This window comes from Phaethon lepturus, unplaced genomic scaffold (genome assembly GCF_000687285.1).
Source record: "Phaethon lepturus isolate BGI_N335 unplaced genomic scaffold, ASM68728v1 scaffold14435, whole genome shotgun sequence".
In the NCBI taxonomy this organism is placed as follows: Eukaryota; Metazoa; Chordata; class Aves; order Phaethontiformes; family Phaethontidae; genus Phaethon; species Phaethon lepturus.
In genome coordinates this window covers 33,921-92,765 of record NW_010540035.1, presented here as the reverse complement: position 1 = coordinate 92,765, position 58,845 = coordinate 33,921, and the positions used below count along the sequence as shown (strand labels likewise).

Genomic DNA, 58,845 nt, shown 5'->3' with positions numbered 1-58,845 from the left:
AATTGGTGAGTGACCTCCCTGTCCTTATCTCAACCCCCAAGGCTTTCGTTATATTTTCTCTCCCCCGTCCAGCTGAGTAGGGGAGTGATAGAGCAACTTTGGTGGGCACCTGGCATCCAGCCAGGGCCAACCCACCACAGGCTGTTGAGCTGGGACAGCACTAACTGGGTCGGCTTCCAGAGCAACAGGGGGCTTGGTCAGAAAAATTCCAGATTTAAATCTGGTGTTACTAAAAATGGCAGTTCTTATATTAAGAGAGCAATTCTTTAATATAGGTATTTCTCAAAACGTTTCAGTTATGTTTCACTTGGGTAGGAAGAATGCCTCTTCCTGTCTCATCTCCACTTTCAGTAGGTAAAGATAAAGTAAAAAACCACTTTTGCTAATTATGAATAGGGCAAGGAAACAAACGAGGCAGGATTATAGAAAAATGTTCAAATACCAAGTCCTCAGCAAAAATGGGACATCCCCAAAAAACCAAGTAAGAACATTTTTGCAAAGCTTTTAGACCAGCACTTGGACTAGGGGTGACCTGAGGCATAAAGGTATGTGCCAGAAACACTGGTGCAGACTAATAGCAACAGGATGGCTGAGAACCTGCCATGGGCAGGTCCTACCAGCCAGAGATAGCCCTTCTCCAGCTGTCATACCATGTCAGTAATAAGACATCCTACAGAGCTGAAATAACCAGAAAAATAGATACAAGGAAAGGAAGTTGTTTCAGTGGCAGGATGCTTCCCATTTCAACTGAGTATTTAGCCCCAGGTGCTTAGCTGGGGTAAATCAGTACAGCACCATTGCAATCAGAAGAGCAATCGGCACCATGTGGAGATGCTAAAAACAACTGACTTAAAAACACACTTTAAGAGGAAGAGGAAGGTCTTCTTGGCAGTAAATATGCATTTTTTAACTCTCTGGACACAATAACAAAGGGGCCTTTCAGAAAGCAAATTTCTTAAGTGCAAACATTTTAATAATGCATAGCTGCATTATGCAGAAGACAAGCTGTGGAGCTGCTCCTCCTTTCCAAGGGAAGTGCAGCATGCAACTGGAGCGCACAGTGCAGGACGGAGGCTCAGGAAGCATTGAACACCATTCCTCATGTGCCCTAAGAAAACAGGGGCTGCACTTGTCGTCTTCTGCACGCCACGAGGGAACAACAGCACAACCCCTGCCTAAATCTCGGAGTTAATAATAATTTAATTCACTGAGGGAGAAACTAGGCAGAAAGTTACATATATACAAACATACAGTGGTTTATACAAGGCAGGAACATAGCCTATTCTATAAAACCCTAAATCAGTTGAGCGTAATAGGAATTTTTATATGAATCGTCTAAAGGAGAACTTGGTCAGGTCCTCTCTCTGGCACGGCAGAGCAGAACTGACTCAACTCTACTGAATCAGTTCTTTAAGTCCAAAGCAGGGGCAAGGCTGAGAAAAGCAGCTCATCAGCACCTCGGTAATCACGTGGCTGCGATACTCTCAAGGTATGACTCAGTTCAAGAAGCAAGAGAACAATTTGCAACAAATCAATTATATAATGAAATCCCCATCATTTTTCTATGTTTTGGGAATGCTTACCACAAATTGTGATTTTTCTTAACTTCCTCTTCATCTGAAACGATTTGATGAATCTTTTCCCAGAAAAATAATTTCTAGATCTTCCGACTGCTCATTGCACACACTCAAAGCTCCACCTGTGCTGCATTGCTTCCATTTTGCACAGAGGGCTTTCTGCTCCCTTACTGAGTGTGCAAGGGCTACAGATGTGGGAAGAGTGCAAAGCTTGTGTTTCAAATCCAGAATTTGCTCTCTATGAATATTCTTCATTCAACATTTGAAAAAGTGATGCTTTGGCAAGCATTAGTTCCAGTAATTTTGTCCACAAGACTTTTGATATGAATCTTAACAGAGGCATGTGAAATAATATTAATTTGAGGCACCAGGAGGATACTTTTAAAAATGCAGAATTGCAGCTGGGTGTATGTTGTTCACATTTCCTCAGCTGAGCTATCACGTTCACCTCTGCAGAAATAGCAACTGGCACTAGCAACAGTCACAAGACATGCAGCCCCCAGAGAATCACATCAAGCAAAGAAGAATATCTAGGACAGTGATTTAGCTTGTCTGGATTATAATGTTCCTCACAGATGCTTTAACATTGTTAAAAGGCCTCCTAAAGGAAGATGACAGGCTGTTCAGGTCTGCCATGAGTAAACCAGAGGAACAAATAGCAATTGCAGGAAGGCTAATATAGTATGATATGGCTATATGAAAAATTCTAAGCATGTTGCTGGGAATGCTGGAACAAGAGCATTCAACCTGAATTTTAGACAATCCCTTTCTCTGCTGCCATATGTTGTAATACAGGGAAGAGCCACGAAAGTGGCTTTGAACCAGTGAGGTGTAAAAAGGTTTTGTTGCCTGGGTGACAGTCTCATTTTCACAAACTCATGCCCAATGATCGCTCTGAGATGGGACATAACAAATAAGATGCATGAGATCAAAAACGTGTCCATCTCAAGCCAGGGATGGATTACTTTGAGCTGAGATGAAGACATATGATCCACTATTTAAAATTTAACAGAACTGCCAGGACCTGTCTCTCTTCAAAGGAAGAGAAGATGTATGCATGTGGACTTGTAAGGGTCAGCAGCAATCTGGCATTCTTCGAGCAAATTGTACACACTGCAGGACTGCCAAATACAGATGGACCAAAGGGAAATGTCCAGATGTAACTGCAGATGTCATAGGAAATTAAGCCATTCACTTGTGCTTGTGATTCAAGAGGTTCCATTTCTAGGTCAGATGACAGTTTAGTTGGCCATTACTGCAAACATCTCTGACTTTTCTTGAAGTTTTCTGCCTAGAACTCCTAAAAAAGCCAAGAACAAGTACCATTTTTATGGGAAGCGCATTGTAAAACCACATGAAGAATTAACTTTACAGAGGTTAACAACGAACTAAGGAAGTAAGTTGTTAAAGGATGAGGTTCTCTAGTACTCAATAAAAAAGATAAATTGAAGAAAAGAGTTGCAACTATTTGTTGTGACTGTGAAAACCAATATTGCCAGTTTCACATACATAAACATGTAAATATGTATTCTAGCAGATAAAATTATTATTGTTTGTGATGAATTTGAGTATATTTTTGAGTAAACTACCAGTAAATTTTATTCCTCTATGCTGCTGTTGTGTCCTGTTGAATGATATCCTGGTATAGGTGTTAACTATGGGTCACAGAGGGACATCATTTAATCAATGGTCTTGAGATAAATTTATTTCAGAATTCAACGACCTCACTCTGTATAAATGTCTCCATTACTGCTTAAACTACTTAGTATTTCTCACATGAGGACATTTCAATTATCTGGTAAAATCTGAAAGCTCAGAACATGAAATATTAGGGGAAATTCAGTACTTTAAATAAGAGATGTTAACTATTTTCTACCTATTCCAATATCAAAGAGAACAGTACTTCCCTCCAGAAGTAACATAATCTATTGCATTTATTTTAGTTTTAGTAGCTGGTCAACTACGTATGGGTACAGAATGTGTGATAAAGTAGTCAGATTTCTAGGCCGTGAAAATGGCCCTTTGATTTGCTAGCAGAAAGAAAATGAATAATTTTTGTCAAAGCTTTGAAAAGGATAATTTTTAGAAATAAATACTTGCACTTCTTTCGTTTTCTGCAAAGCTTCCATTTATGTAAGTAATGAAGAGTTTTAATCTTCTTAGTAAGCTTTTTGATCATTATTTGATTAGTTTATAAAATCAGTATATGGCACATTTCTAATGAAATGGCAAACTTTTTTCTGTTTCTTTGCTTACTTGTGTCTATCTATGTGTCTGGCATGAGTCTAGTTCAACTCCTGCCAAAGAGTCTATAATGATGAATGACATTTGTACTGTTGTTTAGTCCAAAACCCCCTAACGCATTTAGACTGATTATAGACTTCAGAGCCAAGAAATACTGATCTACAATCAGAATTGGAGAGAGAAAGGGACAAAGTTTTGTTGCTTGTGCTTTGGAGATGTTAAAAAAGCTTTTCTAGTCTCATAACTTTGGTGACAGAAATGTAGTGAAAGTGGGAAATGTTTACATCTCATTTTTGGATGAGAAAAAGCAGATGAAGACTAATTGAGCTTCCCATGGCTGAGCCATTTCTGGAGACGATGCATCAGATGTCTGGGATAATATGGAAGCTGTGGTTGGCAGCCTCTAATTCAGGTTCCCGTCTCTTCTGGAAATAGCATTAAGCACAAAATGTATGGCCTTGAAATTTTTTTGCCTGCAATAGCAAGTGCTGTGCCATGTTTCAGAAAGAAGCATCTTTTTAAAAAAAGCAAATATCTGGAGAAATCATATTTTAATACTGGTGTCCTACTGAATTCTGTACTTTACTTGGATCACAGCATACATGTACACAAGTCTTAGGCTCTCGTGGGACAAAATCACCCACCACAACAGCTGGAAAAGCTTAACACTGTTCTCCTTTCCCTGGCTTTCCACAGGCTCCCTGCCTCTTCCGCTTGTGGACCTTGGGGTGTCTTAAAACAAGCTGATAGGCACTGCTTGTTCCTCAGTGGCCCTGGATGGGGCCATCAAAGGTCTCAGGCTACCTATTAGTCAGGGAATATTGCCAAGGTACTTGCTGGGAGGTGATTTTGGGGATACCTGAAAGGCTCATATTTTGTGATCTCCTTCTGCCTAGCTTTTGAATCGATCATGTTTAGAGCTTGCCCTTACCCTGGCAGTGGGTAACTACTGAGGGTCAGAGGACAGGTATCCACATTCACTGGGTCTCTGCAAGCAGTTGTTCATGCCGTGAACTTGTGGCGATTTGCCCACAGACCTTTAGTGTGTGACTGATACCGCTCCTCAGTCGTTACGGTCTTCACGTCCGGAAGAGCTAAGGCAGTAAATCCTAATGGTCAAACCTCTACTCCAAGATAGAAGGAAGGGGAGAGTATTCTTACCCACTCATTGCTTTTGCTCTTAAATGGGTAAAAGTGACACAACACTTGTTTTGGATTTTGTTCTGCATTTGGTAACTTCTTGGGCAGGGACCCCATTAAAAACGTCGGTGCTGACACAGGAGGCAGACTGTTTTGACAGGCCATCTTCACATCTTACCATTACTACATCTGCTAACCAAGGGCAAATGTTAGTCAGCAGTGGAACGAAGGAGCCTTCTCAGCAGCCCAAACGTGGCACGCACCTTACCTAGTCAAGCTTCCCTGGTCAATGACATTAATTTGCTCCTGACCTAATGGTCCCAGTGCTGCAGTTCAATATGTTTATTAATTCTAGGAACGAGCTTTCATATGAATTTTATTGTTGCACTGAGACACAATGAGGTGAAGACATGTGGCTTCTCTTCTGTTCTCCAGATCTGTGCCATAAAACAGCGTTCACTGTGCCTGTATTATTTGTGAGCTTGTATTCGTGCTTAGCTTAAGGCCTATCGAAATGTCCTGGAAATACAATAACCTCATCAAGCTTTGGGGTAGATTTTTACATTCTTGTTCCTGTTTTAAGTCAGAGGAGGTCTGAAGCATATAGGCTTGCCAAAGAACTAGGATTCCTACGTCACAAAAAGTTTCACTAACCTGGCTCAGACACATAAAATAACTGGGAGAAATTTCCTAGTGGGTGATCACTCCTGACATTAATCAGCTTCTGAGGACTGATGGGTTGGTCTATTGTTTTCCATCTCAGGGACTTCTATGCATCCTCAGAAGAAGATGGCACAGGTTATTATGAAGACAGTGGACTGGACTGAGTAGACTCATATTGTGATGCAGCATATACGAAGCGCCACGTTTCAGTAGCAGAGAACTTTCTTTTATCAAAGGGGGATATTACTTGATATTGATAAGTAAGAGAAATCTACGCTTTCAAAGAATGATTATTAAATATGAATAAATATTGATTTTTCATTATGAATAAGTATCTATAGTTAGACAAGGTAGTCTATTTGAGCTACTATGACATTAGCCTTATGAGCTAAAATTTGCTACCACAGGGTTCATAAGGAAGACTTCATTGCTTCAGTAGAAGTGAGATGAACTCCTCTGAGAAAAATTATGCAGGAGTTTCTTTCTCACCTTAGCCTGACAGGGAGAAGGATCTTTATAGTGTTTCATTAAAGAGAGTGACCTGTTCCAGGATCTTAGACCAAGTCCTCAGAAGACACAGATTTTAAATCCTTCCCTCAATGAACCCAGCAATAGTTTAGTTCACCCAGCCCAAGGCACTTCACTGCTTTCCAGCCGCTAAGAAAAAGAGGCGTGCAGGCCCTTCCTCACAGGCTGGCTTTTTTTTCTTAAATACAGAATTAATCTAAAATGAATTTTCCACATTTGCCAGTTTCAGCCACAACTACAGTTATTTGCATATGCTGGGACAAAGTTTTAAATCATGGCCTGTATTTTTTGGTTGCCTGAAATTCAGATTGAAGCTAAGTTTGCTTCACAGATTGCTGCCAGCTGTCTGCTGGGCACTAATGATGGTTCATGTTCATCCAGGGCCTGTCTGAAGTTTCAGACAGCGATTACCCTCAATGTCTAATGAAATCTGAGAAAGCAATTAGTCTTTTTTGTGACTCTGCTATCCTGCGTTACTTAACCCGGATTCTAGGCAGCCTCATGGCAAGGAATGGGGAAAAGAGAAGAAAATAAGTAATTTGTCAGCTTGTCATTGTCCCTCCCTTCATCTGGGGCTGGAACAAAAGCAGGACAGCGCAGGAAGCCTCGCTGACAACTGCAGGGCTCTGTCTGCCCACAGGGAAGGAGGCTGCCGAACCTGACCCCTCTCCTTGCCCACCGCCCGCTACACCCTCTGTCCCGGGGACATGCGCTCGGGTCTGGTTCCTGCGGGGCTCCAGCCCCGGATCCTGCAGCAGACTGCGCATGCTGCAGCAGCTGACAGCAAATCCCCGAGGCAGAGGGCTTCATTGCATCAAATATTAAAATGGATACTGCATTATGCCCTCCGTTTTACTCCCGGCTCGAATTTAACACCCGGGAAACCTCCTTCTCAGCCTCTTCACTGCAGCCTTGGAAGCAGCACTTGCAGCGGAGTCACTCACTGCGGAGACTGCAGTGCCCTCTGGTTTGCAGGGACACGGGGATATCGCTGAGGGCAGGGAGGTGACTCCTTGGGAAAGAAGGATTTGTGGGTCTGGCTGCGAGTCATGGGAAGGGGGAAAGGCATTCCAGTGCTGATGGGGCTGCTCCGGAGCAGAAGAACCCAGTGAGGACAGGCAGGTGCTGCAGAAAACATGAAGGCTCACGATGGGTTTGCAGTACATCCCTCTGAGGAGGAGGGCACTCCTTTTTCTCTGGCAGCCACCCCGTTCCAAGAGTGTAATAAACTCCCCAAAAAGATTATTTTTCTTTAAAAATAGAGCATGTCCCTCCCGCAAGCTCTTTAAATAAATCTCTTGCCCCTATTCTCTTCAGCTCAAGGTCATCTGGAAGTGCAGCTCTTTCACGAGCGCATCGGTATTTCACCATGTGAGGGAGGAGACCAGGGAGCCTGAGGGCTGTGACCACAGACCTGCTTGCTGTCTTTGCTCATCACACATCCTGTCTGGGCTAAGCCTGGAGCATTTCAGACAACAGTTTAGCTGTCAGTCACTGGGCTCTGTGCTTACAAGGGCTGAAATACAATTACATAGCTCTCTTAAGCCATTAACTAATATGTGACATAAATATTCCTTTTTTCCCCCAACAATGGTGCTTTTTTTCATTTGCTTGAACAAGGGTCTTTTACTCTACCAGATGGGTCCAGGCTACATGTCCTCAAGATGTGCTCTTTAGATGTATTTTCAAAGCGTAAGAGGGTAACTTCCTTTAAAGCTGTGGTCTTCAGTTTACCCTTGGGTTAACTGTGAAGGCAGCAGCTGCACTGCAAAATCTCTTACACTGCATGGATTTTCTGCTCTGTGTGTCACTGGGGTTTCATGAAGGAAGGAGTCATCTCCCTCTTTTTAGTCACTTATTGAGAAATAAGTGTCAGCACCGTGAAAGCAGTTCAGTCTGAAGTATCTGAACTCAGAAATGTTGCTTACAGAAAACAAATTCTGTATCAGACACAGAATTGTTCCCACATTATTCTTAGGTCAAGAATGAAGCCCCACTGGTTCTTCATCCAGGAATTTAGATTACATAAAATACACAAGAAAACAATGATTGCTTTAAATTTCAATTGGATTACATTCAAGTGAAGTTCATGCCTCATCCTGCTGTCTTTACTTACAGGAGTAGTATCTATAAATATATAGTAAAGCATGTCAATATTTTTGATTGTAACTTATTTTACTGACAAATGACTTCATTAGCAAGTATTGTTCTTGTCTTCAAAATATTCCCATTTCTAAAAATCCCCAAACATACATTTGCAGAAGGGACAGAAATGAAGGAAGAGCTCTCCAAAACTAAAACAGCTGAAAAAATAAAAGGGTTTTGGTTGATATTGGGAGACCAGAGCATTTCTACAAAAACTTGAAGAGATGGCTCTCCACTGGTGGGTCTCCGAGGAGTGAAACATCTACTGTTTCAGCTCCAGCAAAACCGTTGGGTGCACCATCTGCTTGAGACACCTAGCCTTGAGCACTGGTTGCCTGGCCACTTGGAAGTGTAAAAGCACCTAGTGGGGTAGAGCTTCCTTATTTTACAACGCCTGATCTAACAGGCTTCACAGTGTACCATCTCCTAACTCCCCATTTGGCGACGTGGCCAGAAGCCACCTACCACTGCTAAATGTGCTAAATGTGCCTTTTGGGAGGACATCTGCTGCCACCCCTCTTATTAAAAAATTTCCTCTGTGACATAGACCCTGCTGGGCCAGATATGCTCAGCGTTATATGTTGTATACCCTCAGCGTGGTCTCATCACGGGCTTTGCCCTGTGGTCCTTGTCATGCTGCAGCTCCTGGGCTGCTGGGGGCTGAGTCTGGGTGAGTCACCTCTGCGATGCTCTGGAGGCAGCACTGCTGATAGTCACCTGTCCTTGGGACAAGCTCTGCTGTCATTTAGAGGGCTGGAAAAGCAGACTGTCTCTGCTTAAACCCAGAATTTCTCTGGATTTATGCTCAGGTGAATGAATGTGGATATGCCTAAATAAATGAGAGTCCTATGAAGGTAGAGGTTGGAAAGCAAATCCTGTTTTTCTGAGGTAAAATGAGTATGTTTTAGTGTTTAGAAGAATCAGATTGGCTGCCACTATTCATCCACTCCGAGGAATATTGTATTCCTTCGTTTTGGCATGGCTCTTTATATAGCCTCTGCTCTTAAAGGCCCAAAGTCACCCCATGTACCTCCCAGTCATGGCAGAAAAAGGTTTAGGGATTTAAATGAAAAAAGAATTGGAGCTTTCATTGCCAGGCAGGGAGGCAAAGTCTCTCTGCCCTCAGCTGTGTAGCACACACTCTGCTCCCCAGCCTGAAATCTGGAGCTGTAGGATATTGACAGTGAGACTGTGGGAATATCCAAGCACAGTTGTGGGGAAATTCTCTATTTGCTGAATTCTGTGACTTGTTCGTGACCAAACTGTGATTGCTCTCAAATGTCAGCTATTAATTTTTTTTGCTGAGTTTATTCTTGCCGTTGCTTTTAGTAGTATGTGAACTGCTCTTGTCCCAGCTCACTGCTGTGGTTCATTGTCCAGCAGCTGAGCGAGTGGGTTAGTTTTGTTTCAACACAAGCTGTAGCCAAAGAAACCTCTTGGCCATGCTGTGTGTATGCCTTCACATGTGATCCTTGATCTACGTAGCTCCAGGTGTGCTTTTGTGCCTTAGATGAATATCATCTGTTTTCCTGCTTTTGTTGGAGGTTTTTTGAGTCCTTTTCTCTCCAGTAAAAATACTCCTGTGCTCCAACAGTGAATTTACCATCTTGCCATCAGCAATAGTAGTACCTGTATATGCCAGAGATCTGTGCATTAAATATAAAGGGTTTCAATGGGAATCCCCATACAGCTCTATGCTGCGAAGTAGTTAGCACATCGGCTTCCCGGCAGCTGGACTGCTGGGGCAAGGAATCAGTCAGTTATCATTTATTTTATTTACATGATCAAATTTAATCTCGTGTTTTATTGTTCAGCAGAGCTCTGTAAATCCCACATAATCCCATAGGATCCAATCAGCTCCTGTCTTTCCTGAGATTTCCCCCTACAGATTGTATCACAGCCCATTTCAATACATCCATCTACCTTAAGGAGAACATGAAACTTCAGCAGGGAAAAGGGGAAGCTTTTGCAAAACATTCTGAGTCCTGACCTTTTGGGGCCATCATCTGTGGGTTGATGAGATTCAACCAATATCGATGCAACCGTAAGGGAAGGGGCAACATTCCCATAAGGACCTGGAAAACTTTCTACTCCCAAACACAAATTGAAAGGGAAAGGTTCGAAACAAAACCAGACCATTTTATGCACCCTTGCAGGCCTTAATTCCTTTGCAACCATGTGCAAACTGACTAAAAAGAACTAGCTAAATAAAAATCCCCATGCAGAGAGAAACATTTTGATCCTCTGTTAAAACAGTTTGAGTGGAAAGGATTTTGCAGCCTCCCTGTTAATCTGCCGATCACGTGGTTGAAAGTGATGCCCTTGAGGCACTATCTAGCCTGGTGTTGAATTGATTGGTCAACAAAAAAAGAAAGGAGAAAAAAAAGAATATGAGTTGTGCTCTTGTATTAGTCCAACCAAATCCTCGCCTGCAAGTCTGGGTAATCTTCACTGGAGGACCGTGCTGGGTTTTTTTCATCAGTCTGTGAAGACTGAAATGGCCTTCAGAGGAAAGATAGGTCTCTAAATCAGCCTCATGAGCCTGCAATAAATAATGAGGAGTTCTCATACCCTGTACCATGGAAAGCCAGTGTGCCCTTGGCCTCTTTGAATTTATATTACTGATTCCTGGGAAATGAGTAACAGCCAGGAATTGTAGGTGTGAATCAGAAAGGAGCAGTAGCCTTTGAAAATGAGTGAATAAGTTTTGCATATCCATGGGGTGCTATTATGCATTCCTGTGGCTAATATGATTTGTTACTTAGCCTAGAAATGTCAGGTGTTTTCAATATTTGACTTGTACAACTGTAAGAGCATTGTAAGTATACATTTTAAACAGTTATTCCCAATGTATTGTTTTTTGTATAAATATTCACCAGCAATGAACAGTGGATATGACACTAGAATCTCCCCATTTAAACTCCCAGTCATGCCCAGTGAGAGGAGCAGCCAGATCCTCTCCCTTTTCCGAATGGCATCTGCAAAACTGCAGGTTTTTGGGAGTGGGTCTGGCCTGGTCACTGGTCCAGCTTCACTTCAGAGAGCTGAGCTGTTTAACAGCAGCAAAATTTTTTGTCCTTTTGACTTTGTAAAAGAGCCTTGAAATAATAAAATTTAGGTCTGTAAAAGATTTATTTGTTTAAAATTATGCCAGCCTTTTTGTCGTCTAAACTGTATTTAAAAAAGTTACTCTGCTGTGCCCTTATATTGTGCCAGCTGCCTTTTACATACTCACAATTCTATCCGTGTATCACATATATAAAAACAGAGAATGAGAGTAGTTAAAAACTAAGTAGGGTTCTTTCTTTTTATAATATGGCTGTAGCTCTTTCTTTTTCTTTCCTGAAGAGAAGTAAGTTTTTCAAAGCTCATGGACTTTCCTCAGCATTAACTCCTACTTCCACAGTTCAAGTTCCCAGTGGAGACTATGGCACAAAGTAGAGGACAGTGGAGCCGGCAATAGGGCTGGGCTGCCCTGGATGTGGCAGAAAGTGAGCCCTGAGCCGAGAGCATGGCTGTGGGTCTGCAAAAGAGAAGAAATCCTTGGGGGAAACTCAGAGCACCTTCGTCAAAATCAACCTCCTTTTTTTTGTTTGGGTTTTTTTAATTGTTTTTCATTTGGGTTTTTGTTTGTTTGTTTGTGGTTTGGTTTGGTTTTGGGTTTTTTTTGTTTGTCCATTATTAAAGCTCCATTGTACTAGAGAAAATCCATTGGCAGTATTGGGGCGATGCAGATGCTGTCCTGAACTTCCTTCAGGCGTATTTTGGATGGCAGTTCCTTGAGGTGATAGGGCTTTGACTCAGGCTATAAACTCTTGTGTCTTTTCTATTTTACTTATGGTGTTGCTTTTCCACATGACAATGCCCTCACCACAAATGGCTGCACGAACAAGGGAAAAACCTCAAATTGTCAAGCTCCCTTCCTTCTGGCTATCTGTTTCAAATACTGTATGATATAATGAACAGAAGGGTGGACAAACAGACAGATTGAGATTTGGATAATGAAATTGTTTCTTTAAAGATAAGGCCCCATTTCTTTAATTTGAAAAAGAAATGCACGTGAATAATCAGTGATAACCAAGACTCTCAAAGACAATGACATCTTTTCTTTAACATGGCCTTTGCTATCTCTCATAGCTGAAAAAAATCGCCCTCCTTTGGTTAAAAATCCCATTCTACAAATAACATCATCAGCCCAGTTTCATAATGCTTGTATTTTGTCAGCTGCTGATTTGACTCTGGACATAGTTAAAGAAGATTTCTGCTAAAAATAAATCAGTCCATTGGTTGAAACATGGCCACACTTTTACCATCAGGTAAAGTGAAAGGAAACGATATTATAAACATAATGAATCGCTTTGTTTACGACTAGTAAAAATCAGCTGGGGAAAGTTGTCTATTTACATTCCTAATACACTCATGATCACAGTGTATAGAATTTTACTCTCCTATTAAAATGTTTAGATGTAGCAATAACTGCATTAATTGTCTTTCATTCATTTCTGTTAAACTTAAGGTCACAGCTGCATAAAGCCAGAATCTACACTACCAGCTCTTGCTAGAAGACACTGTCCTTTGGCATCACACGTTTGCCTCGGTGCCCACACGAATGCACCGAAAGCCAGGGAAGCTTACCCACAAAAGCCACAGTGAAGCCACAGCCCTTTGGCCCAGCAGCCAAGTGTGTGTGTGCTCCATGAGCAAAACAATATTGCACTTACAACAGTGGTGTGAGGACAAAGAGAGCATAAAACTAACACCAAACATTGGGAAGGAGTGGAGTGGGGTTTGTGCAGCACTTAGTTCAACAAATACACAATAATCAAGTCCTGTTCAGCATAGAAAAAGTAAGTCCTTACTGGTGTAATACAGCTCAGGGGCGGGGGTAGCTACGAGTCCTGGACTGCAAAGAAATCTTGCAAATACAAACCACGCAGAAAGAAATGAAATGCTGTCTGCCTGAATCTGCTGACAGCCCGTAACAAACGCCGTCAGGGGAACACCTTATTCCTGTCTATCACTTTGAAATCAAAGCTACGAAAACATTGATGCTGATGGTCTTAACTATGTCACTGCCAATCTTTTAAACTATAATACTGAGTTACTGTTCTTTTGCCATGAAATCTTTTTCCATATTTTCCCATCATCAGACATTCCATACTAAGCTTGTAAAACCGCTAGTTTACACTCACAGCTTCTCTCATCCAGTCCTAAAAGCATCAGGATTAGTAAAGAAAGGAGAGCACCAATTTTTAACATACAAATGAAGAATTTCACTGCTGTCTTAATGACTGAGTTATTCATTGTCCCGTTCAATTAATTTAATAAAAATCACTTTCAAATTAAATAAAGTTACCACAAAATTTTCCCCCGACTTGCAGACTTCCAAAAAATACAGCAAAAATTGGCCCTACTTTGTGACAGAGGCCAGTGCAAATGTGCTCTCTTTTCTCCCTGTAATACTCATGGGTTTTCTTTCTATCAACTGTCCTCAAAAAATCTTTCTCCAGTTTGTGGGTTCCTTTTTCATCGTTCATTTAGCCTAAAAAAGTGTTTCTTATGTTGTCTGTCTGCTTTCTTGGATCATTGTAAGAAATTTGAGGATGATCTCTACTGGCTTGCATTTTCTGACATTGATTTGATCTGCACGAAATAGAAGTGTGTAACTTTTCTGGTGGCATTTTGCGCTGACTTTGCAAAGGCAGAGAAGGATTAAAAAGGGTTGAGGCAATGTGGAGTGAGGCTTTTCGAATAACTACTCATGTTTAATGCTTTCTTGCAGAAGCTCTTTCTTTCTCTGTTGCCATTGGATCTGCTAATCTTGATTTATGAAGGTACAGAGGGAGACCCTTCACCCGTGAACACAAACCAACAGCAGCCGGTTGGTTGCCACCACACTGATGTGTAAGACATCCCCACTGGCAGGACTAAGAGCAAATGAATGAGCAGACGGGGCTGAGTTACTGTAATTTTCTCATGCTGCATTACCTGTTATGTAGCTGAAGTGCTCCTGACTCACAGACACTAACTGCAGCACCAGGGGGTAGCTAATAGGCGCAGACACAGTTCATCTTCTGTGTTACAGTGACTTTATAAGGTTGAATCAGATTGATCCAGCCTCTGCAGGAGAGATGTGAGCGAACAGGCTGTTGCTCACTGCCCACTGACTTCACAGGCTATGACCGACCCCTTTCCTGGAGCTCACTGAAAGTAGGTGCCTCATACGACCTGCAAAACCTCCACACTTCGCAGTAGTCGTCTGTAAGAAACTCTCAAACAGTGAGGAAAAGGAGCAATAAAAGAATCACAGAATCACTAAGGTTGGAAAGGACCTTCAAGATCATCAAGTCTGACCATTAATCCAGCACCACCATGTTCCCTAAACCATGTCCCAAAGCGCCACATCCACACGTTTTTTGAACACTTCCAGAGATGGCGACTCCACCACCTCCCTGGGCAGCCTGTTCCAATGCCTGACCGCCCTCTCGGTGAAGAAATTTTTCCTAATATCCAATCTAAACCTCCCCTGGTGTAACTTGAGGCCATTTCCTGTCGTCCTATCGCTGGTTACTTGGGAGAAGAGACCAACACCCTCGTCGCCACAACCCCCTTTCAGGTAGTTGTAGAGAACGATAAGGTCTCCCCTCGGCCTCCTCTTCTGCAGACTGAACAAGTCCAGTTCCCTCAGCCACAGACAGGCGCTGAACACCTTTGGTGCTGCGAACCAAGGGTGGATGCAGGTCCCGCTCAACTTCCCAGGAAATCTGTGCCTGCCTTTGCCCCACGCTCGTTTCCCCATCACTACCCAGGTTTGACTCCTGCCCTCACCCCAAAAAATCATTTTGGTTTGGGATGCTCAGCGGAGGTGACATTTAACTTAAATCAAGTGATGTGAAAGAAGCTTGGACGTGTATATGGAGGCAGGGGTCTGGTCAAGGAGCTCTAGGCACTCTTGAGAATATGCAGAGGGAACAGTCTCTTTCCACAAACCTAGGAACAGCAAATGCAACAGGCCTCATGCAGCCTGGTGGGAACTCCCTTTATGCTCCCCAGGAAAATCTGCCAACCAGTTTTCCTCCTCCTCGCTGTATCATGAATCCCTCAAAAAATGTCTTGCAATAATTCCATTACATATATGTATATCTGCATCCAGCTCTGGAGCACTCAGCGCAGGAAAGACATGGACCTGTTGGAGCAGGTCCAGAGGAGGCCACAAAAATGTTCAGAGGGCTGGAACAGCTCTGCTGTGAGGACAGGCTGAGAGAGTTATTCAGCCTGGAGAAGAGAATGCTCTGGGGAGACCTTATTGCAGCCTTCCAGTAGTTAAAGGGGGCTTATAAGAAAGATGGGGACAGACTTTTTAGCAATAGGGCCTGTAGCAACAGCACAAGTGGTAATGTTTTAAACTTTAAAGGGCCAATTTTGACTAGATATAAGGAAGAAATTTTTCACAGTGAGGGTGGTGAAACACTCAGAGGTACCCAGAGAGATGGTGGATGTCCCATCCCTGGAAACATTCCAGGTCAGGTTGGATGGGGCTCTGAGCAACCTTATCTAGTTGAAGATGTCCCTGCTCACTGCAGGGGGTTGGACTACATGACCTTAAAAGGTCCCCTCCAACCTAAAATTTTCTATGATTCTATATGCATATTATTATATATATTCCATCCATCTGTCTATCTTATCTATCTATCTATATTTCTATCTATCTATCTATCTATCTATCTATCTATCTATCTATATTTCTATCTATCCATCTATCCATCCACCCATATATTCATCTGAGAGAAACAGAAGGGGGCAGGTAGAACCCCATGAATATCTGGCACAAAAGCATTTAAGACGCCAAGCACTCCTGTTTTATGTTTGCACACAGACCCACATGCACATGCTCCGCTGTTCACCCTCCACACACTGCCAGAGCCTACCAGCATGTTGGTGGTTGGTAGCTCCACCTGCAAGCCTGACACCGCTAACGGCAGAGGTGAAACTTCCTCCAACTTGAAATGGGGCGTGTCTTTCACCCCTAGCTTCTAAAATTGGCCTTTAATCAGATTTAGTGGCTTAGGAGCAGTATAAAAAAACCCAGGTTGGAATATAATCAGAGAAGAGAGGCAGACTGCTTGGCATTGCTGCAGTGATGGTGAGTGAGTATTTTGAGGAAGACCTCAAGGAATTCAGGGTGTGAGTTTCACTGAAAATGGTGACAGTCGGAAATCTCATCCTCCAGCTAAGCAGATGCCTTTTGTTTTTCTCCCAGAAAATGACCACAGAACGTAAATAGCATTGTTATGAGTCAAGACATTTTCTTTAATCCTCTCTACTAATACCTGGATTTCTTGTCCTGAGCCACCAAGATCCAGCTATGCAAATGGCAAGGGAGGCTGTAGGGTATTTTGGAGCAGGTATCTCCTGGAAGGATGGGGAAGCACTAAGCCTTTCTAGCAAAGCCTATATCCTCATTTAAAATAGCCTATGAAATGCCAGCCACCCTTTTCCAGAGAAGTCCAGTTCAAACTGGAACCAGCATAACCAACAGCTGCAAGGATGATCAGGGAAACAAACAGTCCATCTACCAAGAAAGGACTAACAGAGGCTGATCTTTCATGCCATAAAGAAATGCTGAGAAAGGTTATGGCTGCTGTTATATACCTCAGAGAGAGAGAAGGAGAGAAATTATTTAAGCCAGAGAACAGGTCCAGTACAGGAACAAACTGCTATTTTCTGACTGAATTTATGCTAGAAGTGAAATGTTTTCTGGGTATGGGAGAAGTGAGAGTCTAGACTCAGAACTAGTGGGAACACAATAAGCTTAGGGAATCATAGGACATTGCTTGCTAAATTATAAATGAAGCTGTATGAGGCAGCTACTTGTGATAGTAGGGATTTAGATACGGAGTAAAACTCACAGCAGCCTGTTCAGTCCAGGTCTCTGTTCAGTGTCTTCTGTGCTGCCAGCAGCTCCCTGCAGACAAGGTGCCCGCTCCTGGTATGAGTGTTTCTTTCTTCACCCCCACCACTCTGGCTGGTTGCTCTCCCAGGCAGAAAAAAACCAAACATTTTTGCCTGCAATGGTTTTCTATTGCTGTCGGAAAGAAAAAAAAAGAAAGGAAAAATATGTGGGTACATAGCTGTAGAAATGACTGCAAAGAGATAACACATTTGAAAGGTTTATTTTCTAAAGCAGTTTTGTTAACAGTAAAATGGCTAGAAAGTCAAGTTGTTATTAATCTGAAGTGAAATGGTTACAAAATGGCTGCTCTGTGCTTTTATTTTTTTTTGGTGCAGGAGCCTGATAGTGACATGCACATGTTGGAGCCTCATAAAAGAGCAGTGTTGTCTGACAACTGACAGGACAACAATGACTTGCTTTGTATTGGGACAAGGTGGCTCCAGGCATTTCTTTTATGACTGCCTGTTATTCTCCAAGATCTCAACGGCAACTCTTTCCACTTGCCATTGCCCCTGGCTGCGGTGCCTGGGGGGAAGTGTGGGATGTATTGCTCATAATCTCCCTATTTGCAGAAACTGGAGGCACGGAGCGGTTGTGTCAACACAACGTGCCTGCTGCACTTGCAGCTGTGTATACACACATCACGCTCATTTACCCACTAATGATCAGGGGTTTGCCAGGGGTAGAGGTAGAGGTAGAAATTCTCCTCGTAGCACATTTATGTTGCATAATTGCATTCACACTAAGAAATCATTTTACTCGGGTTTTTGTCATTTTGTCAAAGCCCATAGGAAAACTGCTTTCCAATTATTTTCTCCAACACATTCAGCAAATAGTCAAGAGTCATAATTTTGTCTCATTATACTTCAACAACTTCATTTCGGCCTCTGACTGGAGAGTTCTCATTCCAGTTAGATATGGATTCTGACGTAGTGATGCAGTGTGAGAATACAATGTCATGTTCACTAGCATTTATCCAAAACCCCTGTTGTCCTGCACCACATACATCCCCAAACCGAGTGCCAGTCCATGCCCTGAAATGCCTGCAATTTAAGTAAGGGAAAAAAAAGGACAAGATAGGCAGGAAAAGAAGAATTTTACCTGTATTGTGTAGATGGGAGACAGACTCAGTTGTTAAACAAGGACAAGCAGTCCCATCAGAGGGTATCCACGACATCTGTACGATGCTGACAGATAGAGCCAGCAGCAGGAAAACAAATACCTACAGCATCTCACATAGCTTGAGAGACCTATCTTCAGGCAATGCAAGCAAGCCCCGAGAGTAAAATAAGTTGTCTAAGGTGATGCAGGAAGACAGTGACAAACTAGGTATTGCCTGCTTCTCCTGAATTCAGATTTGCAAGATCTCAGTGCCTGTCTTTTCCAAAGTCACTCCCCGACAAACCCTCACCAGTAGGCATTATTCTTTACTGAATATCAAGGAAAAAACAGAGAGAAATTCTTTATCACTATACTCTGACAGCCTGGGCTGTGGAGCTGGGCCCAAAGGTTTGCAAGCAACCCACTGTGGGTCAGCAACAGAAGAGGGATAAGGTGTCTGTGCCACAGGTTAATGTTAACATACCCTACAGAAACACAGGGGCAGCTTTTTGACTTAATCAGTAACACAGACATAACAAAGGTGTTTCTTTGGAAATGAGAATTTTGCTGAAAGTCTTATGAATAAATTACATCCTGGCAATAGGCTATGCTGCAGAACTGATATAAAAATCAGGCTTTCTTCAAGACTTTATTTCAGAGCTATTTAAAATTTAAATCTAAATAAGAAATTTGAGTAATTTTTCATTGTTACATTTTATGCAATAACATAAAATCTTTAAATAGGATTTTTCATCACAAAATTAGCTGATTTATTCTCCAAATGCTTTCAGATCAATTAAAATACAATAAGAGCAAAAGCAGGAAATGCTTCTGTTATAGATGGTATTAATTGTGGTGATCTCTGGGTGAAATGGAGATGACAGAAGTCGAAAGCCACTGGAGTTAGAGCTTGTGAGGGCCATTGCTGAGAGCCCACGATCAATAAAATCTATGCTCCCAACTCCCTTAAATAATTTCTCACCAGCTGCTGTTTTTCACACTGACTGTGGGCAGCACACACATGCCTTTCTTGGCTTTCTGTTGAGATCTGCCTTTGAACACTACAGCCTCAACACGGTTTGAGGGGGAACCTGCTGGTGTCAGCAATACACACAGGTATTGGTATCTAAGCATCCTTTTGCAGCAGGCTCTCACTTTTGATGTCATTTCATTCCTACTGGTGTTAGTAGGCAGTTTCTGGTCCAGACTGAGCTTCAGGGTTAATGCCAGTGCATTTCTTGTAACGCATCCACAAAAAGGTGGCGAAAGATGTGGCCAGCGTGCTGGGCAGCTGAGCTCTAGATAGCTCCCGGCTGGGCAGCTTTAGCTGTCGGAGAGATGCAGCAGGGAAAAGCATGTGCAGTTTGAGAGGAGGATCCTATATCTCCCTTCATCCTCTATCTCCCTGTCCTTCATCTCCCCCTTTGACAGTGTGTGTTTCTTCTTGTACCAATGACCGGATTAAAAATGAAAGGAGAATAGCTGCAAACCAGCATCCAGCTTTAAACGGCTCAGCATCCATCCTGAGATGCTTGATCCAAAGCGCCTCTTTGGGTTTGCTGTGGCTCACTCTTTCAATCCTACAAGAAAGAAGCATAAAGTGTGGTATTGACCTACTCGGACTTTTTCAGTAGAATACGCCAATGCAGTCATCCTCTGGCTACAAATATCCATGGGAAGAATAGATATGTCCTTTAATAACAGGGAGAGTGCTTAAAAAAGAACACTTTATTGCAGTGTTGCCTTCACCGCAGTAAATTGCAGCATTTTCATTTTCCTGTATTTATTGCATTGAAGTGTTTATATCACTGTGAAGCAAATATTTGCTTTCAAAGGTCACTCATTGTATCTCTCTTCCTCTAGGGATATATGTAGGTCTCTCTCAGACTTCAGTATAACTCCACAAGGATATATAATGTTCTTGCTATGAGATTCTTTATTGCGTCTGAACACTACTAAAATAGCAGATGCAGAATTCAAAGTATAATAGGCAATGCGTTTCCATTAGCCAGTCTCTCTTTATATTTTTCTTTAACCTTTAGTCTGCTTTTGTGCTACTGTACGAGCACTGGCGTAATGTAGAAGACTGGCTCACAGGGAATTTGATGTAAGTCACCCAAGCCCCCGAAGTGACTTGTGTTGTCTAGAAGACACAGAGCACAGCTTGGTACATGAAGTACAGAGTATTTTGTAGCCACATTTGGACTTTTGTCTCCTTTTAAGGGAGCACTGTACATGTCTGTGTGTGAACCCAGAGGATTTCCCTTCCCTTTTCCGAAAAGGAAAAACCAAGGTCCTTGTGAAATTTTGAACTTGCATTTGTGTATACAATTATTGCAAGTATAAACACAAATTAACTGAGCGTATGCAAGTGGCTGTAACTTCCACAGCAACTTTTTTTTTTTAATCAAAGTCTTAGATCTAAAGAGCTTAAACATATTACATCACAGCTTTGGCTTTCTGATCTGCCAACTCTGCAGTGACTGTAGACAAAATAAAATGTGGTTTATGTTGAAAGTACAGAGTACTTTTTGGAGAGTTTATTTCCAGTTATATTAGGGGTTCCTATGGCATTTATATGATTTTGATACTTGGTTCAAATCAGCTTGAATGGGAACGGAATGCAAAATATCAGCTATTACCAAAAAAATAAATTCTACAAGGAATTTATTACCCAAAGACCTCAATAGTATCTTTGGCTATTAGTTCCCATTCTACTAAAACAAGAGCAGGTTTCAGTGGGCCCAAGATGGACTAATACCTTATGTTTTTGAAAGTCTGTCCAGTAATCACTGAGAGCTACTCCGTTATGGTTTACCTTTTCTTGGCCATTCCTGTAATCATTCAGTTTCAATGTTTTAATACATCAAGAGGACTATATATAGGTGTTCCTAAGAAACACCATAGAGGGAAAACTGTTAATTTGTACTGTAGAGAAATAATTGTCTTTAAGACATAAATCTGCTCTCTACAGGATTTTATTGATAGCAGGGTTTGTTGTTGGAAATTCATGACACTGGAATGGAATTTCAGTCTAAATAGGGCTTTTCAAGGAAAATCCTATCTCTAATCTGTCCTATTCCATATTTTAAACTGCAAAATCCATAAAAAATTTAAACTCATTCCCAGCCATCTGCAAAATACATGTAGTTTATCATACTGTGTGCAAATAAGTAACCTTTATTGATTCTTGTGCACAGTTTTCTATTAAATAAAGTTGAATCAGCACTGCTGCAGGGCACTTTTGTTTATAACTAAAACTTGATGTAAAATGACTTGTCTGGAAGAATGCTTTTTGCTATTTCTCAATCCATTCTAAGTGCTTTACAAATACCAAACAATCTCAATAAACCTGTCAAGTTCGATCACTTGTTACAAAACATCTCTCTAGTTACAACCTCTGACATTTTTTTAGCTTGATGCAAAATAGGATGTGTCTGTCACTAAGATGCCAACTGACGGTTCTAACTAACCGAGAAAGATAACACTAAAGAAAAATCACAAAGTTTCTCCCCTTTGTTTCTTTTTTGCACCACCCAACACCACCGCTGGCTCATGATCAAAAATTGATGAGTAAAAGATCAAAAGTCAGGCTTGAATCTGCTTGAGAACTGAATTTTCTGTGCAATTTTTATTATCTGTGGTGACTGACAAATGGACTGTATTGTTTGTTATTGTCAGTAGAAGCACTCGTCACCTTCATTCGCTTACATATCTGTGATCATTCAGCTCACAGTGGATATGCTTAGAGACTGAACCAAACCCCCTGTTAGCATCCCATCCTCCCACTGATGTATCACCTCCCACTTTACAACTAGCAAGATACTACCAGATAGACAATAACGCAGAACCAGTTTCCTGCCCCTCACAGCTAGCTGTCTGTACCAATTAAATCAGTCTCAAAGTCATGTCTAAATTGTCCTGATTTTTGCTAAAGCTCAGTGCTGTTACTCTGCCAGCACAAGTGCAGTGAGGGATCCAGGCAGAGGAGAATATTTTAGCTAAATATTCTAAAACTAGGTCCACAGACTTAATCCTGGTATTTTGTCACAGAGGCTGTGCCAGAAATACTTAAATACTGAGTTTTGCCTCGATCTGGAAAAAAGCACAATTTGTGAAGCGGTGACCAGTGCTAGTGCCAGCCTGTGCCAAGTGGGACAAGAGTTTGGAGAGTAGTTCTTTACCGAAATAACTTCTTTTATCCCAGCTGAGCACGCTCCATTTGCTGATCGGGAGTAGTGTCTTCCTGGAGGTGTGTGATGTGCCACAAATGACAATGCGAGTGCAGCAGCCGGGCAGGAAGGCTGGGGTGGCCTTAAGAGTGTCCTCACGCTTTTCCTCCTAATCCTCAGAGTGGGCCACTTTTTGTAAAGCCTATTTACTGCTGTTTGTAAGCATCCTTGAAGTGCCTGATACCAGTCTGAATGCTAGCCATGAAATTAAGCTCTGCATTTTCATCAGCCAGGGTTGCAGATGAGTTGCTTAAGCTTGGTCCTTCGCACCGCTGTGACCATGCAGCTGGCAGAACCGGGTGGGCTTCTTCTCCAGCATACATTTGGGCTCCTAAACACTGTGTGACCCATCACAAAACATCAGTCTCCTTCTGACAAGGATGTGGTAATGTGCTCAGTGATGAAAGTAAGATGCCATGCCAGTAGCTGCAGGGCTGCTGCTTGTTGAGATGAATTTCTTCCTGCTGTAGCTTCAAAGAGGAAAAGCAACCACGAGCGAGGGCACAGCTAATGCAAAAGCATGAAGGTCACATATTCCCTCGTAGATAAGAAAAACAACAAATACGTTGTTGAAGCTGCAGAGGAAAGGCAAGGAGCTGTCTGCTTTCCTTATACATTTCTAAGCAAACAGGGTGGGATCCAGGAAATCTCCTTGCCCCTCAGCTGTACCTGTTCAGCCCATACTGTCAAAGCGAGGAACAGATTCATCTCCAATGGATAATAACTTCCATTTAAACAGAGTTATTATTGTTAAAATTTTAGAGCCAAGCTCTGCCCTGACTTATTTTGTTTCATAAAGGCTACATGTATCACAAAGACAGGACAGAAAATAGCCCCTGGGATTTTGCCTTCTTGGAGCAGCTTTGCTGAAAGGGGCCGCTTTTGTCCTCTGTCTGTAATTGAGCATGATGGCATGTGCTTTATGGCTTTTTTTTTGCAGTCCCCCACAACTTCCCCACCTCCTCTGCACCTGGGATTAGGTTTTCCTGCAATGAACAAATCTAACATTCAGTGAGCAGTAATTTGCAACGTGCCATGCTTGAATCAAGCAAAGAAATAAGCCAGTGTTGTTGTTATAAAGACCTGACAGATGGTAGGAGGACCCGCCTTTCTTAATCAAGTCATGCTCAGTAATCAGAGCTAGCTCGAATTTATAACAAAAAAAAGAAACCCTACCCAAGTGAGGATTAATGGGCTGTATCCTGGTCTCTGGTTAGGATGAGCTCAGTGGCATCATTCTGTATGGAGAGGGATAACCAAGTTCAGACTCTGACCCACTTCGGAGAGAAGTTGAAAATACCAGTTAGGTCCTTTAGTCACTTCCCCTGAAACAAAGGATTCTGCCAGGTAGACAACCTCACCCAATCTACCTGTAAATATTATTTCAGAGTCTCAACTAGAGCATGGTGGACAAGTCATTAGCCAATAAAAATCCGCAAAATTTCATTGTCTTTAATTTCATTGCAGATATATTAGCTGAGTGTCTGGCCCTCCAAGCAATGCAGCTGAAATATAGGACATGAAGGTCATAGGCTTGACCTGGACCTCCTTCATGTTAAGACTTTTAATTTTAGAGAAGAATGAATGGGTCTCAAGCTCATTTCTCATAGCAAATAACACCTCCTGAATCTCCAGCTTTGATATGGATAGCATTTGAAAGGTTAAGAAAAAAGGAAGGATTTTGCCTAAAGAACACGACAAGGATACATCCTTGTTCTTTGAAAGTGATTAATAATACAGGAATAACGCACCACCTTGAAAAATCCTGCGTGCTTTCTACTGTATAGGAATTGCTGCACAGAACAAAAGAGTTTGGGTGAGGGCATTCATGTAATAAAAGCACTTTTGTGGGTCTGGCATTTAATTACAAATCAGTGAGTCAGGGAGCCTAACCACACTGTTTCTTTCCCTTTTCGCTGTCTTCCAGACTCACAAGCAGCTGAGCACAAGTCCTTGATCTGCAGCTTCCACAAACACACCCACAGCTAAAATGGCGGAAGACGCTGATATGCGCAATGAGTTGGAAGAAATGCAGCGGCGTGCCGACCAGCTTGCTGATGAAGTGAGACCGATAGCTAAACAGGAAACTTGGGGTTGGGTTTGGCATGAGAGACACATCCAGAAAAATAGGAGCTGATCCGACAAAGGATTTCTAGAGCTGATTCTGTTTTTCAACAGCTTTACACTGAAAGCAGAATTGGAAATGAAATGAGCCAGGGTAAAATTTAATGTCATGTTTAGTCTTGATTAAGGCATTTATTGATTGTGAGTTTGGTTTAGGTATTAGAGTCTGTATCAATTTGACTGGCCTCAAAGCAAAAAGCAGCAATTTAATATTTTCTGAGAGTTCCTTCAATTTTCCAAACCTATTAAATGTTAAAAGTCACCAATTAGGTCTCTGAAAAGTCTTATCTGAGAACCACAGACTTTATTTTTAAAGTAGAACACCAGCTGTTTCAAGCAGCAGCGCCGCAACGCGTGAGCAAGGGGAGCGCAAGCCTTAGAGACTGCAGCTGCCCTGAGATGCGGTGGGAACTGCTGCATTAACGAGCCATAACAGAGCTGAAGATTAAGAGATCACCAGTACCCTGCTGATGGCCTGATTTTGAGGGAAGGCAAAGAGCGTAGGAAAAGCATACTGTCAGCATGAGCCTGCACATTAGTGTTGGAAACTGTATCTTGCCAAATCTAAGTGTTTTTTTCCTCTGAATTTTTCAGTCCCTTGAGAGCACCCGTCGAATGCTGCAGCTTGTTGAAGAGGTAAGGACTTGCATTTTATTTGCACTTCTGGTGTGAGCAAAAGTGATAGAGAGTCTGACATTGGAAGTGGTTTTTTGTTAACTCACATTGCTAGGGCATGGCCACGGCTTTATGTGCCGCTCCATCCCTCCTTATCCTTACCCCTTAGGAGGGTCATTCACTGTGCCCTAGTTGCCAAGTCTCTCACCGCAGACCAGCTGCTGAGGCACTGTTTTGCCCATACCTCAGTATCCAGACAGGCTACTGGAGATAAACCAAGGCAACAGCCTCTGAAGGTGAGCTGGACTCAGGGACAAGTGGCTGAGTTTGCTGCAGAGCTCCCGGACCCTCGTGTTGGCACCGCTCTGACATCCTTGCCATAACACCGCAAGTGGGGAGGGCGAGAATTGGTCTGTTTGCCCTGTTGTCCCTGAACACTTCTGTCTCCATAAACACTTGCAGCTATTTATAGAGCATCAGTCACCACAGCATGCAACTTCCACTTCTTTGTGCATCTCTGAAACATTTATTAGGATTTCAAGGCTTCATGGGATGTCCTAGATTGACAGCTCTGGAGAAGGAAGTTCTCTGTTTTTCCATGGTGCTGAGGAAGGGAACCCAGGCTCAGTCCTGCCTGGAAGGATCACTCTCAGAAGGGAAAAAACAAGTCAGTGAGGCCTTGTTTCATCCTCTTTGTAACAAAGGGGTTAAACATCACAAATTCCCAAACGCAGTTCAGTTTAGAGTGGTCAGCCATCAGGTGGTGGAAAACTTTGCTCCCACTTGACAGGACACATTATTTTCAGACGCTGTGTGAGCCTTGGCTCCAGAGCTGGTGACATTTTTAATCAGGGTCATCAGCACTGACAGTCCCAGTACTCCTGACAATAAGAGGAGTCTCCGGCAGAGACAACGGGAAGAAAATTACATCAGGTCCCACGTTCAGGAACAAGCACAAGCCCAGCCGTAAGCTTCATGGCCTTGAAATCAATCACAACTGTGGAGATCAATGGAGTCAAGTGGAGACAAAATTAAATTTCCCTGTACAGATAGACAGACAGATGGGTCATTGAGCATAGTCAGCATCGCTTCTCCTCCACAAATGTTTCAGATCTGGGCCCCTTGCAGCTGAAACATGCTGTTGTCTCACAAGCGATCTGTCCCTTTTCGTTGCTCAATTCCCTGGACATGCCATTTCTAGCCATCACTTGATGTCAATTCTAGGCTGGATGCAGCTCCTGCTGAAATCAATTCAACAGCATGGAAGAAAGTCTCACATGGGTACCTGCACAAACGCCAGGCAGGAGAGCCTGCTGCCCCAAAATGCCTGTGATCTAAATAGACAAAGCAGATGATGAGTGGGAAGAGAGGCGCAGGAAAGGGAAGTGGTTTGCTCAGGGCCAAGCCATCAGTAAATATCAGCCCTGTCTCTCCCGAGCTGTATTTGTGTGACCTATGCATTGCTTGAGTCTTCCTAACATATTGAACCAGCATATTGTGAATGCCACTGGAATTTCAGTATTAAAGCATGGCAAATGGCAAAGTGGGAGGAGAACTGGGACTGCTGCATTTACCAATGAATTTATGCAGGACTCTAGTGCTTCTTGGAAGAGCTCAGCATCTCTCCGGACCTGGCTTTTATTCAGATGCTACAATATCTTCCTGTCCAAACAGAGAAGTTTCTAAAACTAGCACTGAGTAGTCAAGGGAATTCTACAATGAGCTGAATATTATTTTCATTAATGTGACTACAGAAGACCTTTAAAATTCTTCTGTGGTCTAAAGAGTTGGTTGATTACTCTGACCTCATTTCCTAGGTACTTTTAAAAGAATGCAGCATTTAGGGATTGAGAGATTTTATACTGAAAAGACAAATTGTGGGTGTCTTTGAAATCGAACTCGCATTGCTCTGATTTAATAAACCCAAAAAATCCAATTAGACTCCCTTGCTTAGCAGAACCCGTCTAGTGGGTAGAGATAGAAGATATTCTTTCTCGGTGAAAGAATGCTTTTTACTCTGTTCTCTTGATACAGCAAATCTGTTATTCCTTACTCAGGAAAAGAATGCCTCCATGTTTAAACATCATTACTGCATACATGTGTATGAATTCCTGTCATGGTTGGCTCTGCTCTGTTTAGATACTAGGAAAGTATAGAATAAACAGGCTGACTTGGCTCCACTTTAGAGACAGAAGAGTGCTGTCCACCCAGGGAAGCCCTATAGCAGTACAAGGCATCCTCAATGCTGAAATGTAGGTCATAGCTTGGGGGACAAAATCAATGTCCCCAAAAGACCTCCTTGCCCAAGAAGACTGAGTTTGGATGCTCGGCCCTGGTACTGGTCCCAGGGAATGCTGGCAAGCATAGACAAATCTGTTACTGCTTCTTACTTTTGTCATCCACCTTTGCATGAAGCTGCTTGTTTCAGTCCTAGCACAAGAGTGGAAGCAAGGAAAAGTGGTGAGTGGCTGTTGTAAAGTCGCCACTGCTTTGCCCCAAGGCAGCTACGAACTGGGATGGCAGATTACAAAAACCAGTTTGCTCTGAGGTGCCCAGCATACGCATGCAACACAGTTACATCTACACTGACCAACGCTCATTTGAGCTACTCAGTGCCATAAGCACCTGTATTTTATGACAATGCTGTGCAATGACTGGGCCGAAACTTAAAATAAAAATTAACTGAGGCAGAAGAAGTGAGACTAAATACACAGCTTGCAGCTGACCTTATTTTCTTGTTCAAGCTTTTTACCTCTGAGCCAACTGTATGAAATGCAGAACAACACATGCAAGGGGAAAGCTATGAGTGTACGACCACCTTCCAGTGGAACCACCATGGCCTTTAAAGAAAATCAATCATTGTAGGGTGGGAAAAAAAGATGGTTTCTAGCTATGGTGCAGCAAGGGAAAAAATATCAACAAAATCAGTACTGCAGAAAGCCCAGCAAGAAAGCACTTAGCAACATGTACAGACAAAAAGTTTGTTTTGTACATTTAAATCCAGATAGGATTTCACATGCTGGGGGGTTAGAGTCAAGTTTACTAACATATCAAAGCTGAAACGGTAAGCTATAAATGTTTGATAACCTCATGATGCTGCTCTACACAGGACACTGAACACACCATATGCCACATACTAACTTCCTTCATGATGGGGAAGTGATTTTCCCATGACATTATTATCATAGTCAAATGTATGAAGAATTAAAAAAAATATTCAATTAATTTAGAGTTTGGTCCAAAGCTTGTCAAAACTAATTTGAAAAATCCCTTTGACATCATCAGCTATTGGAATGGTTCTACTCAGAAAAGTGTTTTAATCTGTGCAATTCCACAGAAATACATATCTGGCATAGGGAAAGGTGATTCATAATTTTAGTCTTGGTTTTTCCTATGCAGGATTAAACCCCTTCGTTTATGTAAACCGGCAGGGTAGCACTGGAGTCCGGGTCATCGCGCTAGATGAAAACCAGGCCCACAGGATTTAAGTGGGGGTACACAGATTTGTATCGGCTGAGGGTCTGAACCACAGGGTGAATTAACAGGCTGAGAAGTAACATGGCTCTTTAATCATGCATGGAGAGACAGTACAGTGTTAACAGGGTGACAGTGAACTTGGAGCAGGAGCTGAGGAAACGCATTACTATGGATGACTAAAAAATGTTTCTTTGACCACATTTTTGTCTTTAGCATGTTGACACTTCTCTTTAGTGTCTCTGGGAACTGCTAGCAATGTCAGCCTGTGCTAGTACATAATTGTCTGTATTAATTTATTCAAAACAAACTCTATAATCCATATGAATTAAAGAAAAATTCTTCATTGAAGTGGAGGTTTATGTGTTCTTCACATACCTGGTTTTGAGACTATCTCCTGAAATGCAGAGAAAGTGATTTCTAGAATTTGGGTTCTCTATCTGATACATCGTTATGAAAATCACCCCTCAGGCTAAACCAAAGTTGGAGTAGCTGCCTTTTGTAGCAGGCACAGATAGGATGCAACACCCTGTGTTCCTGGAGGGACTGATGGGCCCTTTGAGAAGTCATTCCAATGCTCTTCCTAGTTCTATTCCCACCTTGGGAAATTCAGTGACATTATAGCAATAATAAGAAATGACACAGCAATGCATTTCCCCTGCAAAGTGCTGGGCAAATTTCAGTGAACGTTTTGTTGCTGACTTGCTCTAAGACCCTCATAAAAAAAGGTTTCAAACACAGCTGCAGAAGACTGGGGATAATGTATATTAAAGCCTCCAAAAGGGTTCCTGGTTATGCTGTTAAACTGGCTTCACTGAAGCATTGACAGACTCAGGTATCCCAGAGCTGAATTAAACCTAGAAAGCTGAATTAAGCCCAGAGGTTTAAAACCATATATTCTGGCTTTCTGATCAGGAGTTTTTACTGTGGTCCAGTGCAGAACCTAGGCATGTGCTTCACAGAAAGCATGTTGAAGCCAAACCAGTACTCCTTGCTGGTTTGCTTTTATCTAAACACCAGAGCTTAGTGCTGCTAAAAGGTTGAAGGACATCAACTTTCATGAACTTTATGGGGTCTATATTTATGGTGCTGTTTCACCTGATGTGATTAATTGTGAAGTTGCAAGTGATGGCTTCCTGCCCTGAGGGGTCATCTTGTGTGCAAAATTGGGCAGATCTTTGCAGAAAAAAGGTTGGCAACCCACAGCACTCTCCATGGAAATCAAAGTCTAGGAGGACATGCTGGTCGACCTGCTCATTCCTACAATCAGGGCTGAGTATGTTCGAGGGCTGCTTGAGAAAGATAATGTGTTTTACCATCTGTGGTATACCTGCTTTATGGATAAACAGAGGAACTCCAGAGCTGTTGGTTTAATGCCGTGACAAAAGCAATTCATGCTGTGCCATTTTATTCTAAAGGACAAGAATGTGAGATCTTTGCTGTACCATGGCAAAATCCAGCAGTACAAATTCTCCTGACAAGTACAACAAGAAGACAAGGAGAGTCAGAAGCAACTCTGGAAAGAGAAGGCTGCTACAGATTTGAGAGCTGGATTAAAATGGCATGTGCTTCATGAACACTGTAGGGTCCTATGAAAGATTCATTTTGCCACTCTCTGGCCTGAACCACCCTAAGCATCCTGTGTTTTGAGAATCCTTATTTTGTTGCAAACTAAACAGAGGATTGCCTGTGCAAAGACAGGAGGGTCTTAAGAAATTCCTCCACTGCACAAGAAGAAAGAAAGACTCTAATCCTGGGGAAAGTGTACCATTAGCACATATTTTCATAACAAGATGGACCTTACTAGTTCTACCCATTCATGGCTTCCCATGTAGGATCTCACTGATGTTGGTGAGAACCCTTCCTAAGCCCTCAGGACCAGACAAATCAAAGCATGGCCACCAGGCCCCTGCCATGACTGTGGCTCTTCTGAGAGCCTGGTATCAAGGTTTTATGATCAGTTGTTGTAAAACATATTCTGGGCTGGCACTTCGCTAACAGAGCTTTCATCACCTCCTGTTACGCACTCTTTAAGCAACCAGTTTGAGTGTGTCTACTTACACCTGCTCCCCCTGAGACCAAGGGGAGTTTCCATGATACTTTCAGTGCAGAAAACACCAACATTGTCTGTGGGTCCCAAACACACTTGTTTGGCACAATTTTTCCTTTATATCCCTTTAAAGGAAGAGGCTTTGTAGTTTCCACAGATGCCTCAGTCTGTTGCCACTGAAGGTCAGTTACTGAGTGTTTCTCCCCTGCTCGGACATCTGGATGACGAGCACATTTTCAGAATAGCTCTGTCTTACACATGTTTGGTTTTGAGCTATCTAAAAGATCAGTCACAATGGAAATATTGAACTTTTAGCGAAGTCTGAATCTGTTTTAAATGCACAAATGTGATTTTTTTTTTAATTGGCTTTATACAGTTAATTTTTTGTGAAAAAGCTGAAAATTAATGCTTAATAGAAACTTGGAACAGGAGGAGATTGTCACTTGATGTCTGAATCACCTCTCATCTTTGTCAGTGAGCATCTTTATTAGCTTCAATATGCTTTGGATTAGACTTCAGATGCAGACAAGTATATTCAATGCACACCCTTTCATATTTTCACATTAGTATTAATGCTGTGGCAGGCTGCTCTTAAGAGATACAGTAATGCCTGGTAGAAATAAATGGCACTGATGGTCAGGTAAGTAAAAGAAAATTGCACCTTTTTCACTCCGTGCAAGGATTTAATATGAAATACAAATCATAAGGTCTAATTGCTGAGTTTGTCAGGTTACTGGACATCTTAGCTGCATAAAGGCAGTTTGCTCAAATGTTAAAAACAGCAGGAAAATAAGGTCAGAGGGTTAAGGAGCAGTAAACAGTTCTCAGCCTGCCTATGTTTGACTCACTGAAAGCCAACAACTATCACACCACCAATTGTAAGTTTCTGAGTCCAATATTTAGAAGGGTCCCATGTCAGACTGCACCATAATAACTCAAACACAAGATGACTCAGGACCCAAGGAGCCTTCTTGTGTTTGCAAGAGGTATGATTTTAAAATATGTATAAATATTTTGGGGTTAGACATCCCTGGGTACCAAAAGCATAGAAAGAGCACAATAAAAAGCTATTGCACACCCAGTGCTTATCAGATCTGACACCCGGCCCACAAAAAACATAGGATAATTAAAGGTGGTTTCCTTACTCTAAACAGGCAAATCTAAGTTGACCCTTGGACCCTAAGTTTCTAAAGGTTGACGAAATAAAATCTGTCTGGGATTCAAGCAAATGCAGGATGAGCTTGAAGGGACAGAGAGCAACAGTGGGTACAAGGTAGATAGCTGGCAGTAGGGTGCAGCAGACCATGGGGAGAGGCAGGAGGCTATTTTCTCTCCACCTGGCAACTCACACAGGAATTTTTAAAAAAGACAGAATGAACCAGGCTGCACACATCTGATGTTTTTCCCAGTTTCTACAGTGATGTAGACATTAAAGACACGAATGGGAGTGCAGAGAAAGGCAGACAAGAGCACAACAAGAAGCATCTCGCATCCCTCTTGACCCGAGGAGGATCCTCTTGAAGCAAAGCAGAGAAGCACCAGCTGCACCAGCCAGACAGCCCTCGAGTGTGGCAAAGAGTCAGGCTTGTAGCTAAGCCAACGCGGGCAGCGTGCTGCTGGCCTGCCTGGGAGTGCCCTGCAAGCGCGGACCAGGCAGCTAATGGCCAGAGAGACTTCACTGCTCCCAGAAAAAGTGATGAGCGATGACAGTGAGCAGGGCAGTTGGGAGGAAGGATAATATGAAGTCCTTAATTTGCTTCAGGGAGAGGGAAAGCTCTGAAAAGATGGACAGTCAGCACTCCAGGTTTCTGTTCCTCACATTCCTGTGCAGCTGTGGGCATCTCACCCGCTCTCTGCAAAATTAACGCCACCAACTTTATCTGCTTTCGTGGGGGTATGGATGGCTTTACGTTCACGGAAGCAGCTGAATTACTGATGCACATGTCCAGGTAACTCCGCTGGCAAGCTGTCAGGCTGCAGAGAACTTACTTCATCTGTTTTTGAAATGCAACAGTCAGGAGATCGTTCGGGCTATTAATTATTCACAGATGTTATCACTGCTGCAAGCAGAATGGAGCTAGTTTCCCCTTCGTAATTAAAAAGGAGCTAATCTGATCTGTGATACAGCTTAGGATCACACCACCCAGGAACTCAAGACACCTGATCACATCCCAGAGTGATGATAATGCATGCAAAAATTGTACTTGTGAAAGGTGCCCTGCTGGTGGTTTAGGCAGGTGGGATCTCTGAATTGCTCGGCTTTGCTCAAACCCTGTATCCAGCAAAGGCGATGATAAGACTCCCACTAACCTGTGAGAGCAGGAGCAGAGTCAGTGTGTAGATGTTTTAAAGATCCTACCTTCAAGCTCAATCCAAAGTCCATTGATGCTAAAGGTGTCTGTTGGCTGAATTAAAACTTGGCTCAAACCCATATCTATTAGATCTCTGAGCCAAAAAATATGGCTTAATCCTATTAAGTATTAGCCTGCTTTAAAATGGATTCCCTAAGTAGGCAAGCTTTCTGACTCCTGTGTTGCAAGGGCTGTGTACAAACCACTACGCTTGCTTTCCAAACATGTTTGTGTCATATCTATTTTCCTTGGGAATTTCTCCTGTGGGATATACCCCTGCAATGTGAACACCCCCTCCTTCCCTTCTCCTGCTTCAGAGAACTTGGAGGTGAACCCTCTCTCTTTAGAAATTACTCTTGTGTAAAGTGATAATTTTAATCTCAAGGTCCAGTACTTTGCATTTTCTGTAGTAGTTCAGTATCCCAGTGAATCCTGAAGGGTTGATAGTACAATCGAGAGTATCCAGTTCCTTATACAGGGTCGAGGCACTTTTGGACTGTGCCACCAGCCCCTTATGACCTCGTCATTCCTTTCACTGTTTTTCTTTTGTCTTCCTATGTCCCATACCTAGGACTGAGTGTTCCCTCACTGATCTCTCTTTCTCTCTCTCTTTCTTCTCCCCCTCTCTCTCCTTACCTTGCTACCACTATTGGGATGTAGAGTAAAGATGCTGGTATCAGGACTTTGGTTATGTTGGATGAGCAAGGAGGTAAGTTCAGATTGCTTCAGTAAGGAAGTATAACCATTCTCAAAGTACTGTACTGACTGTGTGCAATCCTGAAAATGAGGTTCATAAATGTGGTTGTGCATGAGAACCCCAAAACCTCTTTGCCTTTAGCTTCGTTGTCTGACAGAGGAACGTACAATAACTGCGTAAGAGTATGTACTTCTTTTGATCTGTTTCCCATTAATGTCAAAGAGAACTGCAGGCTGAACTCATCCAAATCATAACGTTTTTCAGCAAGCTTTGGGTCAAAATGCAGCTACACAGTGAGAAGATTTGCCTCCAGAAATTTAAAATCCAACATTATTTACACAGGTGCTATGTCATTTTCTCACTTGTTTTAGCCACAAGTGAAAGGAATGCAATAAATGCATCCCAAAAGAAGGTAACACAGGTTTAGTTGGCATAAAATTCAGTCGGTTTTTGTATAGAAATGTCAGCAAGGCTAACAGGAATTTAACATTAAAAGATATGACACGATCAGCTCATTACAATTGACCCTATAGAAGCTTTCAAGCTTAGACGGCTCCCTATCGGTGGATGACAGTGACAAAGACAGAGCTAGATATATTCAATACACTCCAGGAAATTACATTTTTGCCCTTTATAATATTACAAAGAAGTAGGTAGCTTCCCCCTCCCCAACAAAACTAATAAGTCTTCATTTGCTGCAGAACCACAGGACCAGCAAAATGGTGTCTCCAAAGAGAAGTTAAATCAACGGAGTATAAATTTCTGCTACTCTATATCAAAGCAGCCCCCTCCAAAAGCCCTTGTTAGTATTTACCATGTGGTATGATACAAAACTGTATTAGGAAATGTTTTCTACAGAGGTGATGCATCAAGCCCAGACTACAATTACAAGCAATGGTATGGCATTGTTGGGAAATGGACTACAGAACCTGACAGACCCTTTTGATCTGTATGTCCCTGCCTCTTTGGCACTAAAAAGAATGAAAAGTAATAACAGGACCTAAGTAGAAAGTACATCCTTCTATTTGCTTTTGTATGTATGTCTCATTGCTTCCCCCCCATCCCCTCCTTTAGGGAAAAGAATTTAACCTAACCAAATTTTGTTGCATCCATTTGTCTTGACAAGAAAAATATTACAGAGAATATTTCGGGTTTTTTCTGAATAATGGCTGTAAAATAACTATCACTGAATACAGAAAACCAGAAATTACTTATGTTGAAACAGATATGACACCTAAATAACGTGTTTTGTTTCATAAGTGAATTATACAGTTAAAATAAATCACAAATATTGTCAAAGAAAGTCTGTAAATACCCAGGTGTGTCTTGCAATGTAATTCACAGAGAGATCAGCAGAAATTTTAGTGGTTCCTATAACTTCCCTTGTGGTTAGTCTTGGGAAAGTATGTTTCTGTTCTTTAACGGTTATTTTTCTGCAGCTTTCTAGGGGGGTTTATTTTGTTTTTTAACCTTGACTTTTGTTGGGTGTTTTTTTTTACTTTGGAGTTCTACTATTGCTACACCCCTGTGCACAAAGATTATCGGACCAACTCTCTAGTCATGCTAGGAAGGACAGTCTGCATGAGCTAAGGAGCTGAGACTGGACCCACTGACCTCTTTGGAGTCCAGGGAACTCAGTATTAAACTCTTACTGACAATGAAACCTTCAGTGTATATTGTACGGCCAGAGATGCAGTTAGTCGATACTTACAGGAAAGAATCAGACAATTTAAAAGCCTCTTTAAATTGGTTATGGTCATGCCTTAAGTGGTTCAGTAAATTTAGCTTGTGACTATACAGTATGAGTTTCTCAAGGAAAACAACCTAACAATGCTACAAACCCTGGGAATATTGTAACCACAGTAGTATGCTAAATGTTTAATTAAATTTTGTCCATTTTAGCCATATGTAGCTGTTATAATTTCTGGGTGGTTTTTTTTTGTTTGGTTGGTTTTTTTACTTCTAGCAATATGGACTTGTTATATTACTGGGCAAAACACGCTAATGACGAATTTGAACCCTCTGTAATTAGTGCAATGTGTGCAACTCACGGATGTCTTAACAGATTATCAGATTAAGGAAATAATTTGCTAACAGTGCCATGTGATCTCTTTTCAGCTGACTGCACAAGTCACTTAAGATTATTAGGTGTTAAATATACAAAAACCGTGACATTGATCTTTCCAGTGGGTGGCAAGCACAATATCTAATCTCTGCAGTTGCTTGAAGCTCTATTTCTAGGTTTTCCTTACAAAATGGCTTGCTTTGAAGTTAAACAGACCTTACAAGGAAAACTTCTTTGAGCCAATCTCAATCTAAATAACGCAAAGCAGAACTCATCTTCTGACATCAATAAGCAGAAGTCTTTGGGATCATAAAAGGAAATAAATCAATGTAATTTTACAATACCAGGTACTTGTGCAATGAAGCTAGTCTGGCTAGCTCCTCTTGCCTACACGTTTAGCACAGCTGGCTGCGCCGCAGACCACAGGGTCCGTTATGACCCTACGGAGAAGTGGAGCTTCGCAAGAGCTTTCGTTGCTCCTGTTCCACGGAGAATGGGACTGCCGTAACAACTAGACACCTCCTCCCTTTGAAGTCACTGGGAATCTGAGTGGGCTTTCGGAGTAGTCCCTCTGCAATACCAAGAGTTATCATTTTTTGAGCCAGGTATTGTCACCCAAACCAACTCAACACAGTTCGTCCCCTGGGGAGCCCACAGGAAGGAGCCAAGAGGTTAGATTCTGCTCATTGAGATTTTTCACATCAGTGAGAAAGTCTTTCCCAGATCCTATGTGCCTCCATAAAAATATGCTTACATTTTTTTAAACCTGGCCTTGAGTCAAGGTCCCTTAATAAATTATTTAAACAGAAATATGTACATAATGCTTTAAGCTAAAATATTTACATTTTACACTAAAAATGTCATGCTGCAAAGGATTATTGAACAGTGGCAATTACTCTGCTTCATTAAATATGTCTTTGAAACATGCTAACTTAGAAAAATGTTAATATTTGGATGCATGTTGGTTAAAAGCAGACTGCAGAAGTGGAACTCATAGTCCAAAGTGGGGATATGAAGATAAACCTGAATTACTGACATAGGTGCTGTCCCAGAGTGGTAGCTCTCTTCCTCCAAAGGAAACTCCCATCACCTGGGAGTATCCACAGGCAGAGAGATTTGGACCCTCAAGGACATTTTTTTGTGTGATGATGACCTCATGCGGTTTATTACAAAAGAATTTTGTTCTGTTATTCAAAACGGCGTGGAGGGGAGAAACTTTTCCAACTACGACAGTATCAGTACAGCCATTTTTCATTCAAGACAAGATAGAGGAATAGCCGCAACTTTGATAAGCCACAAAGAAAATGTCAATGCAATTGAAATTTTATCCCTGCACCACAGCAATAGCAAATGCACAACCAGCAATGCCAGCTTCATCTACCCAGCAGATCTGTACTCCAGATCATGTTGAAGTATGGAGAGAAAACTTCTGAGTAACTGCGCAACGCCACAAACAAAAGTGTTGGCACCATGCGATGGTTCCCATGCTAGCTGGGCCTCTACTGTTTTTGCAGGAGCTGCGAGTTTTACAAATTTTGTGTGAGTTATGGCTGACCTGTTTCTACGGCACTGGAGAAACAACTGCAGTAAATACAAAGATAATTACCATTCCTTTCCAGCAGAGAGCAAAATTATGGCCCTTTGCGCAGGCCCGTTCCACAGTTTATCTCCTATTCAACAGCTACCACAAAAATTGATAGGCAGTGAGACGCCAAAAGCAGAGTTGCTGGAGGCGCTTCAACAGCACCTATGAACTGAGCTGATCACAGTCAGAAATGGTTTACAAGGAAGAAGTTTTTTACAATGAGGGTGGTGAAACCCTGGCACAGGTTGCCCAGAGAGGTGGTGGATGCCCCATCCCTGGAAACATTCCAGGTCAGGTTGGACGGGGCTCTGAGCAACCTGGTCTAGTTGAAGATGTCCCTGCTCACTGCAGGGGGGTTGGACTAGATGACTTCTAAAGGTCCCTTCCAACCCAAACTATTCTATGATTCCGTGGTTCGCTAATTAGTGAAAAAAATGGTGACTATCAACTGTTTCAGATTCTACAGGGCAAATTGTGTTAATTATGTTGAAAGTGTATTGCAGAAGAAAAGACAAACCAACTCCTCCCTAAAAGCAGGTTGTGCCTTGTCTACTGTTATTTTTAGCACAGCTACATGTGGACTCACAAGCACTCCCCACCAGCTTTCTTCCAACCGTACCTTTGCGTAAAAAGCAATGCCTTTTCAGAGTAGAGCTAGGTTCAGAGTCAGGATTTCTGGAAAAGCTATCCTAGAAATGTACTGCGCTCCAATATGATTCTCCTTTACAGAAAATGGGATCACCAAGTATCATTAGAAATAGCTAATCTGCTGACTTTCTCTCAAATTCAGCCCTCTTGTACGCAATTATGATTACAATGTGTTCTTGGATGTCTTTGGGTTTTTTTTTTTTTTTTTTGTTTTCTTTAATTAAAATTGTCCTTGGTGGAAATCGCTTCTCATTGCACAATACGCCAGACAAAGGAGCAAGTTCCCTTCTCCACAGGCTTTTCACTGACATTCAGGCACAGGCCCCCGATCCTGGACACTAGTCAAGGAATATTTGTTATAAACTACAGATGAGGATGCAAAGGTGGAGCAACACCACATTTGCCCTGTCCTGGTCCTGCATCCAACGCTCTGTTAAGATGCTTTTGCAGCTGTGTTTGCTCAAGAGACCACAGGAGCAGCTGAGGGATTCCCTTGCTACAGCTTCCCTCTCACAGCCACTTCCCCAGATCAAAGAGTGGGGATTTGCCAGGCTGTTACGGAAGATCCTGGCAAAGACCCACTGGCAAAGGGCCACAGTGCCACGGTAAAACCAACAGGACTAGCTTATGGTCCCTCAGTTGCCTATGGTTTTAATACAGAAGTCATTCATAAGTATAACTATACAGGTAGAAAAAATTCCTTGCTTGTATCCTAAGATATGACATTTTAGTTTGCTGTAAGATCTGGAAGAAGATATACGGCCACTACGTTTGAATCGAAGTGACATTCTCAGACATAAAAGGGTGTCAATATGCAAAAAGGGAGAGCTTCCAGGAAAAAAATGAAGGAAATCTCAATGAAACATACCTCTGATGAGTATTCTGTTTCCAGACAACACCAATTCTCTTATATATCATAAATGATATATAAACATATATATAGATGTAGTATATTCAAAGAATACTGCAATAAACTACCAAAAGGTGTTTAAACTCTGATCTTGAGGTGCTTCTCTAAATAGGAGATAAAGGACATGTTCTTTTGTAGGTGTGAGTTTGCGTAGGTTCATGGCAGCATATGCTAGCAGACTGTCTTCCCTAAAACCTTTAATACAATATGCAAAGTTGGAATAGGGAAGATCTATGAAAACAGACATTGAATTAACCTTTTGATAGCCATCCAATTTCTTACCAGCAATGATTCATTCTGGGCCAGATTTTCATATCAGTTATACGAAAACAAATCCAGAGTGACCCCATTAAGTTAATTCCTCTATAATATTTATGCCTCAATAATTGTGGTTAGACTCACGAATCTATTTCCTGGCCTGTGTGACCACATCTTTGACAGGTATAAATTGGTGTTGCTCCACGAAGCCAGCATAACTACGCCAATTTAAACCAGTTAACAATCCAGCCTGCGACATTAACAACTAGCAAATGGTTTTAGGACCAGCAGCCAGCTGTCTAGACTTCTGGGCTACAAATATGACATGGGCTTTTTACACTGATGAGGTTTCCTTTAATGGAAGATAAATTAGTTGTGGGTTCCTTTTCTATTCGGAAATAGCATAGGCATCACACAGAAATCCTGAAGCAGGATAAATTAAGTCAGGTTCCTGGAGAGAGCTGTAATTTAAATGAAAGTCTTTCAGTCACGTCAAATATACTCTTCAATTAGCACTCCTCTATTCAGGCAGAATAGGAAACAGGGACAGAAAGTTCAAAAGGCCTTTCTACATACCTGGTTTCAGAGAATGTGCCTCTGAGCAAGGCAACATGCTTAGATTGAAAGCCACCAGTGGTGCCAGATCTAGGACTGATCCCTGCAGTCTTACCTGGCATTTTCTACTGGACAGCCAAGGTTAGACAAATACGAGCAGCAAAATCAGAGGAAGAAAGGTCAGTAGCTCTTGGCCCTCCCAGTGTCAAAATACACGTGTGGAAATAGCCTTCCTTTAACTGAGTGCCCTGAAAATCAGCTGGGCTCTGCAAACACAGCTCTCACACCAGGAGGTGGGAATCTGTGATAGAAATTTAGCAATTCCCATCATGCTGCATGAACCAGCACAAAAGCCAGCTTACACTCCCACAACTGCTCTCCAGAGCAAGAACAAGAGTTGCTCAACTGCGCAGGAGCTGGAGCACTTAAAGGAGTATCACCTGCTACCACATACTCACATTCCTGACGAGATTCACAGTCTGTGGCTACAAACGTGAACCAAAGCTTCTGCCAAAGCCTCCCAACCAAAATGTAAAATTACAATGTGCATTAAAACAACGCAACCTTGTATTTCTGGTTCTTGGCTCAGCAGTTTATCTGGCAGAACTTGTGCAGCGTATTTCTCAGGTTTCCTTATTAGTTTCCCAATCCTTTGCTCACATTATATGTGCCCCTTTTAGAGGACAACTGCCAGGTAACTCTGATCATCTAAATGTATCCTTGGATTTGGGATCAATACCTCCTGTGGTATCAGAAGACAGGCATGTCCAGCTGAGGGGAATGAGAACTGACAGCTGAAAAGCAGATGCAGCTCACGATACTGACATGGCACCTCTCCTTCTCAAAGCCCAGTCTCATGCAAGAATTAAACAAAGAGCACAAGTTCAATATTTGAATTATTTCAACTTGAATAATTTAGGCCAGGATTTTCAAGGCCCTCTAGGGGTGAGATGCCCGGGTTTTTTTTAAATTAATTTTAATGGGAATTGGGTATCCAAATCCCCCAGAAAGCTTTGAAAATCTAAACCTCAATTGTTATTAGAAACCCAAGTAAAAAATTAGCCCTATTCATGTTCCCAAAGAAGTCAAGAGGACTTTTGTACTGACATCAATATGCACGTGATTTTTTTTCTAAAATGCCTTCTTTTTCTTTTTTTTTCTTCTGGATAGGACTGAGTTAACATCAGGGACACCATTAAATTCCTCCTGTAACCAGTGCTCTCATAGTTCCTTTCCTTTCAAGTCTAATTCTGTATTTATGTTTTTTCTATTCAATACGGGGAATAGGGAAGAATTTGTGTTTTACTGGGATTATTTTACTTTGACTCTTTTGGTACAATTACAGTTTTTAATGGATTGGAACGCCACTCCAAGTAACTTCCTCATCCTGTGTAATACTTATTTGGGTTTATCCTTTATGAAACAAATAGTGATGCTTTCCACCCATATAAAATGCTGTCGCTACCAGAGACGCCACATAAGACCCCTGATCCCACTGGATACATATCTGTTTACATCAGTGGAGGATCTGTTCCTACAATTTTACATTGTGGCATCCTGTTACTCTAGGCCATTTTTTCCAGCTTTAATAGTGAAGAAATTAACAAACTAAATTATTCTGAGCTACCAAGTCACTAAGAAAACCGTACATCATTGTCAGCCTTAGGTGGAAATAAGCTAACTTCTTTTTGATGCCAGCAGACAGTGTCTATATATGGCTGGTTACTGGGCTTGGTGCTTCGTAACTTGCCTTGGAGCAAACCAGAAGTGACTCCATGAAAAAGATGAGTCTTCACCCAATGCTTCTTTTCATAAGATCCCCTGGGGACAGAGACAACATACATCACAGCCTGTGGTCCTCTTTCAGTGAGCATCAGGCTCCTGGAGTGGTTGCAATTGCTCTGTGTTCACTGGGGTTACTCCTGATTTGCAGCATCCATACCAGAAAGAAAACCAGCCCTGAGGCCACACTCAGATTAGAGATTAATGTCCGATGCCAATCAAAGGTCTCAGTTTCCTCAGCCTCTGGAAAAAGGAGTACTTGGACACAGCTCTCAACAGCTCGTTCCATCTCTGGTACTGTTACTGCCAGCTCTCTCACTCACTAATCAAAGCAATTACGCTGGCCAAAATCACCTAATTCCAAGGTATTTATAAGCGTAAGTAACTGAAGTATTTTCCATGGAAGGACACCTTTTCTCTTGTATTAACATACATAAATGCAAAATAATAACACTATCTTTCTTCCTCTTGGATGTCATTGGTGTCTTAGTAAGTGGATGTATTGTACTATGTTTCTGGACCTTGAACTTTATAACCCTTCCTTTCTACATCATTACATCTTGTTTAAATTAGCATATTTCAACCATCTTCCTCCTTTGTTTTACTCTTTCCATATTAGTAAAACACATCTTTGGCATCCAGTGCAGCATACATCCTTTCAACAATGCATCAGCTCAGATTAATGCATTGTAATGTCATTATTAATTCAGTTCTACATGGTCATTTTTCATGTTCTGTTGAAGACAAAAGCAAACAAACAAAAATACAATTCATTCCACACTGTCATCCCTTTGTCCTGACCAGAACAACTCGATCGTGTTGAAGAAGGCATGAACCATATCAACCAAGACATGAAGGAGGCCGAGAAAAATTTAAAAGATTTAGGGAAATGCTGTGGCCTTTTCATATGTCCTTGTAACAAGTAGGTACTGGGTACCGGCTCTGCTATGTGGTGTCAAGTTTTTTGTCACAGTGAATGTCTGAAGTTTTTGTCTTTTTTTTCTTTGTCCTTTTCCATCTGCTTCATTCTGTGGGGATAAAATACTTGTGTTTAATCAGAACAACTGGAACGCATCGAAGAGGGAATGGACCAAATCAATAAGGACATGAAAGAAGCAGAAAAGAATTTGACGGACCTAGGAAAATTCTGTGGTCTTTGTGTCTGTCCATGTAACAAGTAGGTGCTGCCTGCCTCATCTCTTTGAGCACTTAAGGCTGATCCCAAAGGCCTTGTGAAGCTCATCCTTGCTAGGCACATGGACAGGATGAGCATGTGGCATGCAGAAAGAACGATTCTGGTTCAAATGCATTCATCTCATAGCATAGACAACTGACTGGGAATTACCTGTAGATGCATTAAAATCAGGCATACTGCAGTGAAAGCTTCACTGTCGACACCCTTTAACGGTAAAAGTTTCAACATTTTACACAAAGTGTACTGAATGGTTCCATTTTCCAGCGAACAAAAACACTGCGGCTACCTTATTCCTGGAGACCCTAAATTTTGAAACATATTTTCACAAACAAGTTTAATAAACAAAACAAAACAAAAAGCTGGAAAAAATGCAGAAGAAGTTGTAATAAACATTATTCAAAATTATGGATGAAAACCACACCTTTTTTCATTGTTCAACAGAAATAGTCCTTGACGAGATCTTGAAAAAAACATGACATTTCACAATTGGAACCCAACTTGAAATGGTTTTCATCCTGCCACGGGCAACAAATTTCAAAAAACCTGAACATGCCAAATTTCTCTCATTTGGGTAGCACGTACACTAAGCAGAAATGTTGAAATGCATCGAATTTGCTTGCATGCCATCACACTTGAACGAAACCGTCCTCCAAGTAATGCAAAGCTTGTTTTAAATGCCAAATGAAACTGTGATGTACGGTTATGCCGGTGTAGGAAATAGGGGACAAAGTGGACCAACTAGAATTCCTTGAGGAATGGCAAATCCTGCATGCAGTGAGTAAGCATACAACCAGGGTACAGTGAAAAGATACGTAAATAGTTGGCCAGAGATTGTGCAGGAAACAAAGCAGAGTGCAGTGGTTCTGTAGTATTATACTCCCTTCCTGCTTGGCACAGATACTTTGTTCACAGCCAGGGCCTGATCCTACCATGATTATCTAGACCAAAGGAAAGACCGTTGTCATGGAGTTCAGTGGGTATTTTGGCAGAAGTCAGAATGGTAGGACTGAGTTTCTGCCTTATCACCATTTATTTTGAAGTTAATTCCCTTGGGACACAAGGCAGATACTGCTTCAGCTTTAAAAAAAATCAATTTTGCTCCCGTGTACCAAGCCATGAATACTTTGCTGGGGTAGACATTTTGCCCAGAATATGTGTACTATTGTTTTGGTGTGCACAATGGGAGAGAGGCAAAAAGGAACAGAAAGAGTTACACACACACACACACACACACACACACACACACACACAGAGCCTTTGTCAGCAGGATTGCCTGCAGCTGGTATCAGCTCTGATACAGGCTTTAGCCTTGCTGTCCTGCACAAGAGGACCCAGTGCAGAAGACCTGCGGGTGCAAGAGTATGCAGCAGAAACTTTACATGTCCCACACTCTAAAAGCTGTTGCAACTCAAAGAGGAACACTCTCCTGGCTTGCTCCTCCCAGAGAAACCTGGCATAACGCCCACATTAAAAGTTCACCCTTGAAATACAAAAAGTTCCAATATATTTTGCAGGAGCCATCATTTTTTAGAGGAGCTTTAATATTCTGTACTTTAATATTCTGGAAAGGCTGCTCAGAACTGACATCCAGTTCTGTGACATGGATGGGGTTAGCACCTGAGACACAGCCTTAAAACATCTACCACTTCACTACGATTGCAGTATCATGAAATCAATAGATGCAAGAACAGAAGATACTGCATGCATTTGATGTGGGGGATGTTCATTTTTAAGGGTGTCTCTTCCCTGTTTTAAGGCAGTATTCTGACCTGTGTAGTCTGCGGGCAGATTTCATAAACCAGCATTGTTAATCAGTCAATGTGTTCAGAAACAAAGAATGGATGAACAATGCTTTTAGAGACTGTTCCTTGAATCACTATGCCAGGACTCAACCAGTATGAATAAGATGATATTCTGAAAAGTGGAACGAAGGAGAGAGAGAAATCCATACCGTTCTAGGCTTCAGTATCACCATGATCCCCTAATGCTCTTCTGGCTGGTGGTAGATTAATGGCTTATATTTTAAAAAGATTAAGCGTTTCACACATAAATATACTCTGATATACAGAGTAAACACAACTCTGTGAGCCTTACCAAAACGTAAGGCTTGATCCTACATTCATAGGAGACCCAAAATGCCCATGGCATGAAACTTTGACCAGACTGCATTCAAAAGGACAACTGCTATTGGCCGTGTGCAGACCCAGATTCCACCTGTTGACTTTAATGGGAAGTCCACAAGAAAACAGAGATCAAGATCTGGATGTATAAAATCATTCACCTCAAAGACAGAGATTGTCTCGCTCTCAAAGATGCACAGGTCTACAGAACAGGCAAAAATCTGTAAATGTATGTGCAATGTGCAGCAAGAGAACTACTTTCTCTCATTTCTAGGAACACCAAAGTTGATGTATAGATTCAGAGAGCTAAGAACAAACAAGCCAACCACCACCTTTCTAAGTCTTCAAAAACTTTAATAGGAAAAGTAGGAAAGATCCTCTTTTCATCTACATTTTAATTTTACATTGGAGCATGTAACACCTCTTCAGGCTCAATAGAAACCAAGCGGCTTCAGGGGGCATGGAGAGTATGTAACACCAGAGATGCATTTGTTGTGCCCTTTCCCAAATCCCCCAGAAGCACGTTCGGTTTCTCCCCCAAAATCCAAGCCACGGGCTGTTCATATGACCGATTGGAGTTGACCAAAGAACAGGGAAACCGTGGAGATTTGTAGTTCCCGACAGCTTTGTTGGAAACTGCTCCATTTACAGAATAAAATCAAGAACTTACAACTACAGACCCCAAACACTCACACTCTCCTGTTAAAGTGTTCAATCTCATCTGACGACCCCAATGACAGCAACTCTAAATATGCTCCACATGCTAACCTGTCACTGAAGGTATGCCTGGATTTTAATTTTCTATCCATGGCAGCTCAGTCAAAAATGGCTCTCTGAAAGCTAATGTAACTGTCATACACAACAAATATAACAAGCTGCTAGGCTATTTTAAAGTCCTGTGGTTTAAAGCTCCTGAAGGAAGTGATGATCCATTTTTGCCTGTGTCTTGCTTATTGTGAAGGCTGTTACTGCTGATGCATTAAGAGTATGATGAACTATTGGGGCAACTGTGCTTAGTGAGAATGCTTCACTTCTTATTCATGCCTGTAGCTGGTGCATGAAGAAAAATGTAGAAAAATTTCCCTTTCTGATGCTAGATTGCTCGTACCTTTTCTCCTGCACTCATTTCACTTCTGCCTATTTTACTTTTTGTCTCTGTGGACAAAGGTTTGTACATCAACTGTCGATGTATGATTACTATTTTCAAGTACCGATATATTATTTGAAAAATCTAACAAACCCTATGAATTTTATGATAAAATCATCCCCAAATCACCTTGGTAAAGGTTAGTGGCTTTAAATGCCTATTATGCCACATACATGTTAAAAACCATCAACAGAAGCTCAACCTTCTGCATGGTAAAATGTTAAAACCTAGCCAAATCCATTTTTCTCTAAAAGGGTGCGTTGCTGTGATGTGATGTACACACTACAGTTGGCAGTTCTGTTTTTATGTCTGTCTGCCAGTACGTTCTCTGTGTTTGATGTCAAAATGTATGTGTCACTGAAATGAAACAATGTTTTCTATTTATCTGTATTTCTTCACTACTTTTTTCTTTTTCCTTTTTTTCTTCTCCTTCTTTCTGGAAACTAAGTCAACATGCAAAAACCTGTGTGCAGTGTTGTAAACTTGACAATTGCAATTCACCCTATTGGAACAAAACCTCTGACCATCACAGTTGTTGTGGCAGTAAAGTAAAAAAAACAAAACCCAAAACCATCCTTTTATTCAGGGTTATGATATATCGGTATACAATCAATGACCTTCTACCTGAAAACTCATTTGCTTGATTCAGCTTTTAGCTTGGAGAAGTAAAGATTTTTGCATTTGTCCTTGTCCACTTGATGCTTTGTTACTCATCATCTTTTTTGCATAGGCTTAAATCAAGTGATGCTTACAAAAAAGCCTGGGGCAATAATCAGGATGGTGTTGTAGCCAGCCAGCCTGCACGTGTCGTAGATGAACGGGAGCAGATGGCCATCAGTGGTGGCTTTATCCGCAGGTGAGCCTTTTTATCCACTGTTTTCTCTCTTCTCCTCATCACTGATATATTTAGATTTCTTCCATATGGTCATGAGTTTTGTGATGCTTGTTAACCCCTTCAGTGGTGCTGGGTAAATGCGATGGAGCCAGTGTTTTCCAACAAGTGGTGGGTGCTCAGATTTAGGTTGACGACGATTGAAACAGGTACTAAAGGCTCACTGAGTCCACTGACTTCCCCTTGCCCTGTAGGTGCTTGTCTGAGCTAGTGCAAAGGATGGTTACGTTGCCGGAAACCCTGGAAGTAAGGGTCTTAGCCCTAAGAACCAGAAGATGCTTGAAAACGTGGCCTTAAACCTTCCTCCTTGAGACTGCCCAGATTTGGGCAATAATAAAATAGAAATAATATCTGTTTATTTATTTCATAGCGGCGATGTGAGGTTGCAGACTGTCACAGCCAGTCAGTGCTGTCCTCTGCACTCCAGCTCCCTGGCATGAACAATGCACTTTTCCTGGGGGCCTTATTATGACTCTCATTAATGACAGTTGTCAAATGCCTCAGAAATGAAGTGTCAGATAAATACTAGTTTATTATTATTGTTATGTCTCAAGATATGTAGTGCTCATTATCCATGCTTGCCAGAAGATGTACCAAAGCATCCAGCACTCCTGCCTCAGGCTCCCTGCCAAAGCACCGAGCCAAGTGCAGATCCTGATGCACAATTTTAACTAGAGGTACACCACTTCCCTGCTCGTGACTATCCAAAAAACCTCACTGAACGGGGAGTGATGCCCCATTCCTCAGCTGCTGTAAAGCCACAACTATGGAGAAACATCGATGCTTTACTGGCAAGCCCTGTGCACTCACATGAAAGCCAGTTTGAAACACACAGCTATATGAACGGCAACTAAACTGCAAACTTCCAACAATACATAGGGATCCAGCGATAAGTCCCTACTGATTACAGTGCTTATAGAGCATGTATTTAGATGACAATGCTATCAGCTGAATGGATAAAGGCATACCAGTAAGGCAAAGCTTTGATCTCTGAAGATTAAGGACACTGGATTAATAAGTAATTATCTTTCCAAAAACTATTATCCACTTACTTTTTTGGCTGCTGTGATAAAGGGAAACCAGTGTGATAGAAACAATGCTGTCATGCAACGTGGAATGTGGGATGGAGTTGCCATTTAAGTTTGCTGGCTCTGCCATTCACTTTTTTTTTTATTATTTCTGGATGGCAGCCCCACCAAAACGAAGGCTGGGGCATGGTAACAGAATAGCAAGTGAAGGGCTACACCGTAATCGTTCTGCAAATAGCCTGTGGCACCCTTTTGGCAGCTACATGAACACAAATTGCACAAGAGGCTCAAAGTAGTGATTTTCCGATTGGGACCCATAGACCTTGCTTTTCCCAGTGTCAGTCACGACATGCTTGTCCAGTCACTGGAGAGTTGAACTGGGCCTTGGCTCAAGCACAAGTTTTTTTTCTTCTAAAAACCACGCAATTGAAAAAGACAGTGCTAGGAATAATAATGTGAAGGGTCTTTACTAAAGCCAAGAAAGCTGAGAGAAGCTGCTTCTGTCATTTACCAGAAATACATTTAATTACATAGGATGTTAGGTCAGGATTTTCACAGCTGAAGCAGCAATTCCCCAATATTTCAGTGATCCCAAGCGCATGAGGACCGGACAGTATCCATTAGCTACTTGTAGTTCAAGGAGGGGAGCTGGCATAGCTTCAATTCCACCACCCTGCAGCATTTCCCACATACTCAAACCACACACAGGTCCAAATGGAGCAGCCTTTCATTCTCTGAGAAGGACCATCACTAGCAGAGGGGTGCGGTACGTGATACAGACAAGCTCAGACAGCAACACTTCTAGGGGCAGCAGACACAAGCAGTATAAATGGAGCAGTGATGAACCCAGACAATTAACCCCAACATCCAAAAAAAGCATGTCATGTTTTTCAGGCTAGCTACTTATCAATCCCTTTTCTTCAAAGCTGAGCACAGCAGCATGCTCCTCAGGTGACAAGCAAAGGAGGATGCAGGAGAGGTTTTGGGTAAATCAGAGTTTCAGGGGGAACCCCCTCTGTCTGTGCTTCAGAGAATTGCTTTTTTGCTCCCAGGGTAACAAACGATGCCCGGGAAAATGAAATGGATGAGAACCTCGAGCAGGTCAGCGGCATCATTGGCAACTTACGTCACATGGCCCTAGACATGGGCAATGAGATCGACACACAGAATCGCCAGATTGACAGGATCATGGAGAAGGTAAGAGCTGACATTTCTAAGAGGACCCAAAAGGGGCTGTGTTTTCCCTCCTGCAAACACAGGCTGTACATGCTGGAGTTTCTCTTCAGCTTGGTGAAGGACAAGGGACAGAAATAGCTGCTAGAACTCTTCCCTTTTCTCCCTCCAAATCCTTGGGCCAAAGCAGAGCTCGCTGCTGTGGATCTTCAGTAACCTCCAGCGCAGGTTGGGTTGAACCCACGCTGTTGGGTTTGCCAGACAACAGCTGGCAAGGGGACCCCTTAGCACAAATCAAGGCTCCTTCTGCAACAGCTTTGGGAAAGGAGAAGTTTTGCAGAACTGTAGGGCTTGGGTCTGAACACCCTGGCGCTTCCTTGCAAGTTTTAAACCTTCCTGGACTTTCCCTTCCCTCAGAAACTCCATGTACAATTCAGAAATGGATCACCTGTTCGGAGGACCAGTCCCAAAAAGACGATGAGGATTTATTAAGCAAGGCTTTGCCATATGGTAACAGTGCAGCCACTCTTGTGCTGCCTGCTTATAACCACATTAGGACAGAGATTTACCAGCTCTTTTACTGTGTGTATATATATATGTGCGTGTAAAACTGGGCCCCACATGGTACCAGTGAAATACAAAAGCTCAGCATTACTATTGCAAAATCACCATCTAAAAAGGCAGAGCGCACCATTCCAGTGACAGACCTGCATTGCAGATTTCTGAAGCAGATAGCAGCACCCTCCAAACCCAGCTGGGAACTCACTGCCATCCTCAGATCCCAAGATCTGCAAGCCATCTGCATTCATACTGGCAGAACTCCAGACACAGGCACAGCCAGGCTGAAGTGACATAAGAGGCTAGATCTTCATCTGGTGTAAAATCAATACAACGCTCAAATTCCGCTGAGATTTACACAACTTGAGGATCTAACCCAAGGACTTATATATGCTGCTTAGAGTTAATTCTGACCTTAAGTGGTAGAGCTTGTACTCTGGAGCCTTCTTACACGTGCAAGCCTTCTCACACGAGCAGGATGCCCATGCCTATTTTTCATGTCAATTAAGTACATCAGAGCCTAGTAAAAAAAATAAAAGAAAATACTACACTGATGGATTCACTCAGATAACTTTCCTTATTAAAGTTATATTCCAGAGAGAACTGGATGAAGTATATATTGTCTTAAAGGTGGGAAGTTCATCTCTGACAGAGAGACAGTCACATAACATAGTGAATAACAAATGCACATGGCTTTGCATCGGTCAAAAACGTTTTGTTTTATAAAGCTGCATCTTTTAGTTTGACTGCATTGGAAAATGCACAGTATTACTGTGATGCCATTCAGCAGCATTTCATATTTCTGGGAAAAATAGAAGCATGTGGGGGAAGGATTTACTGTTGTTATTCATATGAAAAGCACTACAAAGCAGCACATCTATCTATATTGCGAGAAGGGACTGGAAGATTATACAGCCTACATCATAACTACCTTTAAATAAGAAGTCTAGGACATATTTTCTCAGAGCAAGTATGAGGACATGCACGTTATGAGGACATTACACGTTACCAGCTACCCTACTCATGACAACATAGTGGCAGGAGACATGTCCTGTGGACGGAAATCGGCTGTGTCCTATCCATGCCTGCAGGATACTATCACAGACTAGAGCAAGCCTAACAAGTCACTGTTCTCCTATCAGTTCAGGCTTGCAAATATCTGGATTTTGAAAACATTGAACAGGCCCTTTGTGCAAATGAAGCACCTGGGCCAAACCTCTAGGCAGTGCATGCTGAGAGCCATTGGCTATTTGAGGGACTGGCCTTCATGTGGTCTGCTTACGGAGTTGGGCATTTCATGCAGCAATAGAAAAACAACAGTGCAAGCTAATGTGATTCATTAAATCCAGCCTCACAGGCAGGCCTTGGTCAGGCAGAGCCCTTTGCTAAAGAACAGTGACACATTTCTGAAAGGTGGACTTGCCGTGTACACAGAGGAGTTGTCATGAAAGCAGCACTAAAGCAAGACAGTCTTCAGTCTTAGTGAAAATCTGCCAAAATTCTCACAGTAAGGACACATAGTAATGGGATACTAGAAAAAGAAATACAATATATTAGGAAAACTCCTCTATAAAAGACCGAAATGACGGTGAGCCAGATAATACTGAAACCACAAATGCATGCGCATCCATTTTGCAATGAACTAGGCCAAAAGACCATCGTCTCTAGCTGGCGGTGGGCACACAGCATTGCTGGAGTTGTTTTCTTTTCCTGACCAGCTGGAGCACTGTGCTTTTGATCAATTATGATCATTAGAAAGACCATTGGCTGGCACACTTTGCAAAAGCTGGGGTGCATCACAAAGCTAACCCAAATGCTCCTAAAGCATTTATGTTAAACTGGATGCATGCATCCAAACCACAGCAATCTCATAATGCAGAGGATGTAATCTGATCTATCCACAGTAATCAGGATAGCAATGAATAAAAGGCTCTAAATCTTCCCTCAGATCAGAGAGAATGGGACAAAAACTAAAATGATAATGTGATGAGTAGGTCAAATGGCCCAGATATCATCACCAAAGACCCTGGCCCTAAAATGAGCCATAAATAGGAGGCTGTGAGGAAAGTAAGAAGGGCTCAAAGCATTCTGTCTTGACCTAGGTGTGAAAGTCTGCACAAAGACTTCTACTGACTTTGATGCAACATCATCCACCAGAGTTAGACCTTAGTATCCTTATATAGGAACATTATGTTTCATCAATATTCAATCAATGTTCATGTATTTCATGACAAACACAACTGCTTCACCATTGACTAATTTTTTAGGTAGTCTTTTGGCAAAAGCACAGAAAAGCGTACTGTGGTAGGCAAGGCAACACTCATGGCTAAAATAAAGGAGTGTGGCTTATAATGAGTAGTTATGCTGATTTACGCTTGTTGAGGATTTGACACATGCTACTGTACTAAAAATACACATCTACATTGCATTTGCCAAAACCATTATGGAGAAAAGCCCAAGATATTTAAGAATGATTTATTGCACATCAGTATAACCATTTTTAAAGGATTTTTAAATGTATGTGGGAAAGTTGCTTCACCATTCTGTCTTTGCAAATTGGAGATTTAAAATAAATCTGTACAATTTGGATGCACCCCAGAGATGCGGGAACAATCGCCAAAGCTAACAAAATGCAGCCAATCAAACCACAGAAAAGAGTTTGCTATTTGAGTTCATGCTTTTAAAGCCATAACACAATTCTCACCTTTCCCACAAGTCTGATTTTAAAAATTGAAAACATTTTCTATCTGGTCCCTCTACTAGCATAAGTCGGCATAGCAACATGGGCTTGAATGGAGCTTTGCCAATTTTTGTCAGCTAAAACTATGTCTTTAGCCTCTAAAACTAACTTCTGCAGAGCTACAGAAAGCCATGGTCAAAGTGTCTTCCCACTCAGACAGAACTCCTAAACCTCCCAGTGCGTGCCGTTTTGTTAACTGCATTTTATAATCATGGCAAATGCTACCCCGTGGAAGACAGTGAAGTTAATGGTTCAGCCTACACTGGACTAAATTCCACCTTGACTGCTTCAAATAATGGTAGAATCCCTGCCTTTTCTTAATTTCTGTTTATAATGCTGCCCAGTGAGAGAGGTTACTCTGTCTTGCAACTACACTGGTGAACTTTGTTGAGAGAAAGGAATAATGGCATCACGCCTACCTACTCCCTTCCTTTCACATATAGAGCAGAGATCCAGACAGAAGTATTTTCAAAGAAATTTATCTTTGCCAGCATTCCTTACATCAGATGATCTAGTTTCCCTTCTCCAGCGATTCTCTGCACTGACCAAAATTTTAGTTTTGACTGCACTTCTGGTAAGCTAAATTAGAACAGAGTCCAGGTCCACTGAATCTTGGAGAGCACTGAAGCTTTTCACCAGTGAAATCCACGTGCACATCATCAGTTCTCATCCTCTCAACCATGACCATCAATACAGCTAGCACTATCAATAGCAGCAGATCTGGCACAGCATTTACAAGAGTTCAGTGAAGCTGAACACAAACATAAAAGCTCTACTCAAAGGCTACCTGAAGTGTCACAAAGCCAGCAAATCTGTAATTTCCTTTCCCTAGCACCACTACAAAAAACAGCTCTCTGGTATTTTCAAGCTGCTTTTTTTTTTTTTTCCTGACCTAGCCAAAACTAGAGAAAGTGTCCACAAAGCATTGTAGATGTTCTTTCTGCCCTCTATTCATCTGTTTCTTTCCTTTGTGTTTCCCTAGGCTGATTCCAACAAAACCAGGATTGATGAAGCCAACCAGCGTGCAACAAAGATGCTGGGCAGTGGTTAAATGCAGTGAAGTGCATTTCCTTTTAACGCTGTCCAACAGGGCAGTACCTTCATGCTTTTATCATGGTATTTACCTACTAGGTTTGCACACATGCACATATCAGCCCCATTGTAAATGTTGTCCTGTGTAGTTTGTCAGCTTTCCAAAAATGATACTTGTAATTATTTTTTTCTAGATATCTTTCTTTCCAAAGGTTGTACATAGTGCTGATTTGATGGCTATAGCTCACTATGATTTTTTTGGGATTTTTCCTTTCCTTGTTTCTGTTTTGGATTCCTTTCCTTTTTACCCCCCTCTCCTCATATATTTTTTTAAATGATGTTTGCTGAATGACAACACTGTTGGAATGCTAAACGTGCTGTTAACCTTTAAATATACAGTATTGTTCTTGTAAAACTGTGACATTCCACAGAGCTACTGCCATGCTCCTGTCTTTGGATATCATGATGTTTAAGCACTTAAACCTGCTGTCTTCAGTTCTTCATTGCCATTATCTGTTGTTATGATTTCATGATTAGACAATGTGGAATTATATTACTATAACAAGCATTGCACTAAAAAGTGATGTGATTTATGCATTTATGCATGAGGAATTAATAGACTTTTAGACTCCTACTTAAACAAGAATTTTCCCATGGCAGTAGCACACCAACAATGACAACAAAAGCATGCTCAGTATTCGGACTCTTTTGGGACTATGTTATACCAGCAAGTTTGCAGTTGTGCCACTTTTTTCTTGTTGATATATATATATAGTTATTAATCATGATCATTTTTTAATTATGAAAAAAAGAGGGATTTGGCACTCACCATTTAGCCATTGCCAGCAAAATAAAAGCTTGGCTGAAAACATGTCAAAGACAAAAAGAAATAAGTGTAATATATTGGGTTTGTCTGCTGCTTTTGAAGACTATCTTTTGGAGGAAACGACTACCATATGAAATGGTGCAAAGAAATGTAATTTTTATAAGGCTCTCTCTTACTAGTCGCTATCCCCATGTGGTTTGTTAACGGTACAGTTCTCTGTTGCTTACCTAGAGCTATGCACACCAAATCGCTGAGATGTTTAGTAGCTGACTTAATTAAAAATAACTAAAAAACCTAAATGAATGAACTCTAGATAAACTGTGAGCTAAATATCATTTACAGCATGTAATATGAAATTCCTTATGTCTCCTGTCAGTTTGTGAAGTGATTGACATTTTGTAGCTAGTTTAAAAATTATTAAAAATTATAGATCTCAGAATCCATGCTTGCTTTATCCATTTGTTGCCCTACGTGTCAGTGACAACTAGTTATTTGCCACTTACCTGGGGAAAGGAGAAGTGCAAAGTCTCAAGACTCTTTACAAACTGGTTCTGTATTACATGCGGGAAAATAAAGATTTCCGTTTGCAATGCTGCATAAAAGTAACTGCTCTAAAAATAGCACATTCCAGGTGAATATTGTTTTAAATAACCTGGCTTGGATTGCCAAACACCGAATCAAAATGTATTATCTTGTTGAAGGGAAAGAAAAAATGAAATAAATGTTACGGTACAGAAGGATACAGCTCCTTAGTCAATAAAATCTGTTCCTGTAGTGGATCCAGCCATGTGCTAATACACCTCTTTTCAGGGACCACTTTGAACTACAGAGTTTGTATCGTCTGCTAAGAATAATTTTCTCAAATGACTAACAACAACTAGTGTTTACTGCCAATGAAAAGTGTTATCACATTTTCCCAGGGGTTTTTTTCCTTATATGGACAAATTATAATTAACTCTGCATGAGTGACAGTTCACTCATGCGTCTCACATGGCCCTAAGTCAAAATACACAAAGAACATCAATGCTTGCATAATTAAAATCGCATGATAATGTAGACAAGCTATATTTTCTTTAGCAGCTTTTTATTTTTAGTATCTATTAAAAATTCATTTATGCAAATATTTTCCCCCACTACTTCAAACCAAAGAGTAAACTTCAAGCAAACATTCTTAATCTGCTGACCATTTCCAATCCTGTTCATCCAGGGATTCTAGTATTTATGACAGCACTGTCATTCTGCAATGTCAAAGTCTACTGAAGGAGTGCAATAATTGTATTGGAAAATGCATCAGTATGGGAATATACAAGTACAAGGATATTTGAGAAGGGCAAGTAACGTATAAGAAAGTAATGAAGATGTTAATGGAAGTATTATTCTCAAGAATGAGACAAGAATGCACCCTATCTGAAGGCGACGATACTTCCAAAAGCCATTAAAGCTGACCAAAAGTATAAGCTGTTGCTATGAAGGAAGTCACTATGTTTTGACATCTGTTTTTGTCTTGAACAAATATCAAAACGCAAACTATCAGAACTTTTTGCCAAATGAAAAGTTTAAAGGATAGAAATATTAAAATGTTTCATTGCATTTGTCTTTGTATCCTGCTCCACTGTATGCAGGGTCTCTTAGGAGCTGGCTGAAAATGACTTAAGTAAATAAGTTTAATATATTGCATTTCTTTGATGTTTTTGAAAAATGACTTTTGTAGGATTCATTATTCTTGAAATAATTCAAAGAAAGGCTCGATCTCATGCAGTTTGTTATTAGAACAATCCATTTCTCTTTCTTAAGTTTTGCACACTCCAAATCCCTGATGTAGGCAGCTGACTCAATAAAAAAAAAAAAAAAAAAAAAAAGGCCTTTTAAACAGAACACTGCCTCAGATTTGGCATTTCCTTCACCCCCACCCCCAGTCAGCCCCGGTTTCCCACGATACGCCGCAGGCCTTCCCTGAGGCTGAACAAGCACAGTGCACAGTTACCCGCTTGAGGGGCAAGGCTCACTAGAAGGAAAGGGACACAACAAGGAACTGGAATTACAACTCCCATGTGATAAAATGGTCACATAGATAGCAGAAACAATTTTTTTTCTTTTTCTGAAGGCAAAGTCTTCTTTTCCGGGTAAGAAATTGCCCTTTGCCCATGGGATATTTTCCAGTCAGTAATTTCTTTTGTCCCTGTACCAGTGCCATCTGCAAATCTATGTTTGAAAGGAAAAAAAAAAAAAAGAATACGAGGGTGCTCAAAGACACAAAGCATCATGAAATATCACTTATTTTTAGACTTTCAATACAATTTCATCAACAGTTTATAACATAGTAAAATCCTCACATTGGTGTTGGTTTGAGATGGTCATAGGTCATATTCTCAAGCGCCAAAGAACTACCCAGCCAGACTACTTAAAATTTTGATTAGAAACTGAAGTCCAACTAAAAGACAAACTTCTGTTGAATTCTACAAATCCACAATTAATGACTTCTTTCATCTCATGCATTCTCCTCCTTTTTCCTAGTCTAGGCTGGAAATGGAAATATCAAAATAATCCCAAGGAGGGATATTTGAATGTTACTCCTCAACAGAACAAAACTCATTAGTGTAATATGTCACGCAAAAAAAGTCACCTTCATTAAATACCTGGCCTCTTTTCACCAGTGAGAAACTAAGAGAGAAAACTGGAAAAGCTAAGTAAAAATCAAGGTGACTTACCTCAAAGAAACCTTAAAACTTTTAGGATGTTAATGATTCCCATCCTTAGCATAAACACACAGCTTATAAACTCAAAAGAGACTGTCACAGCTTTCCAGATTGACACAAATGCAAGAAAAGAAACTATGGATCATATACAGCAACTTCTGGTTTGATAGATCACATCTTCTGAAAAGCAGATGTACTTGATATAAGGGCACAGAGTGAAAAATAATTAATATGCCTTGAAGATTCGCTGATATTACTATATGTAACAGAAAATAATAACTCTAAAAAGCAGTGATAAGTTGGGTTTTTTTTTTTAAGAAATGTAAATTTTATTAGCTTACATGGGTTAAATGCAACACATCCTTCATTTCTGAAGAGATTAAATATGACAGAGTTTGCATGGCAAACTGTAAAGCACCCCCTTAGAGAGATGCCTGTGCCACATGACACACTTATTACAGATATACTTTAAATGTAGAAATATAGATGACAATTATTCTCCAAAATATTCTGTGTGCCACACTAGTAACTGATAACCTCCGTAGGCTTTGGACCTGAATCTGAAGAGATCGCACAAGACTTATTTGGGGGATCTAGAGGCAGACAAATCAATTCCCCTCACTTTTTTTTTTCCCCTCCCTCTTTCTTCTCCTGTGTGTACACAGGCACATATAAATCTTTTATTTTAAAGGCATTGAAAAGGGAAGAGATGAGTACTTAGTAATAAGGAAAATTATGCATGTTAGAGACAGCTTAAGTATATGCAGTGCTGCTGTGTGCGCCAGTGGGCGTAGGTATGCAGGATGTGACTGCTGTCTTCTGAGCCATTGTTGCCTTCCCAGAGAGAGATGAGGACAGCTTGTCTGGAAGTTAGTAGAACATAAATAGAGTATTTTTAAAGCTGCAAATAGCTACAATAAATGCAAACATGGGAGATAAGCTCTGCTGACAAGTTAGGGTGTTGGGCTGGTTCCATGGGGATGAGGGGGGCAGGTTCTAGCTGATTTATTTTGCAAAGCACTTGCCAAATAGTGTTGGATCCTCTCTGTAACAGCATTCAGAGAGATTATGTTTGTGTGGTAAAACATCAAGTAGTTTTAATGCATTGTGTTTCAAATGTTATTTTGTAATTAAAAAAAAAGAAAGAAAGAAAGAAACAACACAAAAAAGCCTCCCCCCAACTCCCTACAAAGGCGGCAGTGAGGAAAATCAAAGTAAATAATTATGTGGGACCATGCTGATTCCCAGACATTCAGGATCTATTCCGAGATCACTGCTGCCCATGCAAAAACTGCACATAATGGGGGTAAACAAGTTGGTCAAGCAGTGGCTAGCAGATGGAGGGGTGCTTATTTGCCTGGTAGGCTTCACAACCGCTTGCTGAAAGTGAAAAGTAGCAACTAGGGTATCAGGGCTCAGTTATTGCCTTGGTTAAAAACAGTGCTGTGGGGGGTCTTTCATGGGAGCCTTCAATCTGCCTTTTCTCCCCACCTACCAGACCACAGCTCCCTCCGCATTGCTCCTACTCCAGAGTACCCTGCCCCTCTGTCTCCTTCTCCCCTGGCTTCTCTCAGCTCTCCTCAGTCCCTCCTGCATCCCCCAGCACCTATCCAATTGCTTGTTCCCTTCCCGTTTTTCTTGTGCTGAGTTAGTCTGCCTTCAGTCCCAACGCTCATTTCACTTGCTTCACATGCCTCCACCTGTATGTTTTTCACCCCCAGGGTTTCAGTCAGCCTCTGTC

General features: G+C 41.6%; 1 protein-coding gene across 2 annotated transcripts; it reads left to right on the top strand.

Annotated features, from left to right (window-relative positions):
- Nucleotides 1-24,506: 24,506 nt before the first annotated feature.
- Nucleotides 24,507-54,862, top strand: SNAP25 (synaptosomal-associated protein, 25kDa). Of its 2 annotated transcripts, none has more exons than XM_010287333.1 (7): nt 24,507-24,645; nt 25,302-25,343; nt 33,858-33,906; nt 42,757-42,874; nt 46,890-47,015; nt 49,132-49,276; nt 53,533-54,862. In XM_010287333.1, exons 1-7 carry the CDS (start codon nt 24,574-24,576, stop codon nt 53,599-53,601), a joined length of 621 nt encoding a protein of 206 aa, XP_010285635.1. In that variant the 5' UTR covers nt 24,507-24,573; the 3' UTR covers nt 53,602-54,862. The 2 variants fall into 2 exon arrangements, with proteins under 2 accessions (XP_010285635.1, XP_010285636.1); XM_010287334.1 differs by lacking the exon at nt 42,757-42,874 and adding an exon at nt 42,502-42,619 and having other exon boundaries at nt 24,574-24,645.
- The last annotated feature ends 3,983 nt before the right edge of the window (nt 54,863-58,845 follow it).

What these genes read in the sequence shown, in the direction of transcription:
- SNAP25 (XM_010287333.1), top strand. Translation starts at nt 24,574, where the DNA reads ATGGCGGAAGACGCTGATATGCGCAATGAGTTGGAAGAAATGCAGCGG. An exon ending in CCGACCAGCTTGCTGATGAA is followed by an intron (nt 24,646 to 25,301) that starts GTGAGACCGATA and finishes TGAATTTTTCAG; the next exon opens with TCCCTTGAGAGCACCCGTCG. An exon ending in TTGACAGGATCATGGAGAAG is followed by an intron (nt 49,277 to 53,532) that starts GTAAGAGCTGAC and finishes GTGTTTCCCTAG; the next exon opens with GCTGATTCCAACAAAACCAG.